At 34.8% G+C, this 72,089-nt stretch overlaps 2 protein-coding genes across 5 annotated transcripts; both read left to right on the forward strand.

The window, feature by feature from the left end:
• The first annotated feature begins 963 nt into the window (after positions 1–963).
• Positions 964–45,873, forward strand: GRV2 (DNAJ heat shock N-terminal domain-containing protein). Of its 4 annotated transcripts, none has more exons than XM_088207209.1 (22): positions 964–1,885; positions 11,272–11,505; positions 11,659–11,746; positions 11,863–12,071; positions 12,351–12,452; positions 12,518–12,580; positions 12,750–14,993; positions 15,905–16,267; positions 17,909–18,049; positions 18,308–18,700; positions 18,827–19,321; positions 19,691–19,914; positions 20,013–20,357; positions 31,307–31,601; positions 35,990–36,445; positions 36,528–36,873; positions 36,955–37,298; positions 37,472–37,939; positions 38,388–38,512; positions 44,574–44,697; positions 44,921–44,989; positions 45,362–45,873. In XM_088207209.1, exons 1-22 carry the CDS (start codon positions 1,475–1,477, stop codon positions 45,560–45,562), a joined length of 7,740 nt encoding a protein of 2,579 aa, XP_088063335.1. In that variant the 5' UTR covers positions 964–1,474; the 3' UTR covers positions 45,563–45,873. The 4 variants fall into 4 exon arrangements, with proteins under 4 accessions (XP_088063335.1, XP_088063336.1, XP_088063337.1 ...); XM_088207210.1 differs by lacking the exon at positions 964–1,885 and adding an exon at positions 8,802–9,675; XM_088207211.1 differs by lacking the exons at positions 964–1,885; positions 11,272–11,505; positions 11,659–11,746 and having other exon boundaries at positions 11,868–12,071; positions 12,341–12,452.
• Positions 45,874–47,313: 1,440 nt separating this feature from the next.
• LOC110818548 (non-specific lipid transfer protein GPI-anchored 13-like) lies at positions 47,314–48,351 on the forward strand. The gene is made up of 2 exons (XM_022047454.2): positions 47,314–47,804; positions 47,972–48,351. Exons 1-2 carry the CDS (start codon positions 47,453–47,455, stop codon positions 48,268–48,270), a joined length of 651 nt encoding a protein of 216 aa, XP_021903146.1. The 5' UTR covers positions 47,314–47,452; the 3' UTR covers positions 48,271–48,351.
• Positions 48,352–72,089: the final 23,738 nt, after the last annotated feature.

Raw genomic sequence — 72,089 nt, forward strand, 5'->3', positions numbered from 1 at the left:
ATCTGTATAACATATAATATACATACTTTATATATACCATATAATAGATATGTAAACATATATATATATATATATATGTATACATACATATTATAAGTGATCGTATCGTGAGCTGAAACTCATATAAAATTATGATGTATAAGTGTTTAATAAATATTGTGCATATATATTTCGTGACTACATTATATGTGTTTTATTGTATAAGCACCGAAAGCATGTAATTCTTGAGGATTAAGTGGAAAAAGGATAAATACAATTAAATAATTGAATCTTTATACAATTTATAGAAAGTAAAAATTTATATGTCGCACGTTTTGGTATTTTATTAATTGAGCTATAGAAGTAATTATGTGGATTACTATATATATATATATATATATATATATATATATATTTTTAAAGAAAAATTCAGGACGCATCTAATTGTTAATATTAATTTACTTTTTACTGGATAGGGGTTACTGTACTTATGGTCACGGTCAGATAGGTGGACGTGATTATCGTACTTATGGCTTCCTTCAGTTTCGCCACTTTTGTCCATTAAAGTTTTAACTTCGACATATAAGAAAAAGTCACAATTATTATTATTATTATTTTTTTAAATTGAACTCTTTTTATTTTTTGAAGCTTAATTTATTTATTTTTTAAATATGTGCTCTAATCAATGAAAATTTGGAGCTTTAACCTGCTTTTTCTTGTATAAAAATGCAATATATATATATATATTTATTATTATTATTTTTAAAAAAATTATCCACAAACTTCTAATGAATTTTATATGAAACTTATTAAACCTAAATTTCCAAGTCAAATTCAACTGGAGCCTGGTCTTATAGCCCGGCCCAAGTCAGACTATAAGAAACACATGAAGACAAGCCAGGTGCCAAGTCATCATTATGGCACGAATATATCACCGACATGTGACGCTACATTTACCCAAAAAGAGTCATTTTGACAGTGCAGATCACAGAATTAACAACGGCTCCGTTCTGCTAGCTGGCTTGCCCATCTCTCTTTTTATCTACAATCCTGATTCCTGGAGCAAAATTCCTAAATACAACTCTTTCATCAATAGGATTCCACTTCAAAGTTGTTTTTTTTTTGACATCATCATCATCATTTTATATCTGATCAAATCTAAACACCATCAGATTCGTGTTCTGTTTTCATTTTCCCCCACCCCCGCTTCTTTTCGTTCTTCTTCTCCGATTCTTAGATGAAAGCTAGGGTTAGTTTCAATTCGATCAACAGATAAACAAAAAGACTTGCCCCAGTGGCGATTCAGTAATTATTGTTAGAACTGGGGGCGAATCAGTCTCACTCCCACCGTTACCCGGCTGCAGCCTCGGCTAATCAAGCCGGCGTGGGAATCTGGTTCTTTCTCCGTTCTCAAAGCAATGCTCCTCGCAACCTCCAGTATCTCACTCACATCGATTCTGTGAGCCGCCACCCTCCCGATCGCACGCCACCGATAATGGACCACGCATCTGCCGGCGCAGCCATCATAGAGGAACCGGAGTACCTAGCTCGGTACCTGGTGGTCAAGCACTCGTGGCGTGGCCGCTACAAGCGCATACTGTGTATCTCCAGCGTCTCCATCATTACCCTTGATCCCTCAACGCTATCTGTCACTAATTCGTACGACGTGGCCAGCGACTTCGAAAGCGCGACGCCAATTGTTGGGAGGGATGAGTATAACCCGAGCGAGTTCAACATCAGTGTCAGGACAGACGGGCGGGGCAAGTTCAAGGCCATCAAGTTCTCGTCGCGTTACAGGGCTAGCATTTTGACCGAGTTGCACCGAATTCGTTGGAACAGGCTCAGCACTGTTGCTGAGTTTCCGGTGCTGCATCTCAGGAGACGGAATTCAGAGTGGGTTCCTTTTGTAAGTTGCCAGTGCTGGTTACATATATGTTTATCTTTGTTTACGGTTTTGTTAGAATGCTGATTTTTCTGTTGCGAGTTGACTATAGTCACGAGTGTTCATTGTTGATGGAGGGATAGTGCTAGGTTTTTTGGTCAGGATTGGAGGTTGGTTATGACTTTGATTCAATAAATGCGTCTTCAATGGTTTTAGACGTGGAACCATGTCGTTGATTCAGACTAAAAGCGTTTCCTAGTTACTTGGTTTCTGGGGGTGTATAGTTATCTTCTACATGCTGATTGCTTTGAGTAGCTTCTTAGATGGAGCTAGCTTAAGATTACATGAGTGACGGGAATTTACTAAATGAATCGCTGGGAATGTAGGAAGCAGCCAGGAACTCAAATAGAACAGTTTTTTAAGCATGACCCACATGCAAATCTTATCATCATTAAAAAGGTAAAATGGTTTTATTTTTTCACATCAGATGCATACAGTTGGGACTTCAACTTCAGATTGCATATAGGTATCAGAATACATTAAAAACAAGAAATCTAAAAAATTTAGAAATTAAGAAAATAAGTTAAATAGAAAGAACTAAGAAAATCGAAAATCTAGGAAATAGAAAGGAAACTAAATGGGAAAAAATAGGAGAATACTTAGGAAAAGGAAATTAAATCTTCCCATTTCTCTTTATTATAATTGTTGCCAATCAAATGCCTTGGTTAGGAGCCAAATATAAAGATGTGAGAACTTGGGATCATGTGGTTGAGATGGTTGAGAGAAGATTGGTAGGGTGGAAGAGGAATTATTTGTCCAAAGGTGGGAGGCTAGCACTAATAAGAAGCGCCCTCACTAACCTGCCCATATACTACTTATTTGCATTAACGGTGCCAGTAAAGATTGCTAAAAAGCTAGAAAATATATAATGTCATTTCTTATGAAGTGATGGGGAGAGGAGTAGGAAATACCATTTAGTGAAGTGAGATGAGTTGAAGAAGCTGGTGGAGAGGGGTGGCTTGGGGCTTAGATCGCTCGTAGACATGAACAGGGCCTTACAGGAGAAGTGGTTTTGAAGGTACCTTATGGAGGAGAGGAGGTTATGGAGCCGGGTGATTGAGGCTTGTTGGGGTGGGGAGCTAGGGAGAGACTCTGGTGGTGAGGTTGTGAGGCCTTATGAGATGAGTTTATGGAGGAGGATTGGGCCGGGAGACATAAGTTCTTGGAATGCATACAGTGGAAGCTTGGAAGGGGTAATCACATACATTTTTGGGATGACAAGTGGATAGGAAGGGACAATCTTAGAAATAAGTTTTCAAGAATATATTCTATTGCCGAAAGGAAGAATGTGGTGGTGGAGGAGGTGTTTAGAGGAGTGGACGATAGGAGAGGATAGTGCCTGAATCTATCTAGAAATCTTAATGATTGGGAGATTGAAGAATTTGAAGCTTTTCTCTTCTCATTTCTAATGTGCAATTGAGTGAAGACAAGGTTAAGGTGGTATGGAAACTAAAAAAGGATGGGATGTTCTTAGTAAAGCCCTTCTACACTCATATGGTGAAGAGAATTGGGGACCATGTCAGTTTTCTTGCTCAACAGATGTGGAAAGTGAAGACATCTCCTAGAATCGTTTTTTTTTTGGCTTGGGAAGCGGGTCGGGAGTGCATCCTTATTATTGACAGACTGATGAGAAGGGGCAAGACTATCGTGAATGGTTGCTATTTATGCTTGAAGGCAGCTGAATTTTGTAATCATATTCCCCTTTGTTATCTGGTGGTATATAATATATGGTCTATGGTGTACAATCTACTCGGAATCAATTAGGTGATTGCAGGTTCGGTTAGGGATGAACTTTGGGTGTGGGATGAGATTTGTAAAAAGTCAAAAATTGTAAAGCTTATTCGTCTTACTGTTTTTTGGGTGGTATGAAAAAAAAAAGAAAGAACAATAGAACATTTGATGGGTGTGTTAGGAATATAAATAGAATTAGAAATAGGTGGTTCAATGTTTTTCGATTTTTAATCCTGGGACCTGACCTAAATGGGTGGGATGATTTTGGGTGGTCATCGACGGTCTTAACTGAAGTGTAAATATTTAGTATATGGGTGACACCCTCTTGGTGCTGTGTACTTAATATACATATTTTTTTTATCTAAAAAAAAATATTTTTATTATAACACTTTCCAAAATTTTAGAAATGTAAATTAAATCTCCTTGTTCCTTTTAGTTAACTTCCAAAAACATTTATGTTCCTCTATTCGTTTTGCCTCATATCTCCTATTATTGAAATATGTCAACCTTAACATCTTTCTATTATGCACATTCTACTCTACTTGGTGAAAACTCGACATTGAGGTTTAAAATGTCGAAGCAAAAGAATATCAAAGTTGGAACTTGTCTCAATTACACTTGAAGCTTGCAAAACTTGAAATTGTCATAACATGAATGCTTTTGAAATCAAGAATTACAAAGACGTAGTGAACCAATTAGGAATGACAAGTTCTATTGAAGGAAGAACAAAACAAACTTTCCTCGTTATTGTTAGGAGTCAAAGAATGTCAAGTGGTATCTTCAAGTAAGACCTCTTTCTTCTTAAAGTCAATGAAAACACAAATATTTCAATCTTAACAACATTATTGCTTATAACTAGATTGAGAGATTCATTACTAGAAAACTCAACTTGCTCAATAGAGATAACAACCTTGTTCACAATATCTTCTTTTATTTCAATTACTTCATTCGTGCACATAGCTTTGATGTGATTAGTTAATTCTTAATCATTAGGTTGTAACACTTCCATAGGATTTTGCTCAGTCACCAAATCATTCACCCTTTCATTTATTTCTTGTTCTTCATATTCCATTGAAGTTGAGATATGTTGGGTTCTTGCATAAGCAAAGATTCAAGATTTTCTCTATGTTTTTTCATCTTCATTTCACACGCTTTCACTTAAATCCTAGAGAGCTATTATCTCACAAAAAAAAAAAAAAAAACCTAAAGAGCTATTTTGAAATCCTTCAAAGTAACTTCACAAGGATGGGAGTTATCATGTTGTCCCTGCAACTTTTTTTCTCTCGCAGTTGGAGCACTTATTTTCATTATTCTAGGCATTGAAAACTAATTTTGAATTTCCATTTGATAACATCTGTTATATAAATAATATTCTTGGAGAGAATCTCGAGTCTGAATAGCATTCGATAAAGTTCATAAGTCACAAAGTTTGCAACCTTGTAGAATGACAATTGATTTTTTTTTTTGAAAGAAAAGTATAGAAATGTATTGATGATAAGTGCCAAGGGTGCACTGCCCATGTGCAATTTTACATATCGATGAGTATATCTACAATAGAAGCAAAATTAATATTACTATCAATATCATGCTCAAGTATGGTAGAGCCAAAATAGTGAAATCAATTGTCTTTTAAAGTATTGAAGTCTAATTCTTTTCCGTCAAAAGCACGTTTATTTCTTTCCTTCCAAATTACTCAAAATACCGGGGGGTGGGGGGGGGATGAGTTTAAAGAGTTTGTTTCGTTTGCTAAGACCTTCCCAAGCAAGAAGTTCCCCAAATACTGTGTTTGCCAAGACCCAACAATTGATTTTAATTTTCTCCACATATCTGTATTGGTCAAAAGTTTTATATACAACATATCATAAATCATTGTTTATAACTGAACCATATGCTCGATAGAAAGTAACTAGAAGAACTTTACTCATGTTGTAAATCCATCCAACATTAAGAGTGAACACACTCTGTCTAATATCAACTTTTAAAAGTGAACAAAAAAAAATAATTTTGTGCCAACTAGCCTCAAAAAAGTGAAAGAGCATGTCCAACAGCCTCAAGATTCATTTTGGAAATACCGGAAACAGGTCTGGAGGTGGCTGAATAGTGCAAGGTGAAGCGAATGGGGTCAAATTGGTTTGAAAAATCAATATTGTTAGAAAGCAAAGGTCTCATGCGCAGGCTTCTGGCGAGCGTACAACAATGATATGCTGGCAGAAGGCGATGGTGTCAGACCTGGTGTTGGTGTTACTCTCGGTTGTCGGGGCGGCAAAGTTCTCGAGTTTGCAGCTGCAGTCCAGTGAATTTTGGGTAGTGAGAGGATTACACGAGTTTTTGCAGCAGGGCTTTCGGGTTCCATTGATTGAGATCTTCCAAAGCTAGCACTGAAAGCAGTATCGGCCACCTCCTGGTGGTGGCCAGGAACAAGCTGACCTGCTTTTTTGGGTTAGAATTTTCTTTTTTTTTTTTTCTCTGTTTTATGGAGAATAAGGAGAGACAGAGTGTATATTCAAGATGTCAAGAATTCATTTTGGAAAGTGAACTGTTGAACACTTTCCTGTGATTAATAGAATTTAAACTTCTATACCAACTGATGTAGAACGAAGAAAGCTTGAAGATAAACTTAGAGAAATTTGATTAACGACCAAAATGGATATTTTGGATCTCAATAATTAAAACAATATCTCAATATTTGAATCATAATAATTAATATTATATTTAGTAACTAAGTTAGGGTATCCTTAATTATAGGTTCTAAAATACACCGAAAATAAAAAATCTAAAAAACCTAATAAATAGGAAAATAAGTTAAATAGAAGAACTAAGAACATTAGAAATTTAGGGAACAGGAAAATAAACTGAATACAAAAACTAGGAGAATACTCAGGAAAGGACTTCCTATTTCCCTTTATTATAAAACTTTCCAACTTAGAAAAGGAAATTAAATCTTTCTATTCCTTTTAGTTAACTTCCAAAGATATTTATGTTCCCTTATTGGTTCTGCCTCATATTTTTTTATTATTGAAATATGTCCACTTTATGTATTGTCGAAACTTGTAAAATAGATTATTTAAAAAAAAAAAGAAATATGCCCACTTTAAGATCTTTCTTTAATGCACCAATTTGTATGCCGTTGAAACAAAAATGCTTGGGTCGCTAATCTTTACAATCTTGATAAAGATGTTCACTTTTGTAGGGAACTATGTTCTATTGGGAAGAACATGTCCTTTTGGTATTAAAGCTTATGAAGCATGAGGATGTTTATTGTCATGAGATTTTTGGGTTTTGACTTAGTTTCAATAAGAAAATTCATAAAGGGTAGTCTCTAGTACTAATGAAACGTTATTGGAATTTGAGTGATGAGCTTATGGTGTTAGAAGTTATACCGTAGTTGACTTGAGGAAATTTTTTTTTCTCAAGGCAACTACAATGTTGCATATACGAGTTTTGCGTTGGTTCATGGCATGAAAGGTTTGCATGTGTGAGATTGTGGGTTCTACATTGGTTCAAATGGAAGTTTGACCTGATTTGTGATGCCTGATATCCTTTATTGGTAATGCCTTAAGAAGATTATAAAATTTATTTGTTGCACGAAGATCTAACAGTGGCAATAGTTATATAGGGTTGGTTTGTCCAATTAGGGATTCGAGGATAAAAATCTAAACATCACATCAAGAATTTTTTAGACAAATTTAAGATATCTTAAGAGTCGTATCTAAGGGGTTGATTGTATCACACGACTAGAAAAATTAAGAAATTTTCAAAATATATTATTGAACAACTAATGTTCAATAAATGAAATTGCAAAATTATTATAATGACTTATAAGTAGATGTTTCTAAGTAGAATTAAACTAAGAGATAGAACAGTAGTAGAATTAGGAATATTAGTCCTAATACATATAGGAAATATACTAATAAGAATAAGATCCTAAGTTATTAAAATTATAATAGTACTCCTAAATAATATAATAATAGACTCCTAAATAATATAGTTGTTTTATAATATAATTATAATTTTTAATTTATTTAGGAAATCTAGTATAGCTCATTTTGCATTATTCTCCATTTGGTTGGAGAAAACTCGTTTACGAGTTTTGAAGTGGCAAATAATGTAAAACTTTGACCTTTGAGTTTCCCCACAAAAACTTAGCAACCTTTGTGCTTGGTTGTTCTCGCCAATAACTAGAATAGTAGAAGCACACAATTGTTTATGAGCATTAATCTTGGTGGGAGGATGAAGTCAATATGTTGACCAATTGGTATGTCAAATCCTTTGTTGGATGGAACTTTCATAGAGTTGACCATTGGGGAAAAATATTGAGCAATAAGAAGATAGTGATTCTTTTTGCCCATCCATAGAACTAACTCTTGGGGAAAGATTTTGAGCAATAGGGAGACGTAATGATTCTTCTTCCTCTTCCACTTTGAAGTTTTGACAATATGTATGTTAGCAAAAGAGAGGTACTCGTTTAGTAGGACCTAAATTATCATCCTTGTAGGATATGTAACCGTCGTCTCTTTCTTGAGCCTCTTCCTTTTCTTTCATTTCAACATGCAAGTTATTCTTCATTGGGCATTCGTAGCTCATGTGCCTACTTTGTCCACATCTAAAGCAAATAACTTCCTTACCTATAGGAGCTTTGAAATTTGATGTTGATCCATTCTTCGGCTCACCTTTGGATTCAAATGTGTCCTTAGAAGTGGATTCCATGATTGGAAATTTTTCTTGGGATTGGACATTTCAAATATTCTTTCACATCAAGGGTTGTTTGATAAGTTTGTATTATAGTTGTAGGAGGTTGTCGAATTAACTCTCTTTTAATGTAAACTCTTAGTCCTATCTTAAATCGAGATGTCAACTCTTATAAAAAGTACTTTGTCCAACCTTCCAGTGTATTATATATCTTTGTTAACAATTTCTGTGAGTGTTGCAAGGAAATTGTACGCAATTAAGTAGATGTTTTTATGGTTTGATTTTGAGGAGAAAATGAGGTACCACTTGGTGGCACGGGATGTGTTAAAAAGACATTTGAATCAGGGTGGTTTGGGGTTGAGATTGGTAGTAGAAATGAATCAGACATTGCAAAGTCAGTGGATTTGGAGGTTCATGAAAGAGAGTGGGATTCTATGGTGAAGGGTTATTGGGATAAAATTTAGCACTGGGAATAGGGGCTGGTATCCTAGAGGCGTAAGTAGACCACATGGGACATGAGTATGAAAAAAATTATGTATAGGAAGAGATAGTTTTCATAAACGCATCTAGTGGAGAGTTGGCAATGGGGAGAGAACCAATTTTTGATAGATTTGGCTTAGAGAGGAAGCATTTAAAGATAGGTTCCCACGGATCTTTTGCATTGCAGTTACAAGAATATATAAGGAAAGGAGTGATTTATAGAATTTTGGGGTGGTAAGGGATGGCATGTGGAGATTATCAGGAATCTTAATGATCGGGAAATAAATGATTACGAATGTTTGTTGTTTCTCGCTGTCTTCCATATCCTTTAATGAGGGTGATGATTAACCAGTTTGGTCCCTTAGCTCAAATGAAACCTTTTTGGTTGGGTTATTTCATAAATACTTGATCAAGAATGAATCAGTGGAGAACAAGTTCCCGTTCCGGAAAATGTAGAGTAAATGCTCTCCCAAGAATCGCTTTCTTCGCTTGGGCAGTAGGACGTGAATATATTTGATTATTGAAAAGTTGACGAGAAACGGAAATATTTTGGTGAATAGGTGCTATCTTTGTAAGAGGGTGGAAGAGATTTACTACAATTTCCCCTAGCATATAAAATATGGTGTATGGCATATGGACTGCTGAGCATGAGTTGTGTAATGGTGGATAATGTTAGGGAGGAGTTATGAGCATGGAAGAGTGTTAGTGATAGGAAAAACATTTGTAAGTTATTCTTCTTACTATCTTTTGGGTGGCATGGAAAGAAAGGAATAAAAGGACTTTTGAAGAAGTGGAAGAGAATGTGGATAAGGTTAAAGCCAGACGGTACCAGACCTTGGGCTTTTTGGCTACAGGTAATTCTTTGTATTCCATGGAGAGTTTAGGTAACTTTATTGATTGTATGATTGACATGTAAATATCTTTTGTGTATGGGTTGGCACCCTTCTGATGCTTGTAATTAATGAATACATATCATACTTAACTCAAAAGATCAAGATGTTGCTTGACTATCGTCTTCGACTAATTGACTCCAAATTTTTAATTCTTCAAACTTCTGTGTGTATTTAGTTACTAACATATTGCTCTGGAAGTGTAAGCTTGGTCACGAAGTTTGTTAGACTAGCTAGGAGGTAGATACTTTTGGCGAAGAATAGCTTTCACCTCATCCCATGTTTTAGTTGTTGGTTGTTCTCTTCTTGTTATATTTTTATTAATAGCATACCACCATATTTTTGCAAGTTCAACCAACTCCATTATCAAAATCTTTGTGCATCTGACTTGTCATACTACAACTAGTATCCTTCTATTGAATTAAGCCAATTGAGAAAGAAACTGGGGTCTCTTTCGGCAAATCAGGAAATTTGAACTTTACTCTCTTGGTAATATCTCCAGCATTATCTTCAGTGTGTCTTCTATCTGCAGTTTGTGCAACTTGCACATTTTCAATTGGTGCATGTACTTTTGTTGAGCGCAAGTATCTCACTCCTTCCATGACTGCATTGATTGTTTTTTGCAGTGTTACGAATATAATACTAGTGGTTGTCTCGCATGCCTCTAGTTGTGCATTTAATTCAGCGTTAGTCATCATTGTTGAAGTTTAACTTCTCTTTAGGTCTGCTTGAAGCGGGAACCAATCACAGGAGCCAAAATAGAACAGATTGCATGACTGTACTCGCAGCTAGCCCGGTGTGGGCTTCACGGGTTGGCTGATTGATACCTTTTGTAGCTGGGTGTGGTGGCGATGTCAAGCAGCCACCGTCAGTACTGGCAGCTGTTTTGGGGTTTCTGTGATTTTTTTTTTTCCAGATAGATTTGGGGTTATTTGGATGTAAAGTTTTGAGAATTTGGGTATGAGATTTTTGTAGCTTGGATACCAAATTGATATAGGACAAATAAGGTTGATTTACCTAATTAGAGATTTAGGGATAAAAACCCAGACATTGCACATAGGATTTCTTAGACATCATATTTAAGAATTCTAAGTATCACATTTAAGGGTTTAATCGCATCACACGAATAGAAAATTGAGAAACTCTTGTATTTGAATAATTAATGCTCAATAAGTGAAATTATGAAATTATTTATAACGGTTTCTAAGTAGCATTTTCTAAATAGAATTAAATTAAGAAATATTAAACTAATAAAATTAGGAATATTAATCATTATACAAATAGGAAATATACTAATAAGAATAAAATTCTGAATTACTAAAACTATAATAATACTCCTAAATAATGTACTTATTCTACATTTAATATAATTATGATTTTAAATTTATTTAGAAAATCTAGTGCTAACCCATTTTGTATCATTATTCTTGTAGGTGATTTCCCATTAGTTACAGCATTTTGCATTAGTTACAAAACAATTTTAGTATTTCTGATGGAAAGTTGGGATTGTTATATTAAGTAAAATTTTGCTATCAATTAATGATTGGTTTAATTATACAGAAATTGAAGGTTACCTATGTCGGGGTTGAACTTATTGAGTTAAAATCTGGAGATCCTCGATGGTGCTTGGATTTTAGAGATATGAATTCCCCTGCCATCATTCTTCTTTCTGATGCATATGGGAGAAAAAATGTTGATCATGGTGGTTTTATTCTTTGTCCATTGTATGGAAGAAAATCTAAAGCTTTCCAAGCTGCTTCAGGAACATCAAATTCTACAATCATTGCAAATTTGGTGAGACTTCTTTGACTGCTAATTTTAGTTACATCCTTTATTAGCTTAATACTTCATAACGATCTTTTTTTAATGTTTTTATGTCTGAACTTCGCTTCTCCTTATTGAACTTCTTCCCTGCTTGATGGTGTAATTTTGAGTAAACTTATGCAGACTAAAACTGCAAAATCTATGGTTGGGGTGTCACTTTCCATAGACAGTTCAGAATCCCTTACTGCAGCAGAGTATATAAAGAGAAGGGGTAAGGCATCCGAGATTTTAGAGTTAACTTCATTCTCATTATTAGTTATAAGCTTTTCCCCCTTCTCACCTGTTGATTGTTGGTGGGTGTTTTTGTAAAATTTGTCTAAAATACAGCCAAAGAACCAGTTGGAGCAGAAGAAACCCCTTGCGGGGGTTGGTCTGTAACAAGGTTAAGATCTGCAGCTCATGGAACTCTAAATGTCTCCGGATTGAGTTTGGGTGTTGGCCCAAAAGGTGGGCTTGGAGAGCATGGTGATGCTGTATCCCGTCAGCTCATTCTTTCTAAGGTTTCGCTTGTTGAGAGGCGACCGGATAACTATGAAGTAAGCTTTTAAATGACACATTGTAGGATTTAGATAGTAGATGAAATGTATCTTTCTATTTCAAAAATGATTACTCTCTGTTATAGGTATTTGCCTTATGTGTTAACCATTCAAGGGTGAGAAATATCTAATGTTTTATGAATTGCAAGTCAAACAAATATCAAAGTTAAGTTTCTTAAGAAGAAAGAAAGAACTTGCACATGATCCTTATTTTGTAAGTTTGTTATGTGTTTGATGGACTTGTATCACATGCTGAGAATTGTCCTTAGAGGTGTGCAGGCTGTTATTGTTCGTCCTTTATCTGCAGTAAGTTCACTTGTTCGGTTCGCTGAGGAGCCTCAGATGTTTGCAATTGAATTCAACGATGGATGCCCTATCCATGTGAGTATGTTTACTTCCACAGTGAATTTACTTGAATGTAAATAATCTAATGACATGGATTCTAGGTCTATGCAAGCACGTCTCGTGATAGTCTCCTTGCAGCCGTTCGAGATGTATTGCAAACGGAAGTAGGTATACGTGTCCTCTCTCGAATATGAATGGAGTTTTATTGCTACAAAAGTGTTTCGAAACACAACATTTTAAATGATTTTCATTTTCAAGACTCATGTTTTATTAGTGATAGATAGAGTGAACTTCCAATTTGATGTGGTGGGTCTTTGGGCTTGACATGTGCAGGGGCAGTGTGCTGTACCAGTGTTACCCAGGTTGACAATGCCTGGTCATCGCATTGATCCTCCCTGTGGGAGAGTTCATTTGCAATTTGGGTTACAACAACTTGCTGCTGATATGGAAAATGCATCTATGCATTTGAAACACTTAGCTGCTGCTGCAAAAGATGCTGTTGCTGAAGGTGGCTCTATTCCTGGTTCAAGAGCCAAGTTATGGCGAAGGATAAGGGAGTTCAATGCTTGTATCCTGTATAGTGGAGTTCCTCCTGCTATTGAAGTACCTGAAGTTACTTTGATGGCCTTGATTACTATGCTTCCATCAACTCCTAGTCTTCCTCCAGAGGCCCCTCCTTTGCCACCGCCTTCACCTAAAGCTGCTGCAACAGTAATGGGCTTTGTTGCATGTTTGCATCGACTGTTAGCCTCAAGAAATGCAGCTTCCCATGTGTTGTCTTTCCCTGCAGCTGTTGGAAGAGTCATGGGATTACTTAGAAATGGTTCTGAGGGTGTGGCTGCAGAAGCTGCTGGCCTTGTTGCATCACTTATTGGTGGGGGTCCTGCGGACCCAAACATGGTTATGGATTCAAAAGGAGAACAACATGCAACAATTATGCATACAAAGTCTGTGTTGTTTGGTCAGCAAGGTTATGTTACAGTCCTGGTCAATAGATTGAAACCCATGTCAGTATCTCCTCTATTGTCAATGGCTGTTGTTGAAGTTCTTGAAGCTATGATTTGTGATCCACATGGTGAAACTACTCAATACACTGTCTTTGTTGAATTGTTGCGCCAAGTTGCTGGTTTACGCCGTCGCTTGTTTGCATTGTTTGGACATCCTGCTGAAAGTGTGAGGGAAACAGTTGCAGTAATAATGCGTACAATTGCAGAAGAAGATGCAATTGCCGCAGAATCCATGCGAGATGCTGCATTGCGCGATGGTGCTCTGTTGAGACATTTATTGCATGCTTTTTTTCTTCCTCCTGGTGAGCGTCGTGAGGTTAGTCAACAACTTGTTGCACTTTGGGCAGACTCTTATCAACCAGCTCTGGTTCTACTATCTAGAGTTCTACCTCCTGGACTTGTTGCTTATTTACATACACGTCCTGATGGAGTTTTAGCTGAAGATTCAAATCAAGAAGGATCCTTGACCGGTAGAAGACATAGGCGTTTGCTTCAGCAGAGGAAAGGTCGTGTTGGAAGAGGAATCACATCTCAGGAAAATCCCTTTTCTGTTAATAATGTTGAGGTAGGTGATCCAGCAAGGCAAGCAGGTGCAGGCGCAGGTGCAGGTACTTACAGAGCTTCAGAGAACTATCATAAACCTGCTCAAGATCCAAATTCCAGTCAAGTTGCAGGCATTCCATCTGCCGCTGCTACCGTTGAAAATATGACTGGTGATATGTCCTCTGCAGGAGTTTTACAAAATGGTCACTTACCTGTGGTAACTTCAGCTGATTCTCCATCAGCAAACATGCATGGGGTATTTGAACCAAATGCTTCAATTTCAACAGATTCGGATTTGACCACAATTGGTTTCCAGAATGCAGGTCTTCCAGCACCTGCACAGGTTGTTGTGGAGAACACTCCAGTGGGTTCTGGTAGACTACTTTTGAATTGGCCTGAGTTTTGGCGGGCTTTTAGCCTAGATCACAATCGTGCAGATCTGATATGGAATGAGCGCACAAGACAGGAGTTAAGGGAAGCATTGCAGGCTGAGGTTCATAAATTAGATGTTGAAAAGGAGCGTACTGATGATATTGCTCCTGGAGGTGCTTCTGTAGAAGTAACTGGCCAAGAGAGCGTGCCACGGATATCGTGGAACTATTCTGAGTTCTCTGTTAGTTATCCCAGCTTATCCAAGGAAGTTTGTGTGGGTCAATATTATCTGCGTTTGCTGCTTGAGAGTGGGAGCAGTGGCAGGGCACAGGATTTTCCCTTACGTGATCCAGTTGCCTTCTTCAGAGCACTCTATCATCGGTTCTTATGTGATGCTGATATAGGGCTGACAGTAGATGGTGCTGTTCCTGATGAATTGGGATCATCTGATGATTGGTGTGACATGGGGAGACTAGATGGTTTTGGGGGAGGGGGTGGATCCTCAGTTAGGGAACTTTGTGCAAGGGCCATGGCAATTGTATATGAGCAGCATTACAATACAATAGGCCCTTTTGAAGGCACTGCACATATTACAGTTCTCTTGGATAGGACAGATGATAGGGCTTTGAGGCACCGTCTTCTGCTCCTTTTAAAGGTACAATAAAATTTGATTGGCTGCTGCCACCTCCTGCTACCATTATGCTGAACAAATTTCGTTAGTCTTTGATGGCAGTCTGTTCTATTATTGAGTTTCATATGATTGCATCTTTTCTTTGTCTTGATGCCCATACACTTGTAACTTCATAGTGTTATCATTGGGTTTGATCTGATTGGTGTATTACTTTACTTGGTGCATGAACATATTTGCGTAGTATAAAGATGAACTACATAACTATCTATATTTGGTAGGCCTGTATATGCTGATGAGATCTGTTAGCAGATGCATGTTTCCATTGGATGGTCCAGGCTCGAGCCAATTTTTATACAGCTGCGTCACTTATTCTGGCTTTCTCTTCTCTAAGCGTGCATTACAACCTACGGTTTAGAACCAACCTATCGATGTAATGGCAAAAATTTGGGTTAGCAAGGAAACGAATCGCTCATTCTGTTGGTCACTGTGTGAGTTATATGGAAAGAAAGAAACAGTCTTATTTTTTGGGACAAAGTCTCATCTTTTGTTAACATAAGAGACTATTGATTCTGGACCTTAAATTTTTTTGTCTAGGGGCATTCCAAATTCTTTCTTGGGAGGATCTTGGAACCTTCATAGAGATTTTTTCTGTTTCTTAGTTTTTTGCTCTTTTATAAGGATGGCATCCCCTTGGTGCCTTTGTGCTATGCTTTCACTTCTCCCAAAAGAGAAGGGCCCAAATTTGAGTCAAGAATTCTGTTTTTTGTTTCTTAGTTATTTGCTCTTTTACTTGGGGAGGCACCTGGCACACTGTTGGTGCCTTTTTAATATGCTCTCTTTTTCTCTCAAAAAAAGAAGCACAGAAATTTGAGTCAAGAATTTAAACTAGTCTTTAATTCATCAAATCCTAATTATTATTCTTGTTGAATGTTCAGGTCTTAATGAATGTTTTGTCAAATGTGGAGGCTTGTGTTCTGGTTGGAGGCTGTGTCTTAGCAGTTGATCTTCTTACAGTGGCCCATGAAGCTTCAGAAAGGACTGCTATCCCTTTACAGTCGAACTTGATAGCTGCCACTGCCTTCATGGAACCACTTAAGGAATGGATGTATCTTGATAAGGATGGCAGTCAAGTTGGACCTTTGGAGAAAGATGCGATCAGAAGGTTATGGTCAAAAAAAGAAATTGACTGGGTAACAAGATGCTGGGCTTCTGGGATGCTGGACTGGAAGCGATTACGTGATATACGGGAACTTAGGTGGGCATTAGCTGTCCGGGTTCCTGTCCTCACACCAACACAGGTATTGTCATCTGAGTTGTATGAAGAGCAACTCTTGTGATGTTATTTGTTGTTTTGTTTATTGTCGTACATGATGCATAATCTTGCTGTTGATCTATTATGCTACATATTTATCTTACGAGTGGTGAATAAGCTAGGGTTAAGGGTGGATTAGGCCCCTCACCCTATCCTACCTAGTTTTTGTTAGATAATTCTTTTGGGACAGGGGAAGACACTATCCACCAATATTTATCTTACAAGTGCTGAATAGATCCTACCCCTAAAACAACTCAAAAACTTTTTCAATTTTTTTTTACCTATATCCATTGACAAGATATTACAATGGTCATCCCCCTATTGTCTCCACCTCTGACCTTTGTTGCCACCACCGTTGTTGTCTCTGCCACCATCACTATTGTTGCCTCCGTTGCCATCACCATCGTTGTCGTTGCTGCCAACACCATCACCTCTCCTCCTCCACTGTTGTTGCACCATTGTCACTGTTGCTACTTTCGGGGTCCTTATCACCATTGCCACATGCACCTTCTCCATTGGTGCTGTGCCACTACTACATTGTTGTTGTTGTTATCATCGCTACCCCTACCACCACCATTGATACTGTCACCATCACTACCATCATGTTGCCCTTGTTATTACTTTTATGTTCGTTGTTGCAGCTGTTATTGCTACTTCTATTGTTGTTACCATAGTTGTCACTATTATCACTACTGTTATTATTGTTGCCTTCAGTGTTATTAGCATTATAGTTGTGACTACTGCTTTTGCTGCACATCTTGTTAATGCCATTTGTCATCTATGCCATGCTATTATAGTGACAATCGTTGCTGCTCTTACCGCGACAACCACTACTAATTTCTAGTATGGATTGGAAAAGGAGTAGTAGAACATATTGTGCTATTTTATTTGTTTTCTTACCTAATCATCCAAAAGATATTGTAAAGTAAGAATTCTACCTATGTTTGACCCTATTTTACCAACTATCTTAGCCTTTCCTACCCACTATCCAACCCAGGTGCCTAAAGACTAAAGTTGCCTGAACTTTTTGCTGTAATTGACAAAGTTTATTCTATACACCGATAATTCTTAGCACATCATTATCCAACCCAGGTGCCTAAAGACTAAAGTAGTCTGCTGTAATCGACAAAGTTTATTCTATCCATCGGTAATTCGTAGCACATATCTCAATGCTTGATGAATCAATGTTTTTGTTTGAAATTGTTTTCGAGAAGCTTTTATGTGAAAGTATAAGTTAACTTCTTGAAACCCTTTTGTATTCTCTATGTTATATCAGAAAATGTTTCTTTTAATGCTGCTAGCACCCAGTGTTGCAACTGAATAGGGCTTCGCTTAGGTGTACTGCTTGTGTTAACATTCTCCTTTAAAATAGTCCATCCAAAAGGAGCCAGAGGATTGCTGTTCATGTTTCAGTGGCTTTCCTTCATGTCTTCTTGAATGCATTACCTTTTCCACAAACATTTGAGATTATATGAGGCAGATATGCTTATATTATTTAGGTGCTTAATGGTTGATTTATTAGCTTTCATTTTTCTCTCAGACTCACACTGCATTTTCCAAACTCCCTAATACTTTTTCTTATGATATCTGTCTAATTTTTTTTCTAATAGATAACTTCTTTATTCAGGTAGGGGATGCAGCATTATCCATATTACACAGCATGGTGTCTGCACACTCAGATTTGGATGATGCTGGAGAGATAGTTACTCCAACTCCAAGGGTAAAACGGATCTTGTCAAGTTCGCGTTGCCTTCCACATATTGCACAGGTGACTTTTCACTCTGTTACGCTCTGTTCACTTTGTACTCAGTGGCATATCCTAATGAATAGAGGCTTTTGGAGTGTGAGAGAGTATATGTATGTATCTGTTTATATATATATATATACACACACAAAGACTTGCCAGTGTTTGATGTGTGGTCATTTAAGTCTTGGTTTGCAAGGCTTTCCTCTTTCAGAATGTTTGAATCTTGATACTAATCATTAATGTTATTTGTCCTCCTGCCAACCTTTCCAACCAAAAAAGGCTATGCTTTCTGGGGAACCAACTATTGTGGAGGCTGCTGCTGCATTGCTGAAGGCTGTTGTCACCAGAAATCCAAAGGCAATGATACGCCTATACAGTACTGGGGCATTTTATTTTGCCCTTGCATATCCTGGATCTAATCTCTTCTCAATAGCGCAACTTTTCTCAGTGACTCATGTCCATCAAGCCTTTCATGGTGGGGAAGAAGCCGCAGTTTCCTCCTCGTTACCATTGGCAAAACGTAGTGTATTGGGTGGGCTTCTTCCAGAGTCTTTGCTGTATGTCCTGGAGCGAAGTGGTCCTGCAGCCTTTGCAGCAGCAATGGTTTCTGATTCTGATACTCCAGAGATTATATGGACGCATAAAATGCGGGCAGAAAATCTTATTTGCCAGGTATTTACCTTTAAGATTACTTTGTTGTTTATGTACTTTTTATTTAAACTCAGTTATGTATTTGTTATGGTCTGGCAGAAAATGTGTGAGCTGGCACTCAGTCTCTTTTCTGTTTGTTTCTGCCAGGTTTTGCAGCATCTTGGTGATTTTCCCCAGAAACTGTCACAGCATTGCCATTCTTTATATGAGTATGCTCCTATGCCACCTGTAACTTATCCAGAGCTTAGAGATGAAATGTGGTGTCACCGTTATTATCTCCGAAACTTGTGTGACGAGATTCGATTTCCAAATTGGCCGATTGTTGAACATGTGGAATTTCTGCAGTCGTTATTGGTTATGTGGCGAGAAGAGTTGACACGTAGACCCATGGACCTTTCTGAAGAAGAAGCTTGTAAAATATTGGAAATATCCTTAGACGATATAGCAAGTGATGAAGTGAGAAAGAAGAATTCTTTTGAGATGAGTGAGGAGGTATCTAGCATATCCAAACAGATTGAGAACATTGATGAAGAAAAGCTTAAGAGACAGTATAGGAAACTTGCAATGAAATACCATCCTGACAAAAATCCTGAAGGGAGGGAGAAGTTTCTCTCTGTACAGAAAGCTTATGAACGACTCCAGGTAGTTTTCAACACTCACAAATAAAATGTGAATATCTTACGTTAGTCATGTTCCACAACTATCATTCCTGTGTAACGATTGGCTGGAATGCTTATTCATTACCATAAACATGATTACAGATGGTATGGTTTCTTTAGAATTTTTATGTTAAAAATGTGTGACCCCAAGTTTTTAGTTAGATGAGGTTCTTCCCTTTTTTTTACTAGTTGTATTTTTAGTGAGATAAGGTCTTTCCTTTCCTACTCATTGTATGTTAGAATGAACAATTTGTCAAAAAACAAAATGTGTAACTCAGATCTTTTGGGTGATCAATTTTTTTCGTTCTTTTTTTAGTTTACTGAACACTTTGTTTTATATTGGTATATATAGGCCACAATGCAAGGGTTACAAGGTCCTCAGCCTTGGAGGTTATTGCTTTTATTGAACGGACAGTGCATCTTATATAGACGATATGGATGGATACTGGAACCATTTAAGTATGCTGGCTATCCCATGTTGCTTAATGCTATTACTGTGGACACGGAAGATAGCAATTTTCTGTCATCAGATAGAGCTCCTCTTCTTGTTGCAGCATCAGAGCTTACCTGGCTGACGTAATTGCCTCCCTCTAACTTCTCTGCCTCATTTATTTTAGTAGTTGAATCTGAATAAAACATGCTTAACTTCTTTTCTTTATCTTTCTGACATTCAGTTGTGCATCTTCCTCATTAAATGGTGAAGAGCTTGTCAGAGATGGTGGACTACAACTTCTTGCTAATCTACTTTCCCGTTGCATGTGTGTGGTTCAGCCAACTACTCCTGCAACTGAACCATCGGCCATCATTGTTACAAATGTGATGCGAACATTTTCTGTTCTGAGTCAATTTGAGAGTGCAAGAGCTGAGATACTTGAATTTTCTGGACTTGTTGAGGACATTGTGCACTGCACTGAACTTGAACTTGTACCTGCAGCTGTTGATGCAGCTCTCCAGACAATTGCCAATGTTTCTGTGTCTTCTGAATTGCAGGATGCTTTGTTAAGGGCTGGTGTGCTTTGGTAGGTCATCTTTTTCGTTTCCTCTATTTCTCATTTAATATCATCCCTATTTTGTTTGACAACCTAGAATTTTTATGAAGATGAGACCATCTTGTTAAATATTAATGTGGATGTTACTGGATAAACATGCTCACCTGGGTATGGCAGGTAAGGAATTTATGTGTTTTGTGGAATGAGGAATTAATTAAGAGACCTTCATGGGAGCAGATTTTTAATTTGCCATGGGTGGGGATCTCCTCTTTTTCCAATCACCCTACTTATTATAATGTAAATGGAGTCTTTTTCCACAAACAAAGGTAGTGGTCAATATACCAAAATAATTGGTTGTAGACTTGCAACTAAATCATTGATTACCTTGAGAAGAAAACATTAACAGCTTTTTAGGAGATATCTGTTGAGGGAACTAAGAGTGTCAAGAATGGTTTGATATGTATGTTATTGAATATTACATCACTATATATATAGATTTTCTAGAACATAAAAGAAAATAAGTAATTAGTTACAATTAATTACATAAAATGTAATTTACTCTTATACCTTTTAATTTAATTCACCATTTCTCTAACACTCTCCCTCCAAACTGGGGAATAGATCTTGTCCGTCCCTAGTATGCCTATAAAAGTCTAGATGTATTCAATATATCTGTCAATTGAGAATTAGTGGACGTATATAGGGTACATATTAGGGTATGGTCAAGTTTTTCTTTGATTGTCTATCGATCTCGATATGTTTGGTCTGATCATGTTGTACCAGATTTGTGCAATGTTTATAGTTGACTTGTTGCAGTATAAACGCATGGGGTTTTCCCATTTGATTCTAAAATCTTCAAAAATTCTTCTTAGTCATAGTAATTTCACATACTCCTTGTTCCATTGTTCGAAATTCTGATTCTACATTTGATAACACAACTATATTTTGCATCTTGGTTCTTTAAATAAATAGGTCACCCCCCAGGAATGTATAGTATTTTATGGTAGACCTTCTATCTACAATTAATCCTTCATAATCTGTAGCAATATAGGTTTCTAAGAGTAGTTTATCGCTTTTTTTGAACATAATTTATTTTCTAAATGACTTTTTTAGGTAATGTAGTATAATACAGACTATTTGTAGGTGCACTTCTTTCAGAGCATGCATGAATTGACTTATAACACTTACTACATAGATAATGTTTGGTTTCGTGTGGGATACATTTTCTTGTTTACTACTATCTTCTTCTAGTATTCCTAATTTGTGATTATAATTAGTAAAAATGCTAGCTGGTTTGCATGCTAACTTGCTAGAGTCCCTCAACAGATCAATTGAGAAGTAAAAATCTCTTATTTTAAGCGGGCAACTTCAATTTTTTGAAAATACTTTAACTTACCAAGTTCATTGATCTCAAATTCTTTTGCCTACTGTTCGGTATAAATTTTTCTTTCTCATCATCTCTTGTTATTATAATGTCATTTATGTGTAATAGGAGAGCTATAACCCCCTATATTTTTGAGTATTTGATGAGTTAAGTGTAGCCTATTTGAGTCTGCTTAAATTTTAGATCTATGATTATTTTTGTGAACCTGCCAAATTATGCTCTTGACGATTATTCGAGTCCATACAGAACTTTTTTTAGTTACTACCTTATTTGGTGATTGTGGAATATCCATTTACTTTTTTTCTTTTAGATTTTCATGCAAGAAGGCATTTTTTCAATCATATTCTTATAGTTAACAATGAAATTAAGAGCTAATGAGAATAAGACTCGCGCAATGTTCATTTTGGCTATTGGTGTGAATTTCTCTTGGTAATCTATCTCATATGTCTGTGTATAGCCTTTTGCTACTAATTTCGTTTTATATATTTCAATTGTCTCATTTGTCTGGTATTTAATTGTAAAGACCGATTTATCTTATTGGTTTTTAACCTTTGGATAGATCCACTATTTCCCATGTCTGGTTTTTTTTTTCAAGCGCCTCTATTTCTATATTTGTAATATTTTTTTATTTTTCACAAGATAATGTCTCAGATACTCGATTAGGAACAGATAATGTTTAAATTTATGAGAAATTTTTTATCCAGTTGTGAGCATTTATCAGATGATACAATTTGTGAGATAGGGTAAAGATGTTTAATGCATTCTACTGTACCTTTACGAAGTAGAATAGTCGAGATTGATGTAAGCTCCAGGATTAAAATCAGATTCGTAGACTGACTTGGGCTTAGTCATTGACATCTTCCTCCTTTTATACACCTGAGAAAATTTAGGGTTTGATATGATCTTTTAAGTAGGTGAATGTTCTTGTGGGTTCTGAAAGTTCTCTTGTAATGATGTTGTTGGGATGTGTGGCAAAAGTGATAGGATAAAATTTGTCAAGAACACTATATCCTTATCTTATCTTTCAATGTAAACTCTTCCTAAAAATAAAGTTGAATGAAGTGAGATTCTTGTTGAACATATATAATATTTGCAGACACAAAAAATTTTTTAGTGGAAAGATGGTAAGATTTGTACCTCTTTTAAGAGGATGAGTACCCTATAAATACACATTTCAAAACCTAAGTATCAAGTTTCCTTCTTTGATGGAAATGAATATGAATGAAGGCAATGCATCTAAATATTCGAGAAATCAGATGGTTTATAACACTTATTGTTAAGTAAAATTTTTGAAGTGTTTTTAAGAGACTTTTGAAATCAAGAATACTAGTGGACAAGGAGTTAATAATGTAGATGACAGTAAGGATGACTTCGCCCTAATATTGTTCTAGGACATTGTTTAGCACATGAAAGCTCTTATGGTGGCTAAAACATAACTACTCGTACATTCTGCTACTCTGTTTTGTTGTGGATTGTGGATCCGTAATGATTTATGAATTCATTTCTGATGGAAGAATAATGTGAGTTGGTCTCCAGATATTATTGTTGATTAATGAAAATGAAGCTAAACTTCTTTTATTAGTAATGAAAAATATTACATGCTTATGTTCTGCAAGCTTACAGATTCGCAGTGTAAATTTCATATTATGAATTTTTAAACAATAAGGAAAACATGACCTTCAAGGTGGAAAATGATGGGTGCCAAGTCTTTTATGATGAAGATAAATCTTATATATGAATCGATGATAATAATAGAGAAGACTCTCCTAGGTGCATCCAAGAAGTAAAATTATTGTTTCAGCACGTCTAATCATCTTCCTTGTATCCTAGTCTTGAAAGTTACAGTGAGAAGAGTTAAATATTACTTTTCAGTTCAAGCCTTATGATTACTTATTAATTGACACATGATTAGTACACAATTTGGGAATTTGTAACACAATTTTTAGGATAACGTTAGGACTATCTTGATTTTTCCTTTGCAATAGTATTTAAGGAACCATCTGTATTGACGATCTTCTTATTGTTTGGATAAGAAATATATGTATGAAAATATTTAAAAATATTGATTATATGAGTTGTGATTCGTGAATCTATAATTAAAAAATTCTCAAATGGTTTATTTGTGACAACAAACCGTGTGAAAATGAAAGCATATTTTAGTATTTTGTTACGTTTATACCTGTGGGCTTTCCAAGGTGTGCTACAAATGACTTCACAGTTGTTCGATCTCAACCTTGAAAGCAGTGAGATTGACAAGTGTTTCTTTTTCTCGTTGTTTGGCTATATAAATATGTTTGGGAATATTTGTTCATGGAAGTAGTAACTGAGAATTGTATTTCCATTAGAACCATTTTTAACCAAACTCCCTCACATATTCCATGAGCAAGTGATCGAAATTCAGCTTTTGTACTATTTCGTGACACAACAGATTGTTTCTTGCTCCACTAAGTGATTAAGTTTCCCCAAACATAAGTACAGTACCCAGATATAGATCTTCTGTCAGTTACAGAACCCACTCAATCTGCATCTTTGTAGATTTCAATATTCCTGTTTATTGTTTTCTGAAAAAATAGTTCTTGTCCTGGAGTCTTCCTAAGGTATCTTAGGATCCGATATACTATATTCATATGATCATCAGTAGGTTGGTTCATGAATTGACTTGCAGTATTTACAGCAAAATTGATGTCTGGTCTAGTATGAGCGAGATAAATGAGTTTGCCCACAAGTTTCTGATATCTTTCTTTATCAACTGGTTTGCCATCGGTTTTAAATCCAATTTTTGTAGTCGTTTTCATGGGTGTTTCTACTAGTTTACACCCAAGCATCCCTGTTTCTTTCAGTAGGTCAAAAACATATTTCCGTTGTGACACAGATATTCTCTTTTTAGAATGAGCAAATTCCATTCTCAGAAAATACCTGAGTGCTCCAAGATCTTTTATCTCAAACCCCGTGACAAGAAAAGTTTTAAATTTCTGAATTTTCTCTATGTTATCACCTGTTAAAATAATATCATCAATATAAACAATTAGGATAGTTTTTTTACCAAATGCACTATTCTTTACAAACAAAGTATGATCAGACTGACATTGCTCATAGTCTATATGTTTAACTGCTTTGGTGAATATGTCAAACTAAGCTCTCGGAGATTGTTTTAGACCATAGAGTGCCTTTTTGAGTTTTCATACCTTGTGAGATTCATGTGGTCTCAAGGCCCAGAAGAACTTCCATATATACCTCTTCTTCTAAATCTCCATTGAGAAATGCATTCTTTACATCAAGTTGACAGAGAGACCAATCAAGATTAGAAGCAAGAGAGAGTAATACCCGGATAATCTTGTGCTTAGTCACTGGGCGAATGTCTCCTGATGGTTTATCCTGTAGGACTGAGTGAAGTCTTTAGCCATTAGACGAGTTTTGTACCGATTCACACTTCCATCAGGATTGTGTTTTGTAGTAAATACTCATTTGCACCGCACTTTATGTTTTCCAGGTGGAAATTCTGTCAGTTCCCAAGTCTTGTTCTTTTCTAGGGTCTTGATCTCTTCTTGAATAACACCTTTCCACTCTGGTAGTGCAAAGGCTTCATGAATTGTTTTTAGGTTCAGTGGAGCTGCTATCAAGCTTACTTACATATGCATGATACTTTGAAGACAAGTTGCTGAATGAAACATAATTTTGTATAGGGTGTCTAGTACAAGATCGAATTCTTTTCTGCAAAGCAATAGGTAACTCAGTATCATGGTCAGTAATAGTAACAGTATCAGAAATTGTGCATGAAAACTCATTACCTGATGTGTCCTTACTGCTTGGAATTGAAATAGACTCATGGCAATGTATAGTTGGTTTAGAATCTTTATCAATTGGAGCTTTGTTTCTCCTAGTATAGACATGTAACTCTTTATTAATAACAGTAGGTACAGGTTCAAGTTCAGGTTCAGGTTCAGGTTTAGGTTCAGACTCTTTGTTACTAGTTTCATGAAAATTTGATGAGGACTCGGGAATAGTGAGGGGAAGAGAGGTGAGAGGTAAGAGGTGGTGTACTTATATCCCATATTTGATATTCGTGATTAATACTCTCCCCCTGAATATCAATAGTGGGATAGAATGACTGGTTTTCAAAGAAAGTAACATCCATAGTGTTGTAGAAATGACGGGTCCCGAGACAAAAATATTTGTATCCTTTTTGACTTGGTGAATATCCAACAAAAACACATTTAATGACCATTGGGTCAAGTTTACCCCTGAGGTGAGTATGAATATGGAATAGGCTGAACAACCGAAAATTTTGTAGGAAAGGGTATTAAGGATATGAGATTGTGAAAAGGTCTTTAAGAGTGTATCATAGGGTGTTCGAAATGTGAGAGTTTGGGAGGACATGCGGTTTATCAAGTATGCAGCGGTGAGAACAGTCTCTCCCCAAAGAAATTTTGGAATGTGGGTAGTGAACATGATTAATCGGGCTACTTCAAGAATGTGTTTATTTTTTCGTTCGACTATGTCATTTTGTTGTGGGGTATTAACACATGAACTTTGATGAATAATACTGTGGTCAGAAAAGTATTGGCTTAAAGTGGTTTCAAAGTATTCACACCCATTGTCTGATCTCAATACTTGAATTTTAGTGTAAAATTGATTTTGAATCAGTGTGAAATTTTTGAAAAATTTGGCCAAGTTCAGATTTTTCTTTCATGAGAAAGATCCAAGTAATTTTAATGTGGTCATCAATAAAAAATACAAATCATTTTATCTCGGTGATATTAGTAATCCGAGAGAGACCCCATACATCACTATGGATTAATGAAAAAAGTTTTGTGGATTTATAAACTGAATTGGGAAATGAATTTTGAATATGTTTGGACAGTTAACATACTTTGCATTGACATGAAATTGGACTTTTATTTCGAAACAAAGTAGGAAATAGCTTTTTCAAGTACAAGAAATTAGGATGTCCTAAACGGTAATGCCATAACATGATGGGGCATTCCCTATTTAAATTGTTTACAAATTCAGAATTAATACATACTGTATAATGAGTTTGTCCACTAAGAGAAGAGTTGGCAGCTTGCAGTAGATAAAAACCTGAATCCATACTAGCACTGCCAATCGTCTTCCCTGAGTTCAAGTACTGAAATTCACACAAATTAAAGTTAAATGTAGCTATGCAATTCAAATCCTGTGATAGTTTGCTTATTGACAGGAGATTGCAATCCAAATTTGGAACGTATAGCACAGAGTACAAAATTAACTTGGGTGACAGTGCAATTATTCTTGTTCCTTCGATTTGGGAACTAGAGCAATCAGCAATTTTAATTGAGAATTTACCTCTTCACTTACTGTATTCCTTAAATAGTGAGATATCCCTGTTCATATGATCGAAAGCACCTGAGTCAATAATCCACATTCTCTTTTTTGAGGAATAAGTTGAGAGACAAAAAAAATTACCTTTGTGAGCTATGGAAGCATTACTGAGAACTATATTGGGAGAAAACATTTTTTGGAGGAGGCTGATCTGTTCAGGACTAAATAGAGGGCTTTCGGTAGGAACGGCTGAAGCTGATTCCTCCTCAGTTGAGACAAAATTGCCCCGATGAGTCTCCTGCTTTGGTGTCTTCTTTTCAGTTGGCTTCCCGTGAAGCTTCCAGCATCTTCCACGAACTTGCCCAGGCTTTTTACAGTATTCGCACCATGGCCATCCCTTCCGCTTAGTCACCCGACTTGTGAGAGCTACACCATTCTCGGGTGAGAGAGAATTGCTTTCAGCAAGGCTAGGGCTGAGTTGCGATTCACCCATCATCACCTTTTTCCTGCTTTCTTCGCGTCGAACCTCAGAGAACACTTCTCTGATATTCGGGAGAGATTTGGTTCCAAGGATGCGTCCTCTTAACTCATCGAGGTATTTGTTCAGTCCGAAGAGGAATTTGAATATTCGTTTATGTTCCATGATGCTTTGGAATCTCTTGGCATCCTCGGGACAGCTCCAAGCATGTTCCTCAAAAGCGTCAAGCTGCTACTATTTTCGGGTAAGAAAATTGTAATATTGAGTTACCGTCTTTTCTCCTTAGCAGAGGTTGTGAATACTTGCTTCGACTTCGAAGATGGCGGAAGTATTGTCACGAGTGGAGTAGAACTCACGGGTTGCGACCCAGATATCGTGTGTAGTCTCATAAGGAGAAAATTTTCTCCAATCTCGGTGGTCATTGAGTTCACCAGCCAAGACATAATAAGATTGTTCTCTACTTTCCATGTCCGAGCATTTGGATCATTCGCAGGAGGTAGTGAAAGCTCTCCAGTGAGGTATTTGTCCCGGCCTTTCCCTCGGATGAACATTAACATCGAGGATGACCATTGAAGATAGTTATTGCTATTTAGTTGATGGTCAGTAACAAAAGGAGCCTGATCAGCAAGAGCATGGCTGTCAGGCTCCGGAAGATAGGAGCCCGAAAGGACTTCGGGCGGTGAAGAAGTCTGTTCATCAATTGCTTATTGAATGCAAAAGGGATGCTGAAGAATTTGGATCAGGTAAGCTCTGATACTATGAAGATTTTGAGAGTAGGAAAAACTCCTTTTTTCATCTTATTACATCAATGATTAGTGCTTCATTTTCTAGGCAAAATAAAGGGGGGAAAAAAATTAACAACTTTTTCTAGTGGAATGAATAATCAGCAAATGACAGTTAGCATTCTGTTACGGTTCCTGATTCAACAATAAGTTATCTAACAAATAATGAAAACAGAAAGCAGTAACAGTAATTGTAAATACAACTTATTCCTAATATTTCTACGGGTACATCGAAAATTGTCTCTGCTATCTATTCCCGATGTTGAGTTATCAAAGTACTCATTTCCTTTGTCTATTGACGAGGTTTAGAACCTCGTGAGATCAAGGTAAACATCAGTGGGATGAGGTTCTACCATAGCCCATCTTCTACTCTCTTCCGCTATTACAATGTTAATGAACTTTTTGAGTGATGACATTTTTTATTTTTCCAAAATTGGACTAATATATGAACATATTTAGGATTTTGTCATGTCAGAAATTAAGAATAAACTTCTTGAGATGGGCTGTTGTTACAGTTAATGTTAATATTGTGATACTGATCCAATTCTTGCCACTAACTTTTTGAGAAGTTAGAATATTTATTTATTGACATGTTCCTTTGCTTAGTGGACCATGTCTTGACCATCATGTCATAAATTTGTGCAGCATCCTTAACTTTTACTCACCGATTGCGTTCCACACTACTTTCGTTGTGGGCAGGAACATCACCGTCTTTCTTATTTCTAGAGCCTTGAAGTTTTATAGTCATGCCATAATCATATAGTCTTTTTCGTCTCAAGTATCAAATATGGGTTCTCTGGTGTCAGGACTCGGGTACATGGTTCTGATTTAAGACAATATGTATTCGGATTTGAAAGAAAGAAAGGGAGAGTGATAGAAAAATAGAAGGATTTGAGAAAGATAGAATACGAATATCAAAAGGAAGAGATAGAAAATCAAAGAGGAAAGATAGATGTTGAGACATGATAGAAATCTGAGGGAGATAGTGATAATGTATTCAAAATATTTCATTCATTGATTCCTTATATATATGAAGATTGATGATTTATATAGAAAGAAAATATACATAATCAAGTAAATAGATAGTTCATCTTCCACGGAAGCCCAAAGGGTTGTAGAGAAAATCCCCAAATTCATTGAATGAAGATGGAAGAGGACATGGCTAATTAAGTGAGAGCTTGAAACCTCTCGAGTTTAGATTTCCAGCAAACATTTCTATAGTTCTCTTCGTGCATCCCTGCAGATCTTGTATTTTCTAGTCTATTCTTCTCTATTTGTACTCAGATCCTTACATCTTGGTTTAATCTGGTACCCAGAAAATGGTAGAGCTTGCCATTATCTTTGAGGGTGGTCTGAATTAATTGGGACTAACTCAAATAATTTTTACTTATGAAATAATAAGTCACCTAGATTAGATGAAATTCACTTATCGGATTTCCCATGTAGGAGTGTGTTCCAATATTTTGAGATGTTACCTCCGATATCCTTCATGAGTTATATAATAATTAAGGTTGAAGGAAAAAATTTACAGGAACACAAGAGGCTGCACGATGAGGGAAACTGCAACTTGCAGTTGATCTGCTTCTGCATGGCTGATCCGGCAGGATGGAGCTAGACATAGGCTGTGCATAAATGAGTGCAGAATAGGGCAGCAGCTGGAGCAGGCCAACGGAAATAGAGGTAGCTGACATGGGGGCAAGGCACGCACAAAACAAAGCATACCAAAACAAAACGGTTTAGGGTTTTTGCAGTTTGTCTGGATTGTGCACAGATATCCGATGTGTGGACCAGTGTTTGCACGGCTAACCAAGTCGGCAACGGTAAGGGCTACACATGTAGATGAGTAAAGGACTGTGCACAGAGGATTCGTCAGGACAAAGGTGTGGCAAGGACAGAAGTATTGCTGGGGCTGTGTAACAGCAAGAAGCGGCGATTGAAAGTGACTTGATTGCTGGAGCAGAGGGTGATGCATAGGAAGAGCGCATTTTGACACCACATCTCATGCCTTATTTTTGGTGTGGTCATGCTAGGATAGTGACCGCATCTGTGCAAGATGAACAGAGCAAATGGGACAGAGCAAGGTTGGGGCACCAAGATGAATTGTTCTGGATTTACGACTAAAGGGTTCTGGGTGCCGGCGATGAAGGTCAGTTTGGCTATTACTAGTGGCCGGGTTCAGTGATTGGCGGCTGATCTATAATGGTCGTGTATGAAGGCTAACTTAAGCCTGTTAGGATTTTTTTTATTTTATTTTGGCAATGAAAGTTGAATAGAATTTATAACTGAGGTTACGATTTCTTTAACATAGGATTCTAATACTATATTAAGAATGTTTAGATGTGTATTTTGTTAAATATTACAACCTTATATATACAGGTTTTTTAGGATGGAAAATAAAATATACAATTAATTAGATAGGGTGTAATACTCTTTAATTTAATTCACCATTTCTCTAACAGAGAGGAAAAGAAAGAATAAACTGGAATGCTCACAATCCTTTCACTTGCTTGGAAAACATAAACATCAGCAAAAAAGTGAAGGAAAATCTATTTATTTTCAGCCTCTAAATTGGGCTAAATTGAAGGAAGATGAAATAAAATTTTAATCTAAAGGTAAATTTTTATTTTATGTTTAACTTTCTAACTTATTATCTTATTAAGAAACCGTATCATTCACAATTTTCTTATAATTAAACACTTCCCTTTATAAACCTAAACTAACGTTAACAATCCTTTTTGTCCTCAAGTTTTAGTTATCCAAACAAGGCACCTTTTTTATCTTTCCTTTAAAATCCAGTCTATTTCTTTTTTTCTTTTTCTCTTTATTCCTTCACTAATTTTTTTAACATAATTTTCATCTTCCAAGTAGATGCATTGTATATTGTGGGAACCTGTTCAGTTACTATGTTTCTGCTTCTTGCTTTTTGACATCTCTGTTTTGGTGCAAGAATTACATCAAGTACAAACTTCATCTCAATTCAACTCTTCGTTGTTCCTGGATTGGTACTGTTTTAATCTTATCATATGGTTTGTCTTAGGTACCTCTTGCCATTATTGTTTCAGTACGACTCAACTGCAGAGGAATCTGATACTTTGGAGTCACATGGTGTTGGTGCTGTTGTTCAAATTGCCAAGAATATGCATGCTGTGCAAGCATCACAAGCCTTGTCTAGGCTTACTGGCTTGTGTACTGATGAGAGTTCAACTCCTTTCAACGCACCTGCTGTCAATTCCCTCAAGGCCTTGTTAACTCCAAAACTTGCCAGTATGTTGAAAGATCAAGCTCCCAAAGACCTATTATCTAAATTAAATGCAAATTTGGAGTCTCCCGAGGTAAATGTTCTGTTTTCTGTTGTTTTTTAAAGCTATTTGCTATGACATGGACACAACTGTTGGATATTCGCATAGAAATGTCATCTAATTGTATGAATTCGCACTCACAGGGGTTAGTCTTGTTAGTAAGTGAGGTGTGCTCCTTATCTTTGACAATTTGGATTCAATTCTTGTTGATAACATCCAATAATAAAATCCTAAATGTACTATGCTACTCTTTGGTTACTCTTATTCACCTAAGGAATTTACTATCAAGCAAATATCGGAGATAGCCTTGCTGTCCAATAAAAAACAATATACATGTGCACATATAACAATTTTTGTCTGTCAAATAGGTTATGTTTCTTATCTGCTCTCTTCTTTGCAGTTATTTGAACTTTGTCCCTGCACTTCTCTTCTCACCGATGCAGTAATTCTATTTGCTGTGATAATTATACTATATAGTGTGGTGATTTTGAGCAGTTGAAGGTTAAGAAATGAGACAGATTCTTATATCTGTCTACCTTGAAACTGAACTTGAAGGGACTCGCTTGTTCTTTCTGGACTTTTTCTGAAAAATGCTACTTCATTTTCTAACTTTTACAAGTTTAATTTACGAACAAGGCTCAATAAAATTTTTGTTGTCTTATGCCCTAGCTTTTGACCTTGTACCAAGTACCTTGTGAGGGATGTTTAAAAGTTTAAACCAATTTTTACTAAACAGCTTCCATCAAATTAAAAAAAATTTGAACACGAAAGAGAATGGTTCTACTTTGAGATTGACTTATCAGTTTTCTTCACTGAAGCTGTGTCCCCAGATCATAGCTTCAAGTGGAATAGAAAAGATTAGAGATCAAAATGCCTGACATTTTGTGTTCTGCTCGGTAGCTCTCTGTATTAAGTTTGTTGTTTGGAGTTTCACTTATTTGCCTTCCATTTGCTATGTTGGGAAATTTAATTTTGACCTAATGATCAGGAACATCCTAGGACTCTGTTTAATTCATGGTATCAGTATTCTCCTAGTTTTTTTCTGTGTTTGTTGTTTTTTGTTGTACAAACCCTGCTGAGAAACGACATTATGGTGCTACCTAAATTCCTATTGCTGTTCTTTTTTCTCCTTTTTCTGTATTCTGTATCGGTTGAAAATGTTGATATATTTACAAGCTAAAATCAGTAAACAAGGGACTAAACCAGGAGAGGCAGATCATGTTGCGGTGAAAAGGCTGTACTGCGGGTCCCACAAGAGGGGGAAGAAAACAATTTTTCTTCTTAAATGTAAAGTGTTTTGGTTTAGGTTTCTAATTTAATCTTAATTAGGAAAAAGATGTTAATTATTTTAGGAGTTATTTATGAATAAAACCAAATGCAAAAGTTGAATATATAGGAGTACAATAACATAGGAAGTTGAGTTACGTAGAAGTAGAGTAAGTAGGAAATCTGGATGTAGTACAAATTTTGTTAACTAGGTATCATATGATCAGTTAAAGATCCGAAACCAGTGGTATAGTTTCTCTATATAAACGTAAGCTAATTCATCAAAATCAACCAAGAATTTATCAATAGAAAATGGTTTTGAGGGTAACCTAACTCTAGGAGTTCAAAGGATTCTCTTCATTGAGCCCTGGTCATAGGCCACAGAGGTAAAAAGCAAACAAGCAAGCTTTCAAGGTTACTACAGGATTTTACAGTGAATAGACCTGTGACTAGATCCCAAAACCAGGACAGTAACACATACATGAGGTATATGATTCTAGGTAGTCCTTTAATGAGATTATCCTGCAAAAGATAGTAATTTCATGTTTTTGAAGTAGTGGACTTTAAAAGTGATCAATTTCTCAATTTACGTAATTCTAGTTATATGAATAATAGATCTAAAAGTGACGATCCCCACTATGATCCTTACATGTACAATACTAAATATAGTTGGACTAATCACATTAATAGTTGCATTGACTCTTATCTTCGTTCTCAAATCTGTATTGATAGTTCTATTTTAAGTGGTAGTGACAATTACAATGACAGTTACATTTATAATTACATTTGTAGTGAAAGTGGAAAGAGTAGTGAAAGCGAAAATTCCAATATAAGAACTAACACGAATCGTAGTGATTTAACTATAAAAGAAAGTTCTAATGATCTCGATATAACTCAAAAATACAGGCATTTGTGGGTTCAATGCGAAAATTGTAATTTCATGTTTTTGAAGTAGTGGACTTTAAAAGTGATCAATTTCTCAATTTACGAGTATAACTATTTTCATAGAGTGAGTACTTCATCAATGATATTCATAGGAACTTTGATGCATTTGATTTGCTTATGATATTTAATATATCAACTAGGAGTTCAAAGGATTCTCTTTATTGAGCCCTAGTCATAGGCCACAAAGGCAAAAAGCAAAAAAGCAAGCTTCAAGGTTGCTACAGGATTGCTACGTAGAATCATATACCTCATGTATGTGTTACTGACTTGGTTTTGGGATCTAGTCACAGGTCTATTCACTGTAAAATCCTGTAGCAACCTTGAAGCTTGCTTGTTTGCTTTTTGCCTCTGTGGCCTATGACTAGAGCTCAATGAAGAGAATTCTTTGAACTCCTAGTTGATATATTAAATATCATAAGCAAATCAAATGCATCAAAGTTCCCGTGAATATCATTGATGAAGTACTCACTCTATGAAAATAGTTATACACGTAAATTGAGAAATTGATCACTTTTGAAGCCAACTACTTCAAAAACATGAAATTACTGTCTTTTACAGGATAATCTCATTAAAAGACTACCTACAATCATATACCTCATGTATGTGGTACTGCCCTGGTTTTGGAATCTAGTCACAGGTCTATTCATTGTAAAATCCTGTAGCAACCTTGAAGCTTGCTTGTTTACTTTTTGCCTCTGTGGCCTATGACTAGCGCTCAATGAAGAGAATCCTTTGAACTCCTAGTTGATATATTAAATATCATAAGCAAATCAAATGCATCAAAGTTCCCGTAAATATCATTGATGAAGTACTCACTCTATGAAAATATTTATACACGTAAATTGAGAAATTGATCACTTTTGAAGCCAACTACTTCAAAAACATGAAATTACTGTCTTTTGCAGGATAATCTCATTAAAAGACTACCTAGAATCATATACTTCATGTATGTGTTACTGCCTTGGTTTTGCGATCTAGTCACAGGTCTATTATCCTGCAAAAAACAGTAATTTCATGTTTTGAAGTAGTTGGCTTCAAAAGTGATCAATTTCTCAATTTACGTGTATAACTATTTTCATAGATTGAGTATTTCATCAATAATATTCACGGGAACTTTGATGCATTTGATTTGCTTATGATATTTAATATATCAACTAGGAGTTCAAAGAATTTTCTTCATTGAGCCCTAGTCATAGGCCACAGAGGTAAAAAGCAAACAAGTAAGCTTCAAGGTTGCTACAGGATTTTACAGTGAATAGACCTGTGACTAGATCCCAAAACCAGGGCAGTAACACATACATGAGGTATATGATTCTAGGTAGTCTTTTAATGAGATTATCCTGCAAAAAACAGTAATTTCATATTTTGAAGTAGTTGGCTTCAAAAGTGATCAATTTCTCAATTTACGTGTATAACTATTTTCATAAAGTGAGTACTTCATCAATGATATTCGCAGGAACTTTGATACATTTGATTTGCTTATGATATTTAATATATCAACTAGAAGTTCAAAGGATTCTCTTCATTGAGCCCTAGTCATAGGCCACAAAAACAAAAAGCAAACAAGCAAACTTCAAGGTTGTTGCAGGATTTTACAGTGAATAGACCTGTGACTAGATCCCAAAACCAGGGCAGTAACACATACATGAGGTATATCATTCTAGGTAGTCTTTTAATGAGATTATCCTGCAAAAGACAGTAATGTCATGTTTTTGAAGTAATTGGCTTCAAAAGTAATCAATTTCTCAATTTACGTGTATAACTATTTTCATAAAGTGAGTACTTCATCAATAATATTCACAAGAACTTTGATGCATTTGATTTGCTTATGATATTTAATATATCAACTAGGAGTTCAAAGGATTCTCTTCATTGCGCCCTAGTCATAGGCTACAGAGGCAAAAAGCAAACAAGCAAACTTCAAGGTTGCTACAGGATTTTACAGTGAATAGACCTGTGACTAGATCCCAAAACCAGGGCAGTAACACATACATGAAGTATATGATTCTAGGTAGTCTTTTAATGAGATTATCCTGCAAAAGATAGTAATTTCATGTTTTTGAAGTAGTTGGCTTCAAAAGTGATCAATTTCTCAATTTACGTGTATAAATATTTTCATAGAGTGAGTACTTCATCAATGATATTCACGGGAACTTTGATGTATTTGATTTCCTTATGATATGTAATATATCAACTATTTCTGGTTTTAGATCATTTGGAACTCTTCCACTCGGGCAGAGCTTTTGAAATTTGTGGATCAGCAACGTGCTAGCCAGGGTCCTGACGGTTCATATGACTTAACAGAGTCACATACTTTTGTGTATGAGGCATTGTCAAAGGAACTTTACATTGGGAATGTTTACTTGAGGGTCTATAATGACCAACCTGACTCAGAGATCAGTGAGCCAGAAGCTTTCTGTGTTGCTTTAGTTCATTTTATTTCATCTCTAGTCCATGGTGAATTTGCTGCACCATCTGGTGTTCAGAATAAACGTGATGTGAGTAGCTCATCACCTGAGACTTATGAGCTTCACAGCAATATAGCTGATGTATCGGCAGATGAACAGCATGTTCCTGATGAGGTGGCATTATCTGATGGAAGAGTAACAGACAAGGAAGGATATATCCTGATTAAGAACCTTCAATCTGGATTAACCTCACTTAAGGTACCTTCTTTTTTTCCCCCCTTTTTTGGCTTGTGAAGTTGTGATAACTTATTGTACCTGACATTTTTTCCTTCATTTGTAGAACTTACTGACAAACAATCCTAATCTGGCATCCATATTTTCTACCAAAGAAAAATTATTACCTCTTTTTGAATGCTTTTCGGTGCCTGCTGCATCAGAGAGCAATATTCCACAACTTTGCTTGGGTGTTCTGTCTCTCCTGACTACATATGCTCCTTGCTTGGAGGCTATGGTTGCTGATGGCTCTAGTCTTCTCCTTCTGTTACAAATGCTTCACTGTTCCCCATCTTGTCGTGAAGGGGCTCTTCATGTTCTATATGCTTTGGCAAGCACACCGGAACTTGCTTGGGCAGCTGCCAAGCATGGTGGAGTAGTGTACATTCTTGAACTTCTATTACCTCTCCAACGTAATGATTCTTCTTTGCTTGTTCCTTTTTCTTCCCTCTGTGAATGTTAATAGCTCTAACAATAGAAATGGTGATGTGCAGAAGAAGTTCCCTTGCAGCAAAGAGCTGCGTCAGCCTCTTTATTGGGGAGACTTATTGGGCAGCCAATGCATGGGCCTAGAGTTGCGATAACACTTGCAAGGTTTCTTCCAGATGGCATGGTTTCTATCATTCGTGATGGACCTGGCGAGTCTGTTGTATCTGCTCTTGAACAGACAACGGAAACTCCAGAACTTGTATGGACACCAGCCATGGCAGCTTCTTTATCAGCACAAATTTCAACCATGGCATCAGACCTTTACCATGAACAAATGAAAGGTCGTGTTGTTGATTGGGATGTACCTGAGCAGGCATCTGGGCAACAAGAAATGAGGGATGAACCACAGGTGTCACCTGATATTTGTATCTTTTGTTTCTATATCTAAATATTAATGAAGCTGATATCTGGTTTCATTTTTGGGTCACTAACTACATTCTTAAAATTTATAGTTCAATTTTATCTCAAAAAAAAAAAAACATTATCTTTCTTCTAGAGTACTCAAAGGTTATGGTGTTGCAGGTTGGTGGAATCTATGTCAGGCTGTTCCTAAAGGACCCTAAATTTCCTCTCAGAAATCCAAAGAGATTCTTAGAGGGACTATTGGATCAGTACTTGTCATCTATCGCTGCCACACATTATGAAACACATGCTGTTGACCCTGAACTTCCTTTGCTACTCTCTGCTGCTTTAGTATCACTTCTACGTGTGCACCCTGCACTTGCAGATCATGTTGGTTATCTTGGATATGTGCCAAAACTTGTGGCTGCTGTGGCTTATGAGGGAAGACGGGAAACAATGTCATCAGGGGAACTGAAAAGTGGGGGCCATGCAATGGAGAAAACATATGAACCTGATGATGGAACGACACAACCTGCACAAACTCCACAAGAACGGGTTCGCCTTAGTTGTTTGCGCGTTTTACATCAACTTGCTGCTAGTACTATATGTGCTGAAGCTATGGCAGCAACTAGCGTGGGAACACCTCAGGTATGTGATATATTTGTTAAACATATTACAAGTTATGCAAAGAAGTGAAGGAAAAATAGTGAAGTAAAAAAGTGATGAGTAGCTGAAGATTTGAATTATAAATGAGTTCTTAATATTATCATTATCGTAAGGTAATCGATTGGTCATGTTAAGACACTAAAAGAGGTTCTCTTATCTAGACACCAGATAGATTCTTAAATTGGAAATAGTTTCTTCATTCTCAAATCGTTCTTAAAATTTCAAGAAACTCAAAATTATTCTCAAAGATCAACTATATAATAGTATTGGCTTTTGGGTAGTTGCTTTTTCACCTTTATCCAAGTGAAAACATATATGTCACTGTTATTTGTGCTTTATGCTCTGCATTCATGATTTATTTGTCTTTATTTTCTAAAAGAAAATTATTATCTTCATATTGATCACTGATTCTGTTGGCGAACATCTTCAGGTTGTTCCACTTCTAATGAAAGCCATAGGATGGCAGGGTGGAAGCATTCTAGCCCTCGAGACACTAAAACGGGTGGTGGTTGCTGGCAATCGAGCTAGAGATGCACTTGTCGCACAAGGACTTAAGTGAGTACTTTTCTTGGCTAGATAGCCTAGATTCAGTAGTCAACCCATAGAAAGATGAATACCTGAATTTTTTGCTTTGTTCATATATTGTATGTTCTATTTACATCGTGTATTCTTGTAGAATTACTAAATAAAGCTTATGTCTGTTTAGATTCGTTTCTTATTTTATAGTAGCCGAATAAGTAGGATCCATATTTGGTTATGGGATCCACAAAATAAGGGTAGATTTTTTTCTTTCCTAGGATTCCCAGAGTATGATGATTCTTTCCTATTTTTTTGCTGACAGTTCGTGTGACCCTCTCCTATAGGTATGTAGTTATGGTGAATGAAGAAGGTAAGAAAAAAAAGTTATCAAACATGGTATTATAGCCACCTCTGAACCACTTCCAATAAAACCATATCAAATGACTAAATACAGGATCACAAGTGAGCACACCGCAACAGCCAAAGTCACATCCCATCTGAGAATTTTCCAGTAGGGACTAATGGAGGAATAGACAACCCCGACAGTGTCCATCACTGGCACATACTAAATGGCCAAATTATCTTTCATTATCCCAATCGGTGATGATGTTTGTATATAGAAAGGGGAGGGATGTTTATCTCACTGGAGTTGCAGTTCCACCATCAAAAGAAATCCAGAATAGTGGACTTAGAAAGCTGAGAACAACATGGTCATATCCTGGCTTTTCAACTCAATGAAAAACGAGATTGGGGAGGATTTCTTTCTGTTTGGATCAGTAAAGGAGGTATGGGATGCAACAAGAGAGACTTACTCCAAAGTAGACAACTTGTCTGATTTATTTGCTGTGAAGAGCATACTTCATGATTTGCAACCAAGGGACCTCAGTGTAACCCAATACTTCAATATATTGACCCAAAATTTGCCACAACTCGACATGTTTGAAGAGCATCAATGAAATTGCCTTGAAGATGGCTTAAAGTACAAATGAATTGTTGAGAAGAAACGTTTATACAAGTTCTTGCTTAGACTCAACAAATAACTTAATGATGTGCGGGGAAGAATCCTGGGTTCAAAACCCATACCTCATATCCGCAAAGCTTTCTTTGAAGTGCACATGGTGGAAAGCCGAAAGAAAGTGATGCTCGGAACCCCTAATTCATCGCAAATCACTGGAAGCTCTGTCCGTGCTACTCTAAATAATCGGAAACTCTAGGGAGAGACGAAGTAAAAGAAAGGGTGACCTTGGTGTAACCATTGTCGAAAACTAGGGCACACAAAGGACATTTGCTGGAAACTTCATGGGAAGCCAGCATATCAGAAACAGCCCCAGGACCTGACAGAACTGAGGGAGATTCACCACCTCAACTAGAACACTATTTAGTAAGCAGCATATGGAGTTTTTGCAGAAGCTGATCAACCTCCACCAAATAAATAGCCCCCTAATTGGTATTGTCTTAGTGGCTCATGCAGGTAATTCTATAACTACTATAACTATCAGCCAAAAATTAAACAATACTTTAGATTCTGGAGCTTCAGACCACATGACTTGTGATTTTCGAGTCTCCGAACTTATAACTCTTGCCACAATAATATTTATCCTCAAGAGTAACTGTATCCAAGAACAGTTTTCCAATTTTACATCTTATACTAAGGATGAAAGTGCAATTATTTTGTGGTACTATAAACTAGGGCGTCCTAACTTCAGTTATCTACAAGGGCTTGTTCCCTCATTATTCATCAATAAAGATTTTAAGAATTTTCAGTGTGAAATTATCAATTTGCTAAGCATACTCATAATCCTATCAGGTTCAAGCTTATGAAGAATCAAGCCCATTTTTAATTATTCATAATGATGTATGGGGTCTATTAAGGGTAAAAAATATTACATGAGCTTGATGGTCTATTATGTTTATAGATGATCACATTAGAATCACATGGGTATACCTTATGAGGATAAATCTAAAGTTGGGGAGATATTCCAAAAATTCAACGCAACTCTCTAAACCCAATTCTATATAGACATTCAGATACTTAGAAAAAATAATGTCATGGAATACTTTAAACATATTCTTGGAAGATGTCTACAAAACCAACGCATTATAGACCAAAGTTCATGCATTGCTACATCCCAACAAAATGAAGTTGCAGAAAGAAAGAATCGTTACATCCAAAGGTTGCCGGGTCACTCACATTCTCAACTCATGTTTTAAACTATTTCCAAGAGTAAAGTCATACTCTACCTTATCAACAAAATATCTTTTCAAGTACTAAATTTCATAGCACCTAGCTAAATCGTAATATTTGTACAACAATGTGATCAAAAACTCACACAATTTCAATTAGCATCAAAAACTTAATGTTAATATAAACCCTCCCTACTTAATCCATAATTAACCTATGATTGAAAATAAGGTAATAAGGATAAATGAATTTATTAAAACGTTATAAGAAAAACATTGATAAGTTAAAATCAATTCAGAAAAGAGATTGATGAAAATGCCACAAGTTATCTTAATAAGTAAATACCAATTTCCCTCTTAACAAGAAGGTTGAAGAAACCTCACTAGTTGACAAGTTAAAAACTTTGTATTTTATTGACTTCAATCTTGAATAAATACAACTGTGAATTGATGGTGTATTTATAGTATGGATCATGTGAATAATAAGGAAAAACAATTTTCTAAATTAATAATAAAATTACATAGGAAAATAAATATAAAATAGAATAGGAAATTTGCAACAATTAAGATAATTGCTTTTTAAAATATGATAGATATGATCTCCCTTTTCAAATAGAGAATATCTTAATTAATTATGGAAATGATTCAGGGAGGAATTAAGGAAGATTATGATAGGTTTGGAAAAAGATTAATTTCCCCTATAATCCTCCCAAAATTCATGAGATTCAATCTCCCTTTAAGGCATAGGATTTGTTTTCTTCTTTCTCTTGATTTCTTATGCGGTTTAGGAAGGAAATCCCCCCCCTGGTTGATTTCTCGAATGTGAAGAAATTATTTTCCCTTTCTTTGCTCACATCACTAAAAGTCGGTAAAATGCATCTTTATTGGATACGTCTAAAACCAGAAGGTTACCACTATTATTCCCCAAGCAACAAAGGTTCTATATCTCAATGGATGTGCCATTCTTCAAACAGGAGCTATTTTACCCCAAACCTGGCATTTAGGAGGAGGAAGAGCAACAAAAATCCCAGATTTGGGACTAATAGGGGTGAACAACCAACTGTGAGATCAAACAGGTGAAAACAACCAAGGTATGGAATCATAACCTACCTCCCAACACATTGCAAGACCTTGTCCTTGAACTCATAACCTACCCATGAGGATTGCTAAAAACTTTTGACCCCATGGCTGGCAAGAATAGGGTTTTATTGTGTCTTCAAGGAATAAGAAAGAGAATATAGAGCGACATTCATTACTTGAGCAAAGCCAAGAGTCCAATCCGAATGAGAGTTCTCATACTCAATCGGATAACATATTTGGGGATACTTTGAGTGAATCCATGATTATATAGAGCGACATTCATAACCTACCCGTGAGGATTGCTAAAAACTTTTGACCCCATGGCTGACAAGAATGGGGGTTTATTGTGTCTTCAAGGAAGAAGAAAGAGAATATCGAGCGACATTCATAACTTGAGCAAAGCCAAGAGTCCAATCCAAATGAGAGTTCTCATACTCAATCAGGTAACATATTCGGGGATACTTTGAGTGAATCCATGATTATATAGAGCGCATTCATAACCTGAGCAAAGCCAAGAGTCCAATCCGAATGAGAGTTCTCATACTCAATCGGGTAACATATTCGAGGATACTATGAGTGAATTCAGATTGATAATCGTCCAATTGCCGTAAGGAGAGGTAAAGTCATGCACAAATCATCCGTTATACAATTTTCTCTCATATAAAGAGTTGTCACCTCAATTTAAGGCATTTGTCACAAATTCAGATAACACTCAAATCCCCAAGTTAATTCAGAAAGCTATGAGTGTTCCAGATTGGAGGACAGTAGTGTTAAAGGGGAGGAAGGCAATAAAGAAAAATAGCACTTGGGAACTTACAGAACTATCTAAAAGAAAACAAACTGTGGGATGCAAGTGGATCTTCAATGTGAAATGCAAAGCTAATGGAAGTACTCAGAGATTTAAAGCTCGGTTAATTGCTATGATATTAACACAAGCTTATGGTATTGACTACCAGGAACCGGTTGCCCTAGTAGCCAAGTTGAATACAGTCTGTCTTGTTATCCTTGGTAGCTAACCTTGATTGGCTTCTTGCATTTTTTAATAGGAAACTTACAGGAGAAATGTACATGGATTTTCCTCGGGCTTTGAAATGCAAACAAATAGAAATGATATATATAAATTGAGAAAAATTTTCTATGGATAAAAGCAGTCTCCGAGAATTTGGTTTGATAAATTTGACAAAACTGTAATGAAGCATGGGAACACAGTCTTAAACTAATCAAATAATATTTGTAAACCACTCCTAGGATAGGAAATTAGCAATACCGATAGTATATGGATGATGTAATCTTAATGGGAATGATGAATTTGCACGTAAGAAGCTCAAAAGTATCCTGATCGAGGAATTCGAGACCAAAGATCTGGAAAGCTTAAATACTTCTTTGGGGTGAAAGTGGCCCTGTCAAGGAAAAGGGGTACAGTATCTCAAAAAAAAAATAGTCATGAGCCTGCTTAAGGAGACAGGAATGCTTGGTTACAAACAAGCAGAGACTCCTATAGCACCAAAAATCAAATTTGGAGCACAAGGAGAAAGCCATCCAATACATAAGGGACAAATATCAAGACCAGTTAGAAAATTGATCTATCTCCCACATGCAAGACCTGATATAGGATTTCTAGTGAGTGTAATGAGTTAGTTCATTAATAACCCATTGAGGAACATTTAGGGTCTGTTAATAGAATCCTAAGATACCTAAAGATGACCCCTGATAAGGGATTATACTTCTTCAAGAACTCTAGGAGAGACGTGGGAGTATTTGCCGATGCTGAGTAGGCAGGATCAGTCATTGATAACAGATTAACATCCGGGTATTATATGTATACACGTGATAATTTGGTAACATGGGAAAGTAAGAAGCAACCTGTGGTATCTAGAAGTAGTCCAGAAGCAGAGTTCAGGATTATGGTTCTAGGAATCTGTGAAGGAATTTGGCTTGATTGTGTCCTAAAAGAATTAGGAATTGAAAACTCCACTCCAATAAAAAATGTTTCGTGACAACCTCTAAGCAATAAGTATTGCTAAGAACTCAGTTCATCATGCTCATATAAAATATGTTGAGATAGATAAACATTTTATAAAGGAGAAAATAGAAGAGATCATTCATGTGGGTACCCATTCTTACAAGCCAACGGACGGCTACACCCCTACCAAATATTTACTGAGAAAGAACTTTGAAGATCTAAGTTCCAAGTTAGGCATGATTAACTTATATATTTCTAACTTGAGGGAGAGTGTAGAATTACTAAATAAAGTTTTTGTCTAGTTTAGATTTGTTTCCTATTTTGTAATGGCCAAATAAGAAGGATCTAGATTTGATTCTGGGATCCCACAAAATAAGGGTAGATTTCTTTCTTTCCTAGGATTCTTAAAATAAGATGGTTCTTTTCTATTTTCTGGTGAATGAAGAAGATAAGAAAAGAATTATCAAACAACAAACCCTTCAGCTACTGAATAGAAGTGTTTTCTGGATATATTTTTTGGCTATCCCGTTAACAATTTTGATAATGCTAAAATTTCTCTGAAGTTATGCTCTATTGTTGTAAAAGTTATATTTGGCAATAAAACACACAAGTTTCTCTCTTTTTGGAGAATGCGGTGATGGAGTGTTGTTGGATTCAGTTGGCTAAATTAGAGGCGTCTGTATGATGCCAGAAGTAGTTCTTTTGGGAATATATGAAAGCAAATACTTTGACATCTCTTGAGTCATGCTTAATTCTGTGGACTTATACTTAGTTTTGTTTTTTCATTAATTTTATTACCCCTGAAGAAAATTTTGGCTGTTGGATTTACACTAAATGGTGCATTCTGATATTTGAATACATCCTATTACACAGGGTCGGTCTTGCTGAAGTACTTCTCGGCCTTCTTGATTGGAGAGCCGGAGGAAGGAATGGACTTTGCTCTCAGATGAAGTGGAATGAATCTGAAGCATCTATTGGAAGGGTGCTCGCAATTGAGGTTAGACTATTACATCAATGGTGGTGCTTGAGTTTTCTGCTTGCGTAGTTGAATTTGTTAATAAAGCTCTTAATAATCCTAATAAAAATCTCAAGTATAGTATGTATTTGTGGATCATTCCAGCATTTATCCTCTTTTTCTTAATGTTAATTGGAGTTCCATTTTCTGAGCCATGTGAGCCATTTGAGTTTCTAACTTCAGTCATTTGAATTTTTTGATTCAGGTTTTGCATGCATTCGCAACGGAAGGTGCTCATTGTCTTAAAGTGCGTGAAATATTAAATGCCTCATATGTAAGTCCTTACTCCTCTTTTCTTCCAAGTAATTTGTGTTCTCAGGTTCAGATTTCAGTCAGTCCGTCCTGTGTCTTTTGTAATTGATGGACATGAACAAAAAAATCTTCATTATTGTTTTTTATGGTACTTAACCACTATTACGACTTTGCAATCTATTGATGGCATGTTTTAGTTCATTATTATCGTTCTATTTTTCTTTTGGACTTTCTAGCATGGGAATCAAAGTAGATGTGTTAGTCCTTTAAAAAAATTAAAAACAAAAAAGACAGATGCAATTGGGTGTTTCTATTATTGCTCCCGCCAAAAAATTTACTTCTTAGGCAATCCTAATTTTGATCTGTTTGGTGTATATTCGTTACTCAATTTCAGGTTTGGAGTGCTTACAAAGACCAGAAACACGATCTCTTCCTTCCTTCAAATGCCCAATCTGCTGCTGCTGGAGTTGCGGGTCTAATTGAGAACTCAGCTAGGCTTACTTATGCCCTTACTGCACCACCACAGATGTCTCAGGCGCGAGCACCTGCTTCATCGGGATCTGAAACCAATGGGAACCCGGATAGTATTTCATAGTATGAAGTGTGAAAGACAACATTTGGCGGCCATAAGCATAGTTACAGGAACTGTTATACATCACTTATCTGTATAGCTCACTGTACAGTTTGAATATTTTTTCCTCTTTTTCTCCTTGTCTGTCTCGTTCATGGTATAGACAATCAAGGTGGTGATTGCGATTTTCTGGGGAGATAAGTTAAAGAAGCAAGAAAATTTGTTATATTTTTTTTAATGTAAAAAAGAAACTCCAAGTAAATTTGTAAATGAGCTGGTTTTCTGCCCAAATTGCTACATAAATTGGCAAGGTTGATCGTGTGAGTCCTTCGTAAGCTGGTTGTCAATCGTGATTTGGTTTCTGAATTGGTTATTCTTTTCCTTGGACTAGCATAACAAAATTCTTAGCTCCCTTCTTCTCCGCTTGTTCTTTTCTTTGTGGATGGAAATAAAATAAAAGGCTGATTTAGACGTATGAATAATTCCATTGAATTTCTTTTCCTCTTGGACTGGTTCTAATTGTAGAACGTCAGTTGATTTGGGCAACTTCAGTTGCAATTTTCTCAGGCGCGTATTGTTCCTGTCCTGGTTCATGTTAGCAAATTGTGAATATCTTGACTACATAAATTTTTTTTTTTTAATAAATACATTTTATTTTCTAAAATAGATAAGTGGGTGAATAAATAAATGACAGGAGAATGTGAGGAATATGTGTTTATTCTGGTTTTTGTTTTAACTTTAAAAAATTGTAGGCCCTATTTTGAAAGTTCATTGGAAAATCAGATATACTTTTAATTAAAATAATTTTACCCTTAATACATTTTTTAGTCTTTCACGGTTAAATTACACAAATTTTTAAATAAAAATTTTACAGACAAAATTCATTTCTTCTAAACACACTTGTATAAATCTAATAACTGACTGTTAACAGTGTATTAGAATTGTCAATTACTACTGAAGAAAACAAAACCATGAGAAGACAAAAGGAAGTTGCCAACATGCTCATATCTAATACTAGTTCTTGTTTGGGTGGGTGGGTTTCTTCTCTTCTTTTTACCCAAAAACTATGATCTTATTTAAAAAAAAAAAAAAAACTTTTGATGAGAGTAAAGTTAAGAAAATATAAACAGATGTTCTGAATATATAACTTTGTATTATTAAAAGGTAAATAATAATGTTATGAGTATATTATTAATTAATTTTTGTTTACCATAAATTATTGAGGTACTTTTTATTTCAAAAATTAAATAATGATAATTTGAAACTAATTCAAAATAAATAGTGTTATTAAATTGAAATAAATTATTAGAATTATTGAATAATTTTAAAAATATTTAATGTCATGAAAATAATTTTAATTTTTTAATATTTTAACCAAAATTTCATGAATATAATAATAAATATTAAGACTAAATTTTACCAAATACAATACTTTTTTATTTATTTATTTATTATTATTATTATTATACTTTTTTGACAATCGATAGTAAAATCCTAATAATCTCAGTATGCTTCGTCACTAAAGTAGAACCTCATGTAACTTGATATTTCCCCGAGCCTACCTTTTCACCTTGGCTTGAAATTATATGAAATAAGACAGCATTGGAACTTGCAAGCTTCAATAAATTGAATTGAATTGGCTTCCCTTGGAATTTGTAATACCATTTCTCAAGGCATTTACCCTTTTCGTTTCTCCATTTATTTTTCCTTCAATTGTTTCCTTCTTATATCCGAAAATGTTACATTTAACATGAAGTGAGTTGGTAAGGTCATAATTGAAACACCCAAGTCTATATATACCCATGCCATGCAGACCCAAAAACAAAAACAGTAATAATAATAATAATAATAATAATAGTTTGGTGGACTGCCCAGAACCTCATCTCACAGCATCAAAGTTCTAAATTAAAAGGCATGGGGAAGACGATGAGAAGCAAAAAGGTGGTGGTGGTGGTGGGAGTGGTTTTAATGGTGGTGGGCTGGTTTGCGGCGTCTACAATGGCGAACATAGCGGATGACGAGAAGGATTGTGCGGATCAGCTGACAAATCTTGCTTCTTGTATTCCGTTTGTGAGCGGAACGGCGAAGAAGCCGACGGCGGAGTGCTGCCAAGACACTCAGAAAGTGAAGGCGAGCAAACCAAAATGCTTGTGTGTATTGATCAAGGAGAGCACCGACCCTTCTTTAGGGTTACCTGTCAATACAACTCTTGCCCTTCAAATGCCTTCCACTTGCAATATTGATGCCAAAGTTTCTGATTGCCCAAGTAATTTATTTTATTAATATTCTCTTTCATCGACATACAATATATATATATATATATATTTAATTAATCTTATTATAAAAATTGGGTTTTATTTGATATTTTGGGACAAAAAATATTCTGTTATTATAAAAAATTATAAATTAATTAGTGGATGTTTTGTGTTATAGGTATATTGAATCTCCCAGCAGATTCACCAGATGCAAGTATCTTCAAAGAAGCTGGTGGAGCTTCACCAACAACAAATTCTTCTTCTTCTTCTTCGTCAACACATTCTCCTTCTTCTTCGTCAACAGATTCTCCTTCTTCTTCTTCAACAGATTCTCCTTCTTCTTCTTCTTCATCTGAATCAAACTCAAAACCCACAACCAGCAACGGCGAAAAACTGAAGCTGAATATAAACGTTGCGACTTTCTTCTGGGTCATAACGGCGGCTTCACTCCCATCTTTTCTCATGAATGTAAATTAAGAATTAATCCAGTACTCTCTCTCTCTCTCTCTCTTCTCTTAATAAAACATAATTAATAAGTACTGGTGTGGTTCTATCAAATGTATCTACTTTCTCTTTCTCTTCTCTTCTCTGGGTCCATTAATAAATCAAGAAATTTACCAGGTACATATATATATATATGTATATTGTAACGGTCCCGAAAATTTGAAATAAAATATGTGTATTAAAAATGTTAAATGCGGAAGCGAAATAAAATTTTTGATTAAACATCCCTTACATTAAAACAAAAAACGTACTCAAAGTATAAAAGAACAAACTAACTAAAAGAGAAACTCGAAAATAAAAACTATAAATATGACTACGGAGTCTTCAGGCGTCCCCTTCGCCGTCTTCCTGCAGAACGGGATCGGGAACAATGTCTTCCTTATCTGATATGATTAAATAAGGAATGAGCTACACCAGCCCAGTAAAGACATCACACTATCTCACCGTCACGGAGGTAAAGGTAGGTAGAAAACATAAAAAGACCAATGGAGCATAGTTTACAACAAATTCTTTTATCAATAATAAAATCCTTTACTATCCACTTACCTCGGTGAAATTCATAAAACAATATACGAAAACAATAACATTATCATCATCATGAAATCATATGAACTGTATAACATAATACTTATCACGCCTTTTGCAATTCAATCATTACACAACATATTTTTCCTCATTTACCAGCCTACTAGTATCCATGGGGATCTATAGGGGTCCCGCTACCCGTGAACCCTTAACACTTGTAATCAGATTCCAGGGCCGTCCCCATACCCCGTTCGGTCCCCATACCCCGTCCGGTATGGGCACCAAAACTATAAACCTCAATACCTCATCCGGTATAAGGGTGAACGAGCCGTCCTCATACCCCGTCCGGTATGAGAGACCACAATCCCGGTAGGGTTCCCTACGGACCCGGTCCGTCCACCATCTCCCAGGATATCTAGTCAGGCTGACCACATTATACAATTATCAATTTACATAACCTTTCATTCCCCTTATCCTCAGTCAGCATCATCAATTCACACACAAACAAGTAAACCAGTAATTTATGCCAAATAAGACAACATACAACATCGGGTTGTCAGTCATTCAACCCATAATCAATAAAACAGTGATATATGCACACGAAACTATGAAATGAAAACATCAGACCTCATACTGCATTTAAAACTGTAAAATAGGCCAAACAACAGCTGACCGACAAACACACCAGACTCGGGCTCCATTAGCGACCTTAAACAATTTCGCACATCTATTGATTCATGAAATACCGTTTTATCATTTATTGAACTTTAATACCGTGATAGGAAATAGAGTGAGGCGTCCTTACTTGTTTCGGGGTCCGAATACGGCTCTACAGTGCACCTACAGGCTGTCCTTAATTTTTCCTGAATTCTTCCCGGGGAACTGAAACGCACTACTAGTACCTGCACGTGTCCCAAAAAATTCCAAATTAGACCCAGGGCCCCTTTCGGCCAATATCGCAATTCCGGCACGGCGGCTCCGCCGTACTTCGGATTCACCTCGGGTTAGCCATTTTCGGCCGTTTCCGGCCGAATTTAGCCACACTTGCATCAGTCCCTGCGATAAAACAACCCTAGGGCCCTCGGGGGGCCAAAAATTTACGAAAAACTAAAGCTTACTGGCGGCGGTGCTCTCGGGTGCGGCGGCTCTCTGGCGAGGTTCGTGTTTTGGTGATTTGGCTCCGATCAACCTGTAGAGAAAAGAATGGTGATCACGGTGATATAAAAATTGTATCAAACAGAGGCCGGGAAGGGCCTCATCGGAGGCAAAAATCGAGGAGGGGCGCGGCAGCGCCGCTGGGTTTCGGCCGTTTGGCCGGGGTTTTGGCTCCGATTTGGCCACAGGGGAACTCAGTGTGGAAAAACGAGCCGGGGGTATGAAATTTACCTCGATCGGCGGTCGGAAAACTCCCCGGTGCGGCAGAGGGTGGCGGCAGCCGGCTCCTCCGGCGTCTGGTTCGTCTTCTCCGGCTAGGGCAGGCGGCTAGGGTTTTTGTGGTCAGGTGTGGGGGTTCTATTTATACCATTTTGCCTTTTGATCATAGCCGTCCATTTTGATTAAATCTGGGCCGTCCGTGCGCGATTGAATCTGGGCCGTCCGTGCACGTGCATCTGGGCCATCCGCACGCTTGCATCTGGGCTGTCTGTGCGCACGCTTAATTTGGGCCGTCCGTGCGCGCGGGGACGCATCTGGGCCGTCTGATCGCGCTCACGCGGATCGCCCACGTGGCCCGTTCCCAGGTCGACGTGGTCTTGCCACGCGGCAGGTCCTGGTTGGCCAGGGCTGCTGACTGGGCCGCTGACGTGGCTGCTGACGTGGTGCTGACGGGGCACAATTTTTCTAAATTACGTTTTGACCCCCGGTTTTCGATTTTCTTTTCAAAAATATCTCCAGAATCCTAATTTTCACCCCTTTTTTTCAAAATCAATTTCAATTAAATCTAAATAATATTTTAACCCAATTTTATCATTATTATTATTTTTATTCTTATTAAATTAAATTAAATAAATCAATTAAAATTCAAAAATTATAAAATAAACTAAATAAAATAAATTCAAAAACTAATTAAAAATAATAATAATAAATGACAAAATTAATGGGTGTTACAACTCTCCTCTCCTTAAAGAAATTTGGTTCCCCAAATTTGCCTCTTACTCTTGGTCGAACAAATGGGGATACTGGGCTCTAAATTCTGATTCCAGTTCCCAAGTAGCCTCCCTGGGCGTGTGATTCTGCCACACGACCTTTACAAATGATATTTCCTGGTTGCGGAGTATTCTGCTATCTCGGTCCGTGATACCGACCGGTACTTTTTCATAAGACAAGTCCTCTTGGAGTAGAAGTGGTTCATGAGCCAAGACATGAAAGGGGTCCAGATTGTACTTACGTAGCATAGATACGTGAAACACGTTATGAACTCGGGAGAGCTCGGGAGGCAGTGCTAGTCTGTAAGCAGCGGTACCAATTTTGTCTAAGATTTCAAATGGTGCAATATATCGGGGGTTTAATTAATAAATCAAGAAATTTACCAGGTATATATATATATATATATATATGTATATAGCGCACAATCTGATCAAACTCCACTAATCTAGATCAATAATTTTCACAAGGAATAAATAATTTGCTAACATACGACCATAGCCATAAGTGATAAGACGACAGAACAATATATATGCATGTGTAACGCCAGAATATCACAGAGTTAAAAGCTTTATACTTCAATTGTCATTCATCTTTTCTGGATAAATTTAATAATTAGTCTTGGAATTATAAATTATATTGAAATTCAGTCTCAAAACCTCTTTTTGCTACATATAATTTGATCAGGAAATTTATCGAATTGTTTTAAAACGCCAATTACTTAAATAATTCTTTTGCAGGAATAAGAAATTTCTTTTTTCTTTTTTTGTGTTACATAAAAAAATATATATCAAGTATTATGTGCTAAAAAATAATTATTTGAATATTTAATCATTTTTTATTATTTTTCATATATATATATAATTTAAATAAAATAAATATTTGCAACAAATTATAAGAAAAAAAAAATGTTAGAACACGATAAATAGTTGAAGGATTAAAATCATAATTGTTGCCATTGTCTTTATATAAAAGTAGAAAAAGCTGCATACATACATACACACACATTTTTTCCATAAGTGAAAATAGAGTAACTTGTAAAACTGAACAGGGACAGGCTGCTCTCCATTTTCATGTAGACCCAATGGGTTCCAGATGTTGAGATCGAGAAATTGTGGCTGCTACTGGGCCTGATGGTCGGTCCAAATTAACAATTTCAATTAATAAACTTTCCACAAGCCGCCCAAGATACGTATTATTTATTACTTACATAATTATTAAAAGAATTAGTGTTTTTATTTGTATTTAGAGTTTTACTTTTTATTATATTTTGAAAATTATTTAAAAAATAAAGATAGTTATTTAATGTTTTTATTAAATTATTTATTTAGATTTAACTGTTTTGAGTATTATTTAAAATTTGAAAATTATAAATAGATATTATATAACTAATTAAAAACATTTCAATAATTGAAGGCAACTATATAACATTTTTACTAAATATTAAAAATTATTTCAAAAAAAAAAAAAAAAAGAAATAGAAATGCTGCATTTAACATTTGTGTTTCTTACTAATTAGTGCATGGCTATAATTTTTTTAGTTTCTACGTCAATGTTCAGACCTATATTTAACATAGTTAATAATATTTAGTTTATATGGTACGATATTAAAAAATTAAAAATTAATTTTAAATATATATATTATATATATATATATAAATATGCTTAATTTTTTTTAAAAAAATGAAAAATAATGTCTTAAAAGCAATTGTAAAAATGATATGTATATAATCAAATTTTTCTCATTAAAAAATTACTAGAGTTGTGGAGAAAAAAATACATATGTAGAGGTAGTGTATGTCACTGCATATATACTGTATATAAACTATAAATAAATAAATAATATCACAAATCTAAAAACAAAAATTACAGATATTTTCATGATAACTTGAGATTCTCAAAAACAAAAAATAAATAAATAAATAAAAAGAAATAAAGAAAGAAAGAAAGCAAGTAGTAAAATGAATTAAAACTAAAATTTCATTCAACAAATGGATATGCTCAAACATTATCACCTTCTTGAAGTGTACATATACACATGAACAAATACATATATCATTCAAAATGTATGCAAAAATATTACAGAAAGTTTTAGCTTATAGAATCCATAATATTAACCAGTTTTATATGTTACCATTTAATCGTTAATAATTACAAAATATTTTCTAAAAAAACAATTTTAGTAATGTATTTCTGAAAACTAAAATTATATATATAATTTTTTAAAAATAGATCTTATTATATAACTCTTTTCATCATAAAGGAAAAAAAAGAAACTTCAAACTACAGCAACATGAATTTACCCAAAAAGGAAAAAAAAAAAAAAAAAAAAAAAAAAAAAAAAAAGAGACAAGAACAATTGAAGAACCCTAAATACCCCCTTCAATTATTTTTTTGGTAGATAGAGGTTGTCAGTTGTATTTATAAAGTTATATATACTGTAGATACGTGCATGTTTTTATTATTATCAAAGCATTTGCCCTTTCCCACAACCAAAAAGTTTATCAATATATATATGTATATATCTGAGTTGATTTTTTACACTTGGGTTTAATGTATATACATTTATTATATCATAAAAATTCAATATAATTTTTTTTGTCTCTGTTACCCATTTGAATTTTCTAAAATTTTGATGAATTTGAATGCTAACAAATGTATAATTCTTACTTAATTTCAATTTATACGCGTCTAATTTCTTACCCTAACAAAATAAAATGAACAAATAAAGTTAATATAAAATTATGTTTAAGAAATTATCAAACAATTTGAACTTTATTAAAATTGTGCGGATGAATTTTTTGTATAAAAACTCTATTATATTACGTATAGGGATAATTGTTATTTTTATTTTAATTTTTTTTTTACTTTTTTCAACATTTACAAAATAAAATATTTAAGTAAAATTAAATCTTAACTCCGTAAACATACTGAAAAGGAAAATTACTCTAATTAATGATGATGCAGCAGCAATTTTTCCTTTAAAAAAAAAATAATGAGTATTTCAAATTATTTGGATAGAAATAATTTAGATTTAGGTGGAGTCTGCATTTAAGTGGTTTATAAATGAGCGGCCCACGTACAGAGACACCTGATGTGTATTGTTAAATTTAGACCGTCGATTCATTCCGTGGCCCCTACCAGATTAAAAACCCATTTCTCGCAATCACAGGCACTACTCCGTATGATTTAGCATTCCATTGCACACGTGTCAATTCATTTAATTCCATTGCTTAATTCATGGCACGAATTATATTATTTTATAATACGTACATTATAAATACATTTATTTTTAAAGTTAAAAGATTTTTACATTCTATTTTATTTTAAGATTATAATTTCAAATTTTACTAAAAATATATAATTTATTATTTTATAAGTATTTGAGTATATAAAATTTAATGACAAAATTAAATAAGATTAAATTAAAATTAGTCTTAATAAGTCAATATGTATTTAATATTTTTTTAAAAAAAATAAATATTTTATAATAATTAAAATATGTATAAAAGAATAAAAGATGCAATCTAATTTCTTTTTTAGAGTTATTATAAAATTACATGAAATAATAAAATAAAATAAAAAGTTATTGACATAAATATATAAGTATCAAAAGTAATATATTAAAGATGGACCGATATAAAAATGTGAATGTAGGTAGGGTTTATATAGATTAGAGTTGATAATATTACCTGTCGATAGACACAACCTTCAACATAAAGAAGATAAAATGAAATCTCGGTTCATCTCAACTCTGATAATATCTTCTTGCATATATATATATATATATACGTACATATATACTCACACACATATATATATACAGTGTCTTAAATTTATATATATATATATATATATATATATACTCTGCGGTTCTTTCTTTAAAACAAACTAACATAACTTGTTATAATAATTTGTTTTGATTCATGAAAACTGGAAACTAAAGCTTGCAAAATATATAAATAAACTGGAAATTTAGAAAATTCACCCATGCATTCTAAATTCAAATAATTTATGTGGAGTCAATTCGTTCTTAATGGTACCGTTCTCTGCCGTTTTCATTTTGATGTGCACCAGGTTTAATAATTAGTAAGCTTTTTATGATGACTTTATTATTCGCATATAAACCAAAAATACATATATATCCGTCAGTCTACAGGATCATTGGTCATGACAATACCCGTCCTATTATTTCATGGCTCTTATTTTTCAATATAAATATCTATTCTAATAATGCTAGTTATAAATTTTTCATGCACATTATTAATGTTACCGATATTGCAGTTGATAATATTTATTAATTAATTACTTACTTACCAATAAAAGGAACAATACGTATAGCCAAATTATATAGTTTGGTATAGACACCTAAATTGCCCACAAAATTTATTAATTATAAAATGTAATGATTTTCGGGTATATACCAATTCTTAGGTCATCTCTTGATTTTATAAATAAATTTTTTTTAAAAAAAAAAATTGACTATTTATATCATCATTCTTTAAATTAGTTGTTAAATGTAATTGAAAAAAAAATTCAAAAAATAAAATTAGTCATATAATCTTATGTTAATTTCTTATGAAAATGAGTCATATGCTAATAACTAAATAATGTTTAACCCATTATTATCACGCATACTCCCAAGACTTTTGGGGTCCTTATATTTGACATATACACACGTGTGTGTGTGTGTATCTTCTATCTTATCTATGTCAAAATCTAATCCTCACAATTAATAACCTAACTTTCCAAATGAAGCATATACTGCTTTAACCTCTAATTACTTCCTCTACTCTCGCAAATGGTTTGCATCAATTACAACCAAATCTTGATTTAATTAAGTATCTTTAATGATTAATTAATTTTATATTTTTCAACATTATTAGTGGTTATTTTTTTTAAAAAAAATTAATACATAAATAAACTGTCCGTGTATTTTTATTAAAAATAATTATTGTACGCTTTTATAATTGATTCAATTATTGGATTCATAAAATCACGCAATAAAATATTTTATTGTGATATTGACACGAAAAGAAAAATTATTATATGATAATAGAAATATAATAAAGTATTGTGCTATTAACCCTTGTTTTGATTTAGTTAATTACTCCTAATTCTTATGTATTAATATTTTTCTTAATCCAGATATAAATATTGTTCACTTGTCCCATCATATATACATACATATATAAACAAAATATTTAGCCATATCTATATACCTACACTCTTCAAACTAACTTCAAACTACGCTTATTAACAATCAAAGGTACGGGTACGGGTTTAAATCTTGATGGCCAAGCCATCAATCATCAATGCCTACCTACTCTTATATACATATGTATAAACATATATGCACCGCACCATTCATTAGATTTAAATCGGCCAATTAATACATTCTACTTAATCATAAGATTTAGTGATTTTGCTTGCTTTTTTTTTTTTTTTCCTTTTTCAATTTTCTCTATCTATCCCTCTCTCTGTAATGAAATATAAATTCTGGAGCATAAAAATTAAATTAAAAAAAAAAAAAAAAAAAAAAAGTCTTTTTATCATTAAACAAAACTCTCATCAAATTACTTATAAATTGTGCGTAGTATGGTGAAAAAAAAAATAATATTAATCAAATATAAAATTTTATATATGATTAAAATAATGTACTCTAAATGAAGCATACTTGGATGGCTTGACCTAAATTAATGTCGGCAAGGAAAGAAATGAACTAAAACAGGGTTGAGTAATGAATTTGCATTACATATATATATATATATATGATATTGGGTGTATATTTGCGGTTCAACAAATTCTTACCTAACATATGTTTATTCTACAAAGCACGACACCTTTTTATGGGCAATTTATAATATATATATTTTTTTTCCATTTTGCTAATTAAATATACCGGCACCGAAAGGAAACGGCGGCGTATTAGTCAATTGTGCTATGTCATGGATGAAGCCGTCACTATTTATGTTGCAGCACGTGATTATTGGTCGAACACCTTACTCCAACTGTTCCTCTTTAAAATGCAACTGCAAACTGTGCTCTTCTACTCTGCTGGGAGAACCATACATACCTTCTGTATATTCAAAAATCATTTCTTTTATGTGTATACACGTTATACATATTTACGTTGATATTTCTATATTACTTTCAAGTTATTGACTTTTTTTTTTTTTCCCATTTAAATAGTCAAAGTTGGTAGAAAAGATATTAATATTGAATTCAGTTTAAATTTTAACTACATATAAGAATTAGAATGAGAATATAACATATATGTAGAATAATTTTAATTACATTTAAATTCTAAATTAAAGATAAAAATATTAAGTAAGTCCAACACACGTTAAATACAAAAAAGAAATATACATGTTTCCTCCAAAGTAATTGAGTTTAACTAATTTGCCCGAGTCAATGATTAAATTATAAGGTACAAATTACTTGATTTGAAAAAATCAATTATGAATGATTATTTGTACTGTAAAAATTTATTTGATTATGTTAAATAAAAAAATAAACTCAATGAAAAATTTGATGATGATTGGGAAAAACTACAAAAGAAGAAAAATTAGGTAATGGGTTGCATACATTATTAATCCTCACATTACCAATAAAGTTGATGCTCAAGTATTACACACACACAAAAAAAAAAAAAAAAATTAAAAATTAAAAATTAAAAATTATGTATAAGAAGGAGAACACCTAAAATAAAATATCTATTTAAAAGGTTAGTAAATTTGAAGTTTTAAAAACGAGCAATTTAAAGTAAAACATCCGAATGACTTTCAAGATTTGATGAATCAATTGGGCACCACTTGATGATAAATTGCATGTTTTACTTTTATTATTTTCTTACCAAATAATTAGAAAATATTGATATTGTCTCTCAGTAAGTGTGCTCCCAAACGAGTTATCACTTTATAGATGATAAAATACGACATGCGAAATGAAGAGATCAAATGCAAGAATGCTAGTATAAATTCTTGAAGGCTCTTCTCATAGAGAACAAGGTTAGGAGCAAGAGTAGGGTTTTAAGGGGCATGGTAAATTCATAAGAAAGTTTCAATTAAAAGAGAAATTCAAAATTTATCATTATGGTAAAGAACATCATATTAAAAAAAAATTATAAGTTATTTACGAAAAAAATATAAGGATGAGAAGATTAAAAAGAATAGAGACAATAATAATATAGATGCTATTGTGTAACAGCCCCCAAAAAATTTAATATTGGAAAGGCATATATATAGATAAATAATCTGAATTTGCGGAAGCGTATTAAACATTGCAATTAACATCCCTTACGCAATACCAAAACGTGTTCAACAAATGAGGGAATAAACTAATTAAAATAAATGCTCGAAAGTAAGAACTACAATTATAACTATGGGATCTTTAGGTGTCTCCTTCACCGTCTTCCTGCGGAACGGGCTCGGGAAACACGTCTTCCTGATATGAAATGGTTAAGTAAGGAGTGAGCTACACTAGTCCAGTAAAGACATCACTCTGCCTCACTGCCACAGGAGTAAAGGTGGGTAGAAAACAAAAACGACCAATGGAGCATAATTTGTAATAAACCCATTTGTTCATTAAAAACGTTTACTTTCCATTTACCAGGATGAGATCCATAAAACAATACACAAACAACACATTATCATCATCACGTTATCACATAGACTTTATAATACAACATTTATCACGCGTTTGCATTTCAATCTTTAAACAACATAATTTCTCTTTACCAGCCTACTAGTATCCATAGGGATCTATAGGGGTCCCGCTACCCGTGAACCCTTAACATTTATAACCTGATTCCAGGATCGTCTCCATACCCCGTCCGGTATGGGCGCCAAAACATATAAGGTCTCTATACCCCGTCCGGTATGAGGGTGAAATGGGCCGTCCCCATACCCCGTCCGGTATGGGCGCCAAAACACATAAGGTCTCTATACCCCGTCCGGTATGAGAGACCACGTTCCCGGTAGGGTTCCCTACGGACCCGGTCCGTCCACCATCTCCCAGGATACCTAGTCAGGCTGTCCACATTATCCGTTTGCCAATTCACATAACCTTTTATCCCTTTTTCTTTAGTCACCATCATCAAGTCACACACAAACATGCAAACCAGTAGTTCATGCCAACAAGACAACACACAATATCGGGTTCTCAGTCATTCAGTCCATAATCAATGAAACAGTGATACATGCACACGAAACTATGAAATAAAAACATTAGACATCATACTGCATTTAAAACCGTAAAATAGAACAAACAACAATTGACCGACAAATACACTAGACTCGGGCTCTATTAGCAACCTTAAACAATTTCACACAGCTATTGATTCATGAAATACCATTTTATCATTTATTGCACTTTAATACCGTGATAGAAAATAGGGTGAGAAATTCTTACTTGTTTTCGGAACCCGAAATAGGCTTTTCCGAGCGCCTGCGGGTTATCCCTAAATTTCCTGAATCTTTTTCAAAAAATTGAAACACGCTACCGGTACCTGCACGTGTCCCAAAAATCTCAGAATCAGACCTAGGGTCTCTTCCGGCCAATATCACAATTCCGGCACGACGACGATTCGCCTTGGGTTGGCCGTTTTCGGCCGAATTCGGCCACACTTACATCGGTCCCTGTGATAAAACAACCCTAGGGCCCTCGGGGGGCCAAAAAATTACGAAAAACCGAAGCTTACCGACGGCGGTGCTCTCGGGTGCGGCAGCTCTCCGGCGTGGTTCGTGTTTTGATAATTTGGCTCCGATCAACCTGTAGAGAAAAGAATGGTGATCACAGTGATATAAAAATTGTATCAAACGGAGGCCGGGAAGGGCCTCATCGGAGGCAAAAACCGAGGAGGGGAGCGGCGGTGCCGCTGGGTTTCGGCCGTGTTTTTCGGCCGTTTGGCTCCGATTTGGCCACAGGAGAACTCAGCATTGAAAAATGAGCCGGGGATATGAAATTTACCTCGATCGGCGGTCGGAAAACTCCCCGGTGCGGCGGCTGGTGACGGCGGCCGGCTCCTTCGGCATATGGTTCGTCTTCTCCGGCGAGGGCTGGCGGCTAGGGTTTTTGTGGTCAGGTGTGGGGGGTTTATTTATACCCTTTGCCTTTTAATCACAGCCGTCCATCTTGATTTAATATGGGCCGTTCGATCGCGATTTAATTTGGATTAAATCTGGGCCGTCCGTACTTGATTGAATCTGGGCCGTCCGATCGCGCGCACGCGGATCGCCCACGTGGCCCGTTCCCGGGTCGGCGTGGCCTTGCCACAGGGCAGGTCCTGGTTGGCCAGGACTGCTGACTGGGCCGCTAACGTGGCTGCTGACGTGGCGCTGATGGGGCACAATTTTTTTAAATTGCGTTTTGACCCCCGGTTTCCGAATTTCTTTTCAAAAATACCCCCAAAATCTAAATTTTCACCCCTTTTTTCCAAAATCAATTTCAATTAAATCCAAATAATATTTTTACCCAATTTTATCATTATTAATATTTTTATATTCACAAAAATTAATTTAAATTAAATTAAATAAAAAAAAATAAAATAGAAAAAAATTATTTTGGGTGTTACATGTTGTATATGAAAAATATGAAGAATTGGTATGACTTATCTTTGAGGAAATAATGTTGTCACATATCATAATCTTGAGCGGATCAATGATTTATGAGCATGTTATCATGCTACTCTCATGAGTGATATTTTTTTTACTACAACTAAGAAAAATTTGGTAGATTAAAGACGGACAATATCAATCATACAAATATAACAAGAAATAATACAATCATGTAAAGATTAATTTAGGTTGTACGTTAACATTAAAGATGTGCAAAATGTATCAGATTTATGCATAAATTTATTATCTACTCATTCACTAGATTTTAATATTTATCACAATTATATTTGTGACTAAAAATAGATGTTGATTAAGTTCTATAGTGATAGCTAGAAGTAAGGCTTATAATAAGCTAATGAAAATTTAGATAAGGTTGTCTGACAGTAGATTGAAATTATTAAAGATGATGTTTTGCCTAACACTTGGTACAAAAGACCGGCTTATAATAAAGGTGTTTAGAGTTTAGTAAAAAAAAATTTTACTCAGTTTGTGAAAGATATTATGCCCTTATGATATTTCTTTTTTAGGCACGTAATATTTTTTACAGTACTTTTAAAACAAAAGTAATAAATTTTTTTAATACTTTTATTAATGATGCTTTATGAAAAGTGTGAGTTTTCGTTTTAAAAAAAAGGACCAAGTTTTGAAGTATTTTAAAAAGTTTCATGTCATAGCAAAAAGAGATAAAAGTACCCATTTAAAGTGTATACGGAGTAACAATGAGGTGAATACATTTTAAAGGAGTTTAAAGCTTATTGTCCAAAATATGGCTTAGATACAAAAATATTGCTCTCGGAGCCCCACAACATAATGGTGTGGATGAAATAATGAATTGAATTATCACTGAAAATATCAAATGTATGCTTAAGATGATTAATATACCTAAGCCATTTTTTGGTGAGGCTTTACTTGTAACACCCTAGCCTGAGGTCAGCTGGGTGTTAATTAAATAATAATAGAAATATATATAATAATAAAATGTAAAAAATAAAAAGAAAAGAAAAAAAAAAACTAGAGTCACACACGCCTCTAGTTTGAAAAAGAAAAAGAAGCCCACACAGGGCTTCTTCGAGGGAGAAGCAGTGTGCGAGATTCTACTCGACGCAGCTTATAAGAAGAAGAGAGAGGTGGGAGAGATAGAGGAATTGGGTAGAGAGAGAAAGGTAGAAAGAGAAAAATAGAGAGAGAGAGAGAGAGAGAGAGAGAGAGAGAGAGAGAGAGAGAGAGAAAGAGGGAAAGAAGAAGAAAAAGAAGAGAAGATGGCAGCGAAGATGGCATACCCAGATCATTCCCGATCTGCAGTGAAGGGAGGATAGTGAGAGAAGAAGAAGAGCTGCGCGAGGTGGAGTAATGCTGGAGAAGAAGATCGGAGCGTGGCGGCTAAAGTGCAACTTCGCGCATCCCACTATTTTCTGGTGTGATTTCACTCTATCTATATAAGATTTGAGTGTGTAGTGTGATCTGCAACATGTTTTGATCGGTTCACGGTGGTGTGGGTGGTCTGGCGACATTCCGACGTTAGTCCAACAACATTCTGATAGCAGTCTGACAACGTTATGGCGGTGGTTTGGCGACGTTCTGGTGGTGACGCATCGAGGCATATATAGAGGTTCTGGAGGTTATTCGTGGTGAGGGTAGATTTTGCTTCCATGGAATTTTATGAGAACGTAACTCGAGGTAAGTGCATAAACGCTTACAAATATAGTTTAATCTTTTTAAGATATTAAGACTATGACGTTTAATAATTGATAATAGGTGCAGAATTCGGACATAATTTTATTATTGATTATTGTGTTCTTATTTACGTTTATTACTGAAATTACTGATAAATTATTCTTCTATATTTATTTACTGAATTCGTATATGTACTGATTGTTATATAATTATGAATACATTAAAGATACGTATAAGAGTTTATGGTGATAAATATTTACAGTATGTGTGTTGTAAGTATAAAAATATTAAATAATAAAATTAGAGAATTTATTAATGAATTGAAATAAAAAATAAATATTAAAAGACATGTAAAATTCATTTAACTAGTATCACCAAGTGGTGGGTGCATGTATAGCCTTTTAACGTATGACTGTGATGAACCCACCTGTGGTGGATGCGTGTATAGCCTTTTAGCGTATGACTGTGATGAACCCACCTGTGGTGGGTGCGTGTACATTCAGAATCCCGTTCCTGAACAATAAAAAACTTTTAGGAGACATTTAATTTTTATTTTAATTCGAACAATACTTAATATTAATTATTTTGTTTATAGTAGGTATTTATTTTAAAGTTTAGACATGTCTCATAGATATTAAATGTTTTGAGCTAAGTATATAAGGGATGTATTTTTATTATTTTAAGATTTGATGTGTGAAGCATTCTTATTAATTATTTTATCATAACATTGTGGGCATATGGTCAGGACTCTGGAAGAGAGTTCAAACTGTTACGTTTTACTTGTTTTTTTTTTTACTTATTAAATAGATCTTCATCAGCTCATTTGGATTGTGACATATATGAGAGAGTCTAGATAGGAAAATAAGTCTCATACTCTCACTTAAAGGTGTTCAAAGTATTCGTGCTTAAGGAGCAGAAACAGAAACTTAATGACATGACCACTCTATGAACTTTTTAGGTCATAAATATACAAAGTTTGAATGTAGAATATAGGTCATAAATATACAAAAAAAAAATTCTTAAAACTAAAGATGTAGTGTTTTAAAAGTATTAAACGCTATCTGAATCATATACGGGCAAAAAGACAAACACCAGCATCATAATTGATTCTTTATCGACAATTGAACATACGACAAGTGAAAGGTTGAGTGAAGAACATGAAACTAAAACTAAATTTACTATAAATAATGATGCACATGAAGAGGGTGCAGAATAGGAATAACCCCCTCTATTTCAAGTTGTAGGGCCTTAACTTATAAGGTATTATGGAGAGTCAGTACCATCTACCATATACTTTATTTCTCAGTATGTTACTCTTACAGAAGAAAGGGAGTTATAGAGCTTCCAAAAGATTCAAACTCTTGATGAAAAGCTTAATGGTAAAAAACTATATAAGAAGGTATGAATGCTTTAATTAAAAACAATATTTATGATTTGACAGAACTTTCAAAAGGTAAGAAACTCTTGAAAACTAAATGAGTGTTCAATATAAAAAAATGGTGAGAGGATAATCGAGTATAAAGTTCGCTTAATTGTTAAGGGAATTAACTAGAAGAAAGAAATTATTTTGGTGAGATATTGTCTTCAGGCATGAAGATGAATTCCATTAAAGAGATTTTGGAGTGTCAACTTGCGAAGACCTTGACATTAAATAGTTAGATATAAAGACTACATTCTTCTATAGTGATTTACAATAACATATTTACATAGTTTATTTAAAGAGTCTTTAAGTCTATCTAGAAAAAGATAGTTAGAAAATAATCAAGTATAAAGTTTACCTAGTGGGTTAAGTGATTTAAATAGAAAAAGGAAGTTGACTTTAATGAGATGCTTTCTCAAGCCGTGAAAATGAATTCCATTGGAGAAATTTTGGACTAACAACTTGCTAAGGCCTTGACATTAAATAGTTAGATGTAAAAATTTCATTCTTCTATGATAATTTATAATTAAGAGTTTTACATGGTTCACCTAGAGAGTCTTGAAGTCAAGCTGAAGAAAGATTGTGAGAAGATAATCAAGTATAAAGTTCGCCTGCTGGTCAAGGAGTTTAACTAGAAGAAGGAAATTTAATGAGATGTTTTCTCGAGTTGTGAAGATGAATTCCATAAGAGAGCTTTTGGAGTGGCAACTAGCTATGACCTTGACATTGAACAATTAGATATAAAAACTGCATTCTTCCATGGTGATTTAGAGTAAAAAAAAAAATTACATGGTTGAGCAAGAGATGCTTGAAATAAAAGGAAAAAAAAAAACATATTGTCTATGGGTTGAAGAAAAGCTTGTATGGATTATAACAGGCTCCTTAACAATTGTATAACAAATTTATCCTTTCATAATGAGTCATGGATATACTAGATTAGTTGCAGAATATTATTTTATACTTTTAATTATTTTTATACTTTTAATTATTATCTGATAGTTAGTTCGTTATCTTCTTATTTTGAGTGGATAAGATGTTAATAATTAAATATAATGGTAAGGAAAGTACTTAAAATAAAGGTTAAAGAAAAATTTATATGGATTTGAACAAACTCTTTGACAATGGTACAAGAAATTAATTTTTTTTCCATAATGAGTCATGAATATATTAGATTAGCTACAGACCATTATGTCAACTTCAAATTATTATCTAATAGTTAATTTGTTATCCTTCTATATGTGGATAACATGTTGATTATCAAACATGATGATAACGAAATTGCTAGTTTGAAATACAAGTTATTTAATTTTTTTGATATGAAAGATTTAGACCAAACATAATAAATTTTGAGTATGCAAATTAGACATTTTTTGCACTAAATTATAAAGATAAAAATTGAATACACACATATATTTGAAAAAGAAAAGTAACAAGGTAAAAATATTTTATACATATATTATATAATAAATATATATATCTCAAGCATATCTGACATTATAATATTATAAGAAGGAGAAAAAAGGAATTAAAGGAGGAGTCCAGTCTGGATAATACAGTAGTCATATAAAAATAAGTTTGGGCACTTGGGGGGGGAGGAGAAAAAAGAAAAGGTAATAGGGTGGCATTTATTAAATGGAAATAGCTTAGAATGGAACGTTGTCGTTTTGAATTGAGCACGTGCATATGAATGAGCATAATTGTACAACTTGTAGATTTGTTTATTTACCGCAAAAGTTGTGTCAGTTGAAAATATAAATAGACCGTTGGAAAGGTTTCTGTAAATTTAGATTCGTTGCCAGATATTGAATTCAATTAATCCAATAAATGTAAAAAAACAATTAAAATTAAAATTAAAAATAAAAAAAATATGAACTACAACAGACAAATTTCAGTAGTAAAGAATGCAGACTGCACCTGTCAGCCTCATTATCATTATTATTCCTATTCCTGTCTTTTATGGCTTATTAATCATAATTTGCTTCCACAAGCATATGGATGGATAAACTTTGTATCCTTTGAGAAAGTAAATGTTATTTGTTTGTTACTTTTGCCATTCCAAATATCCGCCTACCAATACCAACACAATTTCATCATTTCTTACTCCTATTATGAATCAGTGACACTCTAATATAATATATTTGATGCTGAAGCAATCATAATTATCATTGGGTTTAATTAATAGACGACAAAGAACCCCATCAATCAAATTTTAATTTTAAAAAATAAATATACACACCCGCTATACATCTATATATAAAGAAGAAAAATGTGTGTCACGCTTATTATTTTTTAAAAACGGATGAGATTGTTTATTTAATGAAAGAATTCATAAACTAGTTTGATTCAAAAAAAAAAAGAGAGAGAATTAAAGTTTTCTTCTACTGAATTTGATTAAAAGTCCCAAATTAAATTTTGGTTATGTATAATTTTTTCTACCATTTTATTAAATTTATAGTTTATAAACAATCTTTTATCAATTTTCGTGATTTCTATGAGACTTAGGCCCTACTAGCTTTTATTTTGGAATTTATAAGTAATTTTATATCTAATTTAACTCTAAAATTATGAAATTATAATGGGGTTAACTGGATTTCCCTTTGAATTAATAACAAACTTGAATGTATCATCCTTTTTCATTTTAATTAATTTAACTTCATATGAAATTTACTTATAACTCAATCACTTCATGAATTAACAATAACAAGAAAAACTCTTAAATATAATTCTTGTCAAAATCAACAAAAAGCTACCCCCCAGTTATCAACAACGGAACACGACCGAATGAAATAAAAACAATATCTATATATGTGTGTGTGTGTGTGTGTGTGTGTGAGAGACAGGGATTCCTACGAAGATACACACTGTTAGAAAACGACAACATTTTGGCAATGCAACCTGTCAATGGAAGACAAGCCAGGAAAGACGAACGCAAGGCTGGACTTCGGTGCTCCATCCATATAATCACCTTCCCTAAACACATGTCTAGTCCAAAACGCACCGTCTCTTGTATCGATCTACTCAAACACAGATGCTTTCTTTCTCAAGGACTGCGTGCCTTGAAACAGAGAGCGCCCACAGTAACAATTGCTTCTGTTTCTCTTTTTTGTTTGTGTAATCGTCAGTTCCATTCAAAAGCAGGCAAGACTTTTAGTTTCTTCCACGAGAAAGTTATCCAATTTCTTTTCTTCTGCAACGCGAACACACACACACACATATATATCTACACGTATATGTATGTATATATGTATAATATATCTCTTGTATTAGAGAGATGTTGAGAATTTTGAATTCTCTTCTTAGAATTTGTCAGTAAAGTAACGGGGAGTCATCAGTGGGCACATCCCACTTTCTACGACTAGGACAGAAAACCCAATTGAATTGTATAGCGTTTACCTCTCTGCAATTTATACACACACACACACATATATATATATGAAAGTTTTTCTTGTAGTTATTTTGTGACTAAAAGAAGGATATTTGTCTAGAAGCCAATGGAACCGCTAAAGGTTAGCGACGGAAACGTCTTAAAAAGCCTTTTTAACGGCATAGATGCGTATCTGGCAAGTGTTTTTTGGGTTTACCAAATTATTCTTCCAGAATTCGCATATTATCGAGAATGCCACTATACTTGTGCGATTTGATTAGTTCTAATTGTTGCGGGTTTGAATTTTTTACTGGAATCGAGGACAGTTTGGTCAAACACCACGCGCGTCAACAATTTTAGTTTACCTGCTCCCACAATCCTTCTAAAAATTTAATTGTATTATATAATAATGATAAAAGTATTTTTTTTTAATTAAACAATTTAATGTAAATATTAAATTTCTATTATTCTTCACTAAATTAATGAGGATAGTAAATTTTATTATTTATATATAAAAATTGTATTTTTATTTTCATAAATATGGCCAATAATTAAGACAATTAATTTTTAAAATAACAAAATTTAAATATTTACTTCCCGTAACATGGATACAATAATATTCTTTTTTTTTCCATCATTTTATAAAAATGTGGCTTAAGGTATCACATGTTTTAAAGTTCTTTACATAGAAATGTTTAACTTTGGGTGTATAGTTTGTTCCATGTGGGTCTTCATTAACTTCTTTTTCTTTTTAATTAAAAGAGTTTTCATTAACTTTATTATTATGACTTTAGCTTCATACACCTTACTTACCTCTTGCATCTCATCAGACTCATTTCACAATCTGAAGTACCTTTGTTTAATTAATAGAAATTTTTAAAATATACTCTGATTTTTATTAAAGAAAAAAATTCTCAATATGAATTTAATATTTTATAACAAAATGTCATCCGAAAGAGCTTTGGAACTTATTCCTTCATCTTCGCAACAGCTAGATAGTAATAGTAAAGATTGATTTCTAAGTCACAATGTTATAGATATTAATTTTTTTATGAAGGTTCAAGCAAATCTACCTGTCAAAAAAAAAAGAGGAAAAAAAAATCATTACGATCTTTACTATCAATAAACTCATCCTAAACCTGTTAAGAGGTTAGACAATTATAGAAGGCGTGAATCAAACTCTCTTAACAACTTTGACATATTGGGCATTGAACATATTGGGTAAGGCGCCTACAACTTTGTTCCTCATTCGTGAGAAGGCTTTCCAAGGCCAATAACTATATAAAGTAACTCACTCGCTCAACAATAGGGACGGACCAAATTGTTTCCCAAATATTGTTCGGCCTGGAGTCCTCTTCATTTATGAGAAACTTATAAGTTTTTTTCACAACAATAATACCATCATTTGTCTGGATTTATTTTACTTTTCTGGGCTTGTATAGTTTCTTATGATACTATTATTGAAATCTTAAGGCAAATACAATAAGTCATTTTAGATAACTTGTTCAATGTATTTTTTTCCTTTGAAACTTTTGATGGAATTTTGGCCCTTTTAAATACCTTCATATGCCTTAAATTTGTAGTTAGATTTGGATTAAAGAGGCTTTAGATAGACATGTAGGAATACATTTAATTACAAGAGCTTATTTAATAGCCCTTACTTGTAGCTCCTCCTTCCTCTTCTTACCCTTTAGATTTCTTTCCATCAGTATCGACTAGCTAAACACAACATTGGTTTGCTTTCCATTTACTTGATCCAGTATCTTAGTAAACCACAACTTATTTTCTTCAAATTTTCCTCCTTTAATCTTGGGTTTAACATTTTCCTCAACTTTTGACCAATTTAGAGTAGCTACATTAATATTTTTCTCTTGTTAATTCTCTTTTTTATTGTTTGTGTTCTTCTATTCTTATTTTGCTTTTTAATATCATGTCAGATTCCTCTTCATTCAAAATTGACACTTTCATTTCTCGTCAAGAAGGGGCTTGATTCTCGAGTTGATCGTCTACATTAATAGCAGATTTTCTATTTATTTGGACATTCCTATTATAAATCTTTTTTTTTCATTGTTAAACCATCATTCACAGTTTGTAGGTGGTGTATGCTTTTTGGTATTGACCTTTCCTTCTTGTCAATGTGTTGTGTGATAGACCTGGATGACAAGAAACTAGTGAATTAAGTAAATGACACTAATATGCACCATGAGCATACATACCACAAGAAAAATAAATAAGATGAAGGCCTTTGTATTCTACAAGAAAGTCTATTTATTGGTACTAAATTTCGATAACAAAGGTTTTGATATATCAAGCTCGACACATATTTAGCGTAGTGCCATTAGGTTATCAATATGGTTGTAGAGTCCAATCACAATACACGCCCAAAGTGACTTCTTAGTTTTGTTTTAGGAAATTTTATGTTCAAGTACTTGATACTAAGACCAGGGAATCATATCTTAACAACATTTTTGTCAACAATAGCTTCTTTTAGAATAAAGTTCGAGCACCCAGAACAAATGACTAGATAATATTCAGTCGCAATCCATGGCTCTCTTATTTGTACATAATCATATTTCGTCCATTTAGATAATTTTATAAAGTAAAAATTATTTTCAGTATCTATCAACTTGAGTATTCTAGAGATTTGCCAAAGGTTCCTTAATTTTTGCTCGAGGTAACGATTACTTTCTTTCAAAAAGTTTGATAACTAACATTTAACACCATGGTTTCTCTGGCTTAATTTTTTCCTATGTAATGAGATGAATGGCTAGGCATATAGCAAATTGAAGGTCATCCTCATCGTTGTTATAGGTCAGGAGAAGAGAGAAGAGATCATCTAGAGTAAAGGGGTTATTTATTTTCATAATTTTATCCTACATATTAGATCTATAATGTAACACCTATAATTTTTTTTTTTAATTAAACAAATGATAAATATAATTTTTATTAATTTATTTTATTTTATTTAATTTGCAGTAAAAATAAAATAAAATTGATTGAAGATTAAATTGAAAATAATTTTGGAAAAAATGGGTGAAAATTTGGGTTCTAGAGATATTTTTGAAAGAAAAATCAGAAAACAGGGGCCAAAACGCAATTCTAAAAAGTTTCACCAAGTCAGATGCCCGGGCAGCAGCCCTGACCAACCAGGACGCGCCAAGTGGAAGAGACGTTGATGCGGGAGGTCACGTGGGTGATCTGTGTGCCTGCGATCAAACGGCTGAGGTCCGTTCCCGCGCGCACAGATGGCTTGGATGCGCTCCCTCTCAAACGCGATCGGACGGTACAGAGTGAATCGCAATGAACGGTCCAGATTAGATCGCGATGAACGGCCCAGATTCACTCCCTATTTAATCGCGATCGGATAGTTCGGATCAAACGCGATGGGCGGTCTAGATCAAAAGCGGATGGATATAAATAACCCTCATCCGCACCAAACCCTAACGTTAGCCGCCAGAACCCCTCGCCGGAGAAGACGACCCAGTCGCCGGGGAGTCGACCGCCGCCACCCGCCGCTGCACCGGAACCCTTTCTGACTGTCAAAAAGGTAAAAACTTCTTCTTTTGCACGAAATTCAATTTTAAGCTTACTTATTGCTAAATCGGAGCAAAAAGATCAGCCAATTGGTGGCGTTGTGAGGGAATTTCACAAAATGCCTCCAATGAGGCCCTTCCCGATTCCTGTTTCACGTAATTTTTCCACCGTTGTGATCATCGTTTTCTTTTCTATAGATTGATTGAAGCAAAACACCTAATTGCAACGTGAGCCGGAGGAGTCGTCGCACCAGAGAGCCCCGCCGCCGGTGAGTTTTGATTTTTCGTATTTTTTCGACCAACTGAGGAACTTTAACGTATTTTCTTGCAGGGATCGATGCAAAATCAGCCAAATTTGGCCGAAAATGACTTATCCGAGGCAGATCGCGGCGGCACCATTGCTGAAACATGGCGGAGCCGCCGTGCCGGAGTTTTGAAATTGACCGAATGGGCCCTGAGACTGATTTTGGGTTTACTTGGAATATTTGTAGATACTATTAGCGCGTTTCAGTTTTCGAAGAAAAATTCAGGAAACTCAAGGACCGCCCGTAGGCGCAATAAACAGCTTAGCTTTTAGGATGTCAATTCGAGTAAAGATCCCTCACTCTATTCTCTATCATAGAATTGAAGTTTAAATAAATAATAATGTAGTATTTTGTGCGATTTTAGTAAACATGCATAAGTAATTATCGGTTGCTAATGGAGTCGGAATCGAAAATTATTTACTGCTATTGTTAATTATTTTTATAGTTTACTTGCATGATGGTATCTTATTTATTCATTTTATGGCTTTGAACGCATGCATGATTTATTTTACATGTTTACTGCTGAATCGAAAAAAATAAAGTTTAAACGGTAAAGAAATTGTGTGATTAAATAATTAGATAAAAAGACAGTCTTACTGGATATTTTGTGAGATGGTGGATGGACTTGGTACATGGAAAACCCTACCGTAAATGTTGTCTCATACCAGACGGGGTATGAAGACTTGATAATTTGGCGCTTATACCAGACGAAGTATTGAGATTTGGTAAATTGATGTTCATACCGGACGGGGTATGGAGACGACTCATAATTGAGAATGATAAATGGAAGGGTTCACGTGTAGCTAGGGCATCCCTATGAACCCCCATGGATACCAGCACCTGGTGAAAAGAGTAATAGTTATTGTTTGGTTTATTGATAATGGATATGAATTTATAATTTATACTATGATGGGTGATTATGCATGAAATATTGGTCTGTATGATATCATTATTCTTACAGATTGTTTTCACAAATTCTACGATGGTAAGTGAACGAGAAATGATTTTATGATTGATAATGAATTTGCTAAATTTAATGCTCCATTAGTGGTTTTCTATTTTATACCAACCTTTACTTATGCGTCGGTGATATAGTGTGATATCCTTACTGGGTAATGTAGCTCATCCTTTATTTAACCATTTCAGATCAAGAGGACTAGGTTTTAAAGCCAAATTCGCAAGAAGATTTTCCGTTTGTTTCCTTATTTCTTG

This window comes from Carica papaya, chromosome 7 (genome assembly GCF_054855325.1).
Source record: "Carica papaya isolate Zhongbai chromosome 7, ASM5485532v1, whole genome shotgun sequence".
NCBI classification, from domain to species: domain Eukaryota; kingdom Viridiplantae; phylum Streptophyta; class Magnoliopsida; order Brassicales; family Caricaceae; genus Carica; species Carica papaya.

What these genes read in the sequence shown, in the direction of transcription:
- GRV2 (XM_088207209.1), top strand. Translation starts at nt 1,475, where the DNA reads ATGGACCACGCATCTGCCGGCGCAGCCATCATAGAGGAACCGGAGTAC. An exon ending in CTACAATCATTGCAAATTTG is followed by an intron (nt 11,506 to 11,658) that starts GTGAGACTTCTT and finishes AAACTTATGCAG; the next exon opens with ACTAAAACTGCAAAATCTAT. An exon ending in CTGGATTAACCTCACTTAAG is followed by an intron (nt 36,446 to 36,527) that starts GTACCTTCTTTT and finishes CTTCATTTGTAG; the next exon opens with AACTTACTGACAAACAATCC.
- LOC110818548 (XM_022047454.2), top strand. Translation starts at nt 47,453, where the DNA reads ATGGGGAAGACGATGAGAAGCAAAAAGGTGGTGGTGGTGGTGGGAGTG. An exon ending in CAAAGTTTCTGATTGCCCAA is followed by an intron (nt 47,805 to 47,971) that starts GTAATTTATTTT and finishes TTTGTGTTATAG; the next exon opens with GTATATTGAATCTCCCAGCA.